Genomic DNA, 60,948 nt, shown 5'->3' with positions numbered 1-60,948 from the left:
CTTGGGGTTTGTTGTCTTAGGGTTTCTGTGGGGCTAAAGTTGTAAGTAGGCTGATAAGCGGGGGATGAGAGAAGGATGGATCACTTTTTCTGTTCAAGAAATCCTTTCAAGAGGGAGGAGGCTTCAAATTGGCGTGAATGTTCTTGTTTCCAAGAATATTCCAGCAGAGACACCTCTGTAATAGCCTGCAAACCAAGATTACTAGAACCTTCAGATGCAGTTTCATGTCCAGTATATATCAATGTGAATATACTCCCAAAAGGGATAGAAAAATGGAAAGCTCGACCTTTTTAGAAGGGCAATATCACAAATCCATTGGAAGTGAGAAACACTTCGTTTTTCTAAATTTGTAATTGAATAAATTTTAGTTTGAGGGGACTTGTATCCATAGTTGTGGAAGGCGTGCTTAAAAGTGCCCCTTGGCTCAAGGCACAAAAACTCCCTAGTTATAGCGCATCGCATGCCAAAAAGGCACACGAGTCTGCTTTACATTTTTGTTAAATTGAAATTTATATAATTTCCGATGGTATAATGAAATTTATATAATTTCATTAATTTTTTGTTAAATGCTTCTTTTAAGTGTTTGGAATCTTAATTTTTTTGTTGATTGGATTGAACTTAGATCATATTTTATAAAAATGATATACATCACAAGTAGCATTTGACTTTGTTCAGCTACCTTGTGTTCCGTCTCACAGCAAAGCTATAGGAGACTTTTGTACCTTAAATGCGCCTTGTGCCTTTTAAAACTGTGTTTGTATCGTTGAACAACATGCTAAACTTTAAAATGAGTGTTGATTCATTATCTTGGAATCTCTGTAATCTTTTTCTTTTCCCTCGGGTAATTTATTTCCCTGCAGTGACCATTGCTGGGAGCTATTTGGACATTATTGCTCTGGTGAAAAAGGAAAACAAATACTGTACAGCAAACTCATTAACTTTTTATTAAATTAATTTTTGCAGTCATTGACAGAGGAGAAACAGAGCTCTCTATGTTCTGAAATTCATTTATCTTTTGCATGCTTAAATTTCCATGAAAGTTTACATAGATATGTGCTTGTGCTGATGGGGTAGAATGCCACAGTTGACAATCTCTAATTCAGGGAAAATCTACCTACCTATGAAAAGTTGTTGATTTCTTGTACTCTCCTGCCTGACAAAGGACCATGGGATGCTAAGGAGTTTAGGCTGGATTGGAGGAGTCTACAGAGCTTTGTAGCTTTCTGTGGGTTGGTTTTGGTATTTTGAAACTATGAAGGGCTGCATCATCTCTGCAATATTAGTTTGGTTCTTTCTGATAGGGAAAAAAAAAGTATATTAGTTTGGTTCTCACTAACTAGTCAAATGGCTTTGCACTTGCATTTTGGGTGATTCATTTCATTTGTTGGATACTGAGGTGCTTCTTTCCATCTTGGGGTTTGTTTTCTTAGAGGGTTTCTGTGGTGGGGCTAAAGTTGTAAGTAGGCTGATAAGGGGTCCATGAGAGAAGGATGGATCTCTCTTGCAGTTCAAGAAATCCTTTCCAGAGGTAAAAGGCTTCAACTTGGTTTGAAAGTTCTTGGTTCCAAGTATATTCCATCAGAGACACCTAGGTAATATAGCCTGCAAACCAAGATAACTAGACCCTTCAGATACAGTTTTATGTCCGGTATATATCAATGTGAATATACTTCCAAAAGGGATAACAAAAAATGGAAAGCTTGACCTTTTTATGACAATGTCACTGATCCATTGGAAGTGGGAAATACATGTTCTTGTTATTGATTCAATTTTTGTTTGTGGGGAGTTGTAACCATGGTTGTGAAAGGCATTTTTTGAGCGTGTGGGCTCAAGGTCTACCAATTCCCTAGTTATAGTGCTTTGTTGGCACAATTAGGTGGTGTTTGTTTTCTTTTACTTAATTCTAAATAAAATTTAAAATTATAAGTATTAGATTGTTTGTTTTTTAATTATTTTATTTCTATTAAGTATTAAAAAGTAAAGAAAAACAAACACATTCCTTTTTTCATTTAGAAAAAATCAAATATTTTGATTTTTTTATTTAGTAACAAATTTTAAAAATTAAATAATAAGTTATGGAAAAGGAAAAAAAGACAAACAACTTAGAGTCTAAAAGCAAATTACTTTCAGTAAAAAGATAAAAACAAACTAACACCCTCCTAGTCTATTTACTTTCTTTTTTAAAATATTTTTATTCTTAAATTTTTTAATTATATATTGAAATTTATATAATTTTATTATTTTTATTAAATGCTTTTGTTATTTTAAACTTCTTGTAGAGTGGACTTTGGATTTTAGATCATATTTTATTAAATTAGTATATGTCACAGGTAGCATTTTACTTAGCTTTGCTGCCTTGTGTGGTATCTTGCATCTAAGTCATTGGATACTTTTGCACCTTGTCGCCTTTAAAACTATACTTGTACTGCTGAACAGCGAACTCATTAACTTATAATAAATTAATTTGTTGCAGTAGTTGACAGAGGAGAAAGAGAACTCCAGACATTCTGAAATTCATTTCTCTTTTGCATGCTAAAATTTACATAGAAATGTGCTAGTGCTGTTAGGGTAGAATGCCGGTTGATCATTTCTAATTTAGGGTACTCTCCTTCCTGACAAAGGATCATCGGATGTGTTTAGGCTGGAGTGGAGGAACCTAGAACTTTGCAGCTTTGTGTGGGTTGGTTTTGGTATTTTGGGGCTAGGAAGGGCTGCAATATTTGTTTGGTTCTCACTGACCAATCAAATGGTTATGAAGTTACTGCACTTGTTATGGTTATGTGCTCTGGATATCATGCCTTCCTGGTGTAGTCGGTTTTCCTCATACAATCTCTGTTTGGTAGAAAATGAAATCAGTTGGACGTCTTTGGATCTGGTCCCATTCAATGTCATAATCTATAATTGGGTGTTCTTGGGTGCTCTTTAGGTGGTAGATTGGTGAGCAATGGTCAGGGCATCTCATTCACATGCGAGACAAAAAATGTTTGGTAGGAAGATGGTGTGCAACGGTCCATTACTTGGGAACTTTTCCGCTTCAATCTCATCTTTTCTGCTTTAATCTTCTAGGGGTTTCTCAAGAAGGATGGTAGCTACATCCACGAGCTACCTCTCACTCTTGAGTCTTGACTTGGAATGTTAGGCTTCCACCTACCAGTCAATTTTTCCTGGTGTTTTGCGCCCTTATATGCAAAGTCCTCAGCATATTGATATTTTTCTTAATTTACCTTAATTAGATTGATTAAAGTAGAGAATCCATCTGATCGGTTATGCATCCATGACCAAACCCTCAGTCCTCCTTGACAGTTAGGTTGGATTAGTAGCTCCGAGAGAAGTTGTTGGTGATGGATCTGCCTCTCCACGGCTTTAATTTCTCTGTTTTTCTCTCATCATTTTGTGATCTGAGACTTCTACTTGTAGCAAACCCAACAAGTGACCAAGTGTTCGAATTTGAGGGAAAGGAGAAGCAAATGGAGCTGAAAGCTGAGCTCGGGCCTGCAAAGATGAAGCAGGTCAGTCCTCCACCGCCACCTCTGCCGCCACCATTGCCAAGATTCTGGGTTGCGACAAAACCAATGATTACAGAGAGTGTGACAAATCAAGAGATTGCCAAATTCTGGAGGCAGAAGCGGATGGAGGAAGAAGATCACCTGCTTGCTGCCCTCAAGGCCGCAGCTCGTATCAGGGCCCAGAAGCTCACGGTAAGACCTTAAGATATGATATATGAAATACACATTTTTATTCACTCTGAACATTTTAAGAACTCTTAACCCTGATTAGTTTTTGTGTTGGATGACCGCAACTCCAAACCAGTTATGAAAACAGAGGAAAGCAAAAGAACTCAATAAAACCTTCTTTAGGCATTTTTTATTATCTTAAATCTGAATTAAGACCATGATCAGTGGTTCAAGTCAAAATTTTAAGGAATGAAACAACCTCTTACTCTGTTTTTCTGATTTTCACTTCTTTATTGTTCTAATTTGGTATCATTTCAAGAGAAAATTCTATGGCACCATCCTTCTAAAAATCAATGTCACCCCTACGGCTCTATTTGGAGTGATCCTAGTTAAAGTATTATTAGTTAAAAGTGTTTTTCAACACTATAAATGATTTTTCAATACTACAATAAGTATTTTTAAAAATTTTAAAACAGCCTATCATAAAATTTACCAAACATTTAATTGTTTTAAAAAAAATAGTTTTTAGGCTAAAAGTGTTTTCTAGAATTACTATCAAACGGTTCTAAATCACTCGAAATGGATGTTAAAGGTAATCATTTACATGATATCAGAACAGAGTCTAATTGATATGTGAACCCCCTTCACAAATGTGCAGGAAGATGAGTACCAGCAGTATGAGGAGTCGCTAGAGGATGCTGACAACGAAGACAACAGCAAACAGGCCGAGAACGACAAAGCATTACGCGTTGGAATAAAGGACTGGTCAGTTGAATTCTTCCATGCATATGGACTTGGGAAATTGTCCTTTTTTGAAGTTGTAAACTGACTGATCAGTTATTTCCGTGAAAAAAATGCAGGTGGACAAAGAGCAAGTATGCCTATTTAAACCAACCAGCCATTGGTTCCATGGACACACCCAAAAGAAGAAGGTCCAGCTACATTCCCAATGTTTGTTCTTATAAGCTCACTCCCCCGCAGCCTACCTATCTGGGCGTATTTTAGTTCATTCAACCTGCTTCAATGGATTTAGTTGCTGCCCATGATTTGTATGTTGTATTGAGGTTGTTTTCTTGGATGAGAAAAGAGCTTGCTAGTGTTATTTGTAAGTATTCCTTTAGTTAAGGGTCCATTCCCAGGATAGGGAAATGTGTGTCTGAGTTGCTTGCCTCTACCCTTAACTTCAATTTGAGGCAAATATCAACATTTGTTAGATTAAATAAATAAATAAATTGTAGCCATGATTTGATATAGTCTCTTAGGCATATCTTCCCTTTGATTGGATAGCCTATGCCTGCATAAGTAAGAGTTTATAAATAGTTTTATTATTCTTAAAAATGAAAAAACTATTTTTTTTAATTCAAAAAATAAGGTATATTTTTATAACATATTTTAATTATTTTTTCTTGGTTTTTTGGAGGTTGTTTTAAAAAATAGTAGTTGAAGAATGATTGAAAATAAAGTATTATAGATAAAAGTTATTTTAACAAAATACTTAGAAATATAAACAATAGATTGAGAACATTTCGAGTTCCTAAACTAACTATTGTTATGGAAAATATTAGAGAAATGTTTTTGAAAATTGTTACTGTTTTTTGAAACAAAAATCAATTTGAGAACGTAGAATATTCTCAACTCATTTTATGTGTTTCCAAATATTTTCTTAAAAATAACTTGTATTTGTAATACTTTATTTTCAATCAATTTTTCATATTTGTACAATTATTTAAAAAAAAACTTAAAAAATAAGTGAAAACAATTAAAATATAATATCGAGGAATATCATATTTTCATAATAAGTTCTCAAATTTTTTTTTTTTTATTTTTAAAAATGGATCCCAAAGAAGCTCATAGTCTTTTATTTCTTTTCCTCAATTTCAATTAAGAGGTAATTCATCATTCTTAATCCTACCATATCGATCAAGAGTGATATTTATTTTAAGGGCAGTTATTACAAATTTTAATCAATATTAATAAGTTTCCCTAATTATATTTGATTTTATAGTTATTTTAATTTTGGTTTCTTGCATTTTTATTCTTGTGATTGAATGCATGTATTCATTAAGATTGATTTAGTTTAAATAATGTTTTTTAATAACTAATTTTCAACAATCTCAGAGTTGATATGAAATGATGGTGACTTTCTTAAAAGTAGTCAAACACAACCCCGTCCAAGGACATATTTTGACTCAACCAAAACCCAATGAAATCTTTTAACATTATGTTGACTAGAAAAGAAGAATAAACGAGTTCATAATATAATTTTGAATATCCCGTCAAATAAGTTGTTTGATGTTTATCATTTTATAGAAAATACAAAATATATGAAAAATATTTTAAAAAATATGCTCTAGAGGATGTCAGAATTTGAAAATATTTTATAATTTTTTTTTATATAACCAAGGATAAAGATATATTATCTCAAATCCATACATGTCATGCCTTAATTAATGACCTACAAAATGAATACATTAAGCTACTTAAACCTTTTGTTGTTGGGTATCCTATCGAGACCTTGCTTGAGTCTAAGAGATATTATAAAAATAGTATGAGGCATAAGAGGGAAACAATGTCCCTAGAAGACACAATAATCCATACAAGAATGAAGGACAAAACAAGAATTGAAACAAGGTTAGAAAAGCCAAGGAATTCACTTCCAAAGCTAGCATAATAGAAGGCAAGTGCAAGAGTAATAAGAATAATAAGAACAATAAGAGCAACATGCACCCAAAAATAAGAAATTCAACCTCAATTTTATGAACAAGTCCCAAAACCCTAAATTTAAGAAAAGGGGAAACGAATTTATATATGGAAAACTTGAGCATTATGAACACAATGCTTACAGAGGAGGAAGAGGAATGAGGAACCAAAACCCAAATTGAATTTAACTAAGATTGATGTGATATATAGTGGTTTCCTTTAAGATGAAAATGGTCATTAGTGTGAAGGATTCAATGATAGACTCTAGGACTACTAAGCCCATCTACTAAGCCTGTCATCATATACTTATATGTAAATGACATGCTAATTTTTGGGACTAGCCTAAAAGTTGTTTGTGAGACTAAGAGATTTTTGAAGTATAACTACAATATAAAAGACATAAGAGAAGTCTGAATGATTTTATGAATCAAAATAATTAGAATGCTTAATAGGCTTAAAGTCTCACAAAAATACTATGTTGAGAAAATTTTAAGTTTAAGCAGCATGATTGTAAACCAATATTAACTTTCATAATTCTCTCTTTTAGTTAGAGAAAAATAAAGAACATGGTGTAGCCAACTAGAATACATTTAGATCATGATAGCCTAATGTATAATGCTAGACTTGACATTGCTCATGTTGTGGGTAGACTAAATTGGTACAACCAGAGTCCTAACTAGGATCACTTGAATATTATTTACAAAATAGTTAAGTACTTGGGAGGCACTAATGATTGTAATATCTGTTATAGTGAATTTCCTTACGTATTGAAAGTGTATAACGAGGGCTAATTGAATCTTAGATTTAGATGAGAGGAAATCCACTATTGGATATGTCTTTATCCTTGAGAAGATGCAGCTTCTTGAAAGTCTACTAAATAAACTAACATTACTTGGTTTACTATGAACGGTGAGTTTATTGTCTTAAAGAAGACAAGTTTTGAAGGTGAGTAGTTTAGAAACCTCTTATCATATATCTTTTTATGGACAAGACTAACATTGTTCGTATTTGTGTGTTGTGATAGTTAAGTTATAATAACCAAACCTAAAAGTAAGATATATAAAGAAAAGAACAAGTGTATACACCTAAGACACAATATTATTTGAAAGTTTCTTGAAACAAATATCATATCTCTAGATTTTATGAAGTTAGAGTTGAATTTGGTTGATCGGTTGGCAAAACCACTCAATAGAAAGTTTTCAGAAGAAACATTAAGAAGGATGAAACTCTTATACCTAATATAAAGTTATGAGTGATGACAATCCAACCCACATGAATGGAGATACTAGGAAGTAGGTTTATATGGGTATAAAAAGTCACTTTTTAATTCTTTCCTGCACCATTAGTTATTTATATATGAGAATTTTATCCTTATGATGTGGATGATATGTATTTTACAATGGTTGAGGGTGAGTATATACTCTTAATGAAATATCATATCTCTCATGGGTAGTGTGTTTAGTTTTAGGACACACTTGATAGATTTATCCATATGAGAGTGGAAGTGGGGTCACTTTCGACAAAATTTTATACAAGTTTTCTAGAACTCTCACAAAACGGGAACAAAATTTACTATGCTTTACATGAGAACGAAGAACAAAACAAATACAACCAAAAAACCTTTATGGAATAGTAATCAAGAACATAGGCATACAACTTTTCAAACGATGACAAATCAAAGGTATAAAGATGAAGGGATTTTATTAATTAAGTGAATTGTAGTAAAAATTACTTTCCCCCATACTTCAATTGGAACACATGCAGACAATAAAAGAAAATGAACTATTTTACTAATGTGTCTATATTTCCTTCTAATGACACCATTTTGCTCTAAAGTGTCAATACAAAATATGTGGTGCATAGTTCCATGTGAAAAAAGCAATTCACAAAATGCATTGAAAGTATACTCTCCACCCAAATCACACTTAAAACACTTGACAACAACAAAATGTTGAGTTTTGACATGGGTTTGAAAGATATTATAAATACTCAAGAAATCAAAACGATATTTCATAATATAAACCCAATAATAAGTATAGCCATCAATGAATGAAACATAATAAATCCAATAATAAGTATAGTCATCAATGAATGAAACATAATATCGAGACCTGTTGTGAGGTCCCACAATTAGACACAATGAAAAAAGAAATTTTTTTTTACATGAAAGCATCGTATGAGATTAAACTCTCTTCAATAAAATTATACCATATAAAAATTCAAAAAAGCTTTAAAGAGAGAGAGAGAAAAAAAAAAGATCTAGTGTTTGTTACATCATTAGAGTTTAAATAGAGCTAATAAAAGGAAATCAAAATCAACTCTCAACACTTTCAAGGATAATGACCACAAGCCTCGACTAATCCTAACAAGCTTGGTTGTTGATATTTGACTTCTACGGCTTCATTCCTCCATTTAGATTTGGATCATGCAAATTTCAATTTTAATTTTCTGTCAAATATTGTTTCTGTGCCTGTATTTTCATTTTCTAGAACTTCTTCTCCGTTACGCACCAACCTAATATTATATTGATAAAGAGGAAGTTTCAGTGGAGGCATTCACACTTCATTCTTCTTCACTTGGTCAAGTTCTCCGTAGAATAAGTCATCTCTTTTGAATCGGCTCATGACTCAGTACCGCCTATGCCAAGCTCCAGCTTTTTTACCGACTGAACACGTCAGTGCCTGCGCTTAAGTGGATAGAATCTAGGGATGGTTTTCGAAATACAAGCAAGTAGAAGGATGAAAATGCAAATATGTGGAAATAAATTGAAGATAGTCGTGGCATCAGTGAGGAAGACAAAGAAGCATTTAAAATTGTTTCTGTCAAATAAAGAAGCCACCAGGAGGGAGGGAGAGAGAGAGAGAGTCTGAGAAGGAAAACAGTAAAAGCGCGTTCTGCTTATTTCTATTTCCCATCGCTTCTGATCTTCTTCTCTTCTTCTCTTCTTCACCATTAAAAATTGTGTTTTCAGATCCAGCTCTAGGGTTTTCAATCCCTCGTCCCTCTTTTGACAATGGCGAAACCCAGGTACCCGCGTTTTCCACCTCGGAAATCGTCGTCTTCCACGGTTGTTCTTTCCATGCTTCTCATGTTCTCCTTCGTCGTTCTCGTTCTTCTTGCTCTCGGACTCCTCTCGATTCCGAGCCACTCCGGCGATTCTCCACGAGCCAATGATCTCAGTACCATTGTTCACAGGACAGTGGAGAGGTGAGTGTTGAATGGAATCGGATCTTGCTTCAATTTTGTGATTGAATTTCGTGGTGATCTGGTCATGTTTCTGATTGATTTGAGGTTTTCGGTTGCAGAAGTGATGGAAATGATGGGAAAGGGGAGCCATGGAGTGAAGTGATCTCATGGGAACCCAGAGCTTTTGTTTATCATAATTTCTTGGTGAGTTTGGGAGTGTCTTTTTTCGGTCTTATGGATTTGATTCGAGCATTCTGCATTTTTTTTCTTGTTTTTTCTCTCGTGACGTTTTTTTTTTCATGCAAGCTACTAAGAACGGAATGTGTGAAGTTCAATTGCCTAGGACTTTCTGATTACCTAGTGTTTTAACTTCTTGATTTATATCCAATTTATGTGAAAGCGTCCTTAAAATGTGAAATACCCATGCTGGGAATTCTTTTCAGTACACCTTGTCACCTGGAAATTCTCATCAAATATGCCATCGGAGAGAGAGAATCAAAAGACATGCTGGAAATTCTGATAAAAAGAGAGAGCATTGCACATTAGATGGGAGTAATGACGGGAGTAACAGTGAGTTGTATACAAATTAGAACATTAGTGGTGTGACCTTGTGAACAACTCTGGATCCAAGGAACGTCCTTGGGCCCAAAAATTCTAATATTACTTTGGGAGTTCTCCATCACGATTTATCAATATATTTGAATCTCTTTTATGCTTTGTTCATATGATGTCCCACTGAAACACTACTACGTTCTTGTGCTTAGCTGATATTACTTCTGGAACTTTTCACCCATGATTTGTGAATTATTTGAGTCTCCTTTTTGCTTTGCTTCTTACAATATCTTATTGAAATAGTAGTAAATTCTGGTTTTCACCTTGACTAGTGAAATCTTGGTTTTTTGTTAAGGTAAAAATCATGAATGTATATAAGGAATGATGCCAGGAGCAACAGGTTTATTGATTACAATTTATTACAGTAGTGCTGTCAAAATTGGAGTTTAAGGTTTATGATATTATTCTGGGATTTTCCATCCATGATTTGAGAATATATTTGAAGCGTTGTTGTGTGTTGTTCTTTCAGTGACTTACTGAAACACTACTCAATTCTTCTGGTTACCCTTCTTCCTTTTTTCTTTTTTTTTTGATAATTAAAAATCTATTTGTTTGCGAAATAGAGAGATCTTCTTACTGCTAGTGTTGATTGTATAAGACTGACTTGGAAAAGGGTTGGATATAAGTGATTTACATATCCTGTTAAACATATACTTTATTGGATTAAAGTCTCATTCGATTTCATTGAAAGTCACCAGATCCTGAATTTGGTTACCTTTTTTGGCAGTCCAAGGATGAATGCGAGTACCTAATCAAACTTGCTAAGCCTCATATGCAAAAGTCAACTGTAGTTGATAGCTCAACAGGCAAGAGTAAAGATAGCAGGTGTGCATTTCCTTCGTCTTAAGAAGAGTTAAATCTGAAATCTCTTTGCCTTTCCTCTCAATCCCTCTCCTTACATGATTATGTTTGATATGCATTTCACATGCAGGGTCCGCACAAGCTCTGGAACATTTTTGACTAGAGGTCAGGACAAAATTATTAGAGGCATTGAGAAAAGGCTTTCTGATTTCACCTTCCTGCCCGTAGGTATGCAGTTTGAGAAATTTCTTTCTTGTGGGTCTTTAGATTTGGAGGTTCATTTTCAGGTCATGCTTATTTCTAGGATATTTATTTTCCTTAGGTATTTGCATTGCAATTTAGTGCATTAGCTGTTATTTAAACCTACTTTCAATTTACAGAGCATGGTGAAGGACTTCAAATTCTCCACTATGAAGTTGGACAAAAATATGAGCCTCACTATGACTACTTCCTTGACGATTATAACACGAAGAATGGAGGACAGCGTATGGCTACAGTTCTTATGTACCTGTAAGTGAAATCATCAATTTCCATATCCTAAATGCTTTTGATTCTTATCTTAGTTGTTAAAAACTTATATATATGATATGATACAATGATACAATATATTTTTATGAAAATCAGTACATATGGCAATCTATATCATATCTTAAGTATATCTTACAATACACGATATGATACAAGATATAATGATGCAATGATACATACATCTTTAACTATTTTTCATAATATTTAATAAAAATTAAAATCACAAATTTTTTTCTTAGAAGAATCATTATATTAATTGTTTAAAATGTATAGCAAGGTTGGAAATTGATAATAAATGGCAAAAAGAGGTAAAATAATTCCATATGATAGGTTACATTCTTGCTATCAAAGATGATGTTAGAAGTTAATTTATTCTTATGATGAATATTGGAGAATTTATATTTGATTCATTTGAATTTTGACACTGAAAATGATGGTAATTAATGAATAAAAACTTTTACTTAATATATTTGTTTTGGGAATTTGAAAAGTTGAAACTTTGGAGATAACATATAAAAACATATATATCAACAACACATATAAGTCATGCTTAGTAAAATTTAAAACTACAAATTATATTTAAAAATTTTAGAAGTTTATTTTTGTGAATTTTAAGATGAACCTATATGTTAAACTCATATTTTGTTAATTGAACTTTTTAAAACTCTAGTATTCAATTTTATCAAAAGATATGATATGGTTTAAAATCTTTAAATCTTACTATCTTTCATAAAATTGGTTATATGTTATTCCATATTTCATGTTTACAATATATATGTACATGTATGTGTATTTTTTCTATTTAATTTTTCATTTTATAAAAAATTTATGATACACAATATGATACAATACATGATACAAAAAAATAGAAAAATGATACACCACTTTTTTTGAGTTAGTCCCACATTCATATTTCTTTCTTTTTTTCTTTTTCTTTCTTTCAATTTTTTTTTTTTTTTTTTTTTAATCCTTTTGGTTGTTTTTAATTTTTTTTTTTCTTCCTCATTCACTATTTGTACAGCTCTGATGTTGAAGAAGGGGGTGAAACAGTATTCCCTGCTGCCAAAGGGAACTTCAGTTCAGTGCCTTGGTGGAATGAGTTATCTGAATGTGGAAAAGAGGGACTTTCTGTTAAACCAAAGATGGGTGATGCATTGCTTTTCTGGAGCATGAAGCCTGATGCTTCTCTTGATCCCTCAAGTTTGCATGGTTAGTTAATAGATATTTTCACTGTAAAAGGCAGTAGTTCATGCATCAGTAATAATCATGCATTTACACATTCATTAGAATACATCACCCACCCCAACCCCATTCCTGTGTTCTTAATTACCTCTATATTTTCCTGAATCCTGGCAAAATCATCTTCATAAGTTTATTGTTCTTGTCCACGAGTTTTTCATTCAAAAATTTTAATAGTTCACTTCTTCTTTCGTCTTCTTCCAGGTGGTTGCCCTGTGATTAAAGGAAACAAGTGGTCATCAACTAAATGGATTCGCGTCAATGAGTACAAGATTTAAACTAGTTGTGAAAGGTACTATCCTATACCTTGGGAGATTATAAACATTGCATGTGTTAATGCTATCAGTTATAGTTGTTTCATCACCTATTAGCTGGTATCTATATACATTCTCCACAGGGACATTTTGTTTACTTACATGGGACAATTTTACAAAGTTCTTGAGAAGATTAATTCTAGGTTGTAAGGCTACATAGAGTTGCAAGTATGCCAGGATCTAGTGACATAAAATGAAGTTGGCAAATAGTTAGGTTGTGCCCCTATGAGAACAATTTTACAAAGTTCTTGAGAAAATACTCTTTTTGTCATTATCACTGTCCTATCACATATATGATCGAAGATACTTCAGGATGAGGGTTTGGTTTGATGACAGAAATACTGTTTGATTGCTTTTGTTCTACTTAGTGAATTCCATCACGCACTGTTTAAGACTTATTTCTTAAGGAATATGCATGACCAAGGGAATTATAAACTTTGTTTGATTTCAATATCAGGAATATTAGTACTTCTATATTGCCACTAAACCACTTAAGGACAAAATACTCACATGGGCTTCTATAGGTTCTTCATAACACACCTTGAGCCTGATGATTCTGTAGTTCTTTTTAGTTTTGTTGATATTGTTCAGAGAGGTGCTTGTTATTTTTCAGTTGCATACACATATTTCTAGGTGCACACACAATTTGGTGCATTGAACCAATTTTTTCATTCATCTTGAAATGGATGAAGGGATGATAGATAGAAATAATGCGCCGACAAATTTTGTAGTCATATGTGGAATATCATGGGAATTTTACGAGATCATGGAGTCATACATGGAATTCATGGGAATTTTATGGTATCATGTAGCATCCTCTGATGATTAATATTCAAACAAATAAACATGTTCAAAAGAGAAAAAGGAAAAATGAAAAATCCAAGAACCCAAACTGAGCTACTTACTGTATCAGTTCCATTATTTGATAGTGCAGCTATCAATTGATTATCCTCACCCCACTCTTCAATCACACTATCCCTTTTCCTGTTCCTTATTGTCAGATTAAATTATTTAGACATACAAATGTTATATTTTATTTCCTTCTGTATCCATGATACTATGATGGGTTATCACAGGTTTTTCCCACTTTGTCATTGCTGTACTGCTGTTAGAATCTCAGCAGTGGCTCCTCTGCTGTTGGGCTTCAAAGTTTTTCATATGACCTTGCGCAAGACCCGAGGCTTCCATGCTTTTATACTTTGGCTGTATTAGGTTCCTCCTACTGACCGGCATTTTTGTAGGGTGGCTGTCTTGTTTTACTGTCACTAATAGAATAAAAAATGGAATATTTATGAGTTCAATTTACTTCATCATGCATCAGAACCTAAATGTTAAGTCGTGAATATTACAGTTAGTGAATATATTACACGTTTATTTCATTTTTACGTGTCGTGTTACTGTATGTGCAAATTTTGTGAAATCCCGCAAAATAAGCAAAACTATAGAACAATATTTGAAACAAAATTTTTATTAAAATTAGTTATTGTAGGATACAATCTTTATAGTAATATTCTTTTACAAAAGAATATTTTCTTATTTTTTCACTTTAATAACAATCTAAAAGTAGACGATGAAAATGTTTTCTTGATTTCGAAAATCAATTGAGGGTCATAAGTAACTTTTTCCCGAATGAAGTCTTTTTTATTGTGTGTTGTTTTTATTGATTCTTTAGAAAAATTACTATTATTTATAGGTGAAATTAGGGAATTAAATTTGAAATTTGTGAAATTTGATTTGCTTAATTCAAAGAATTTTGTTCTTTAATCTTTAGCAACTTGTTTCCTAATGATGGGAAATCTCCAACAAGAGAATTTTTTTTTTTAAAAAAAATTCTCTTTTGACTTCAATCTAAGATTTATTTTCTTTTCAACAAGATAATATATGTTTTTTTAATTCTCTTTTCACTTCAATTGAAAATTTTGATTTTATTTGTGTAGTTAAATTTTGTAATCTTACAAATTTAACCGCTATCATCTTTTGAATATATGTCACGTATCAAATGTGTGTATAACATGTTATCAAACCCAAATTTTGTTATATTAAGAAGCCACAATTTTGAAAGACCAATTTAATGAAAAATTAATTTATTAAAAAAATTTGATGTCCACAATCACATTTAGACTATATTAATTACATCCCATTAATTAGACATATTTATCTTAGAATATTGGATTATGATATCATAGGACATGTATTCAATGAAGTGATATCTTGATGTATTATACCCCGATACCAATAGGAATGAAAAACATAATTTTGATTAAAATATTTAAAATTTATAAATAAAAATATTATATTGTATTATTAAATATGGGAAATTATTTGTATTAAATAATATCTATTAGTTTTTTTTTTTAACTGCAAATTTAACCTTTTTATCCAATCAAAATTATTTGTATTACAAAAGAAAATTGATAAGTGCAAATTTATTATTCACGGGGTATCTATATCTCATTTCTTTAACTTTGGATTATTATATCCTCAGATATATATATATATATATATATATATATATATATATATATATATAGGGATACGTCCATTTCTTTTATCCCTTTAACCAAATATGAGATATTATCTCATTTGTTCCTCCTAAACAGAGCATGGTCCAGGAGTGAATGACATAAGCACTACTTTCATTTGGTTCCAGTCCGGCAACTCTTCAGGTCGCGGTGCTGATTTATTTATGAACAAATATAATTACTGTCTGTGATGATTATTGAGGTGATGATTGTGGCTCATTGGTTTTAATGTGCATGCAAGTCATGACATCGCTCTGACAGTGCTTGAGGCCATAATTGCGTGGCAGGGCAGACAGTAGTTATATGAGGCTTTATGGACAAACCAGAAACTGCATTCCCAGAAAAGGAGCAATGAACCTTTAAGAACTGCACACAGCTAGATCTCGTAATGTTCCTTTAGAGCTAGGTGATTATTTGCCCCACCTTTAGAGCAAGGCCCATCTTCAAACAAGAATGGTCAGAACATATCGTACCCCCACCCAGAGATTTAATACGTCAAGCAGGGAAAGCCTTAGAAGAGACGATGGATGAGAGGATTGCACAACCGCCGCACAGCGCATTGAGAGCGTGGCAAATAACGCTTTCAGGAAATACCACGGGTAGACTTATGACATCTGATGTTGTGTTGAAGTTTGAACCGATGATTGTATTGCAAGCTTGTTAAGCATGTGCTTGATTTATAGCTTTGTTCTCTTATCAGAATTTGACATTAAACAAATGCAAGTTCGTGAAGGCAGACAGCGCATCTTAGCATTACTAAGATCTGGAATGCTGCGAAGGATGCCATCACCCTTTCCAAAAACTAAACTGAAAAAGACCTTAAATAAAAATGTCAAAACAGTATTACAGACACTCCCATCACGTTCCTCCTTTTATTCATATCAAATCGATTGGATTAGACAAACTGAAGCAATGTGTCCCGAGTTTTCTCAACCCATACCGTGAGAAAAATTGGTTACGCAGAGTCGAACATGATCCCACTCTTCTGTTGCTTTTTGAGACTCGTTTAACTTCTCCCACCGATCAAGTTCCTGATGGCGTACTGCAGAATGCCTCCATGATCAAAATAAGCCAGTTCTACCTGCACCAGAATAACCCAACCTTTCAAGGTGAGGAACTATGGAACTACGAGTGTCCATGAGAATTAAGCCACTGATGGATTTAAGGGAAAAATGCATGATTTGAGTTATTTCTATTACCTCTGTATCGAATCTCATGGTACAAGTAAATGATTTCCCATTGTCTGTCACTACGGTGATATCTTGACCTGGTTTTATTTCACTAACTGAGCTAGGAAGGTCGATTGTGTAGCGTTCATGGCCAGTCAACCCAAGAGTCTCAGCATCCTGCCCAGGCTTAAAGCACAGGGGAATGATACCCATACCCACCAGATTACTGCGGTGAATTCGCTCAAAGCTCTTTGCTATCACTGCTTTCACACCCTGGGTATATTTTAAAATTAACATGCCAATGCAAAGACAAAATTGTATATGCCCATGGAAACTAAAAGGAATAGGACGTTAGCAAGGATTATACCAGCAGCATTGGACCCTTGGCAGCCCAATCACGAGAGCTTCCACTACCATACTCGGCACCAGCCAGAATAATGGTATCCTGGCCCTCACTCTTGTACCTCTGTTGACATAAGAAATTAAAAGAAAAATGTTTACGGAAAAATAATAATAATAATCAAAATATATGCAACATATATAATATATAAAACCTCTGCAGTCTCAGCACAAGAACTGGGGTACTTATTTCAGACGTCTTGCAGAGAAGAGATTTCTTGATTTAAAAGGCACCACTTTAGTCAATACAATTTTGTTCATATATAGAGCTAACAATCAGGACCATCCAATCATATCAGTTTTTGTGGCAAAATATCTGTTCAGTGGACCATACTGGGTATTGAGATATACCCGCCATGTGGAGGACTGCATTGATTCTATCATGTTATTATCGTTAACTCACCCAATGCTTCATATTGGTATATTTGTGGCAACACAATGCTGTCTGGTTATAAATAACGAAGGACAGCGAAAGTTTAAGGTTTTTTATCATGTGTCCCTCAAGGACAGTTTACTCATTGTGCAGCACCCTGCTAGAAATTTGAATGATCCAACTTTTCCTTTTGATAGTGTTTTCACGAGATAATAGTGTGTTATTTGTAAAAACTTCATGGCAAAAGTATGGTAAGTTTGGAAGACTTACCATGGCGGCATCAAAAACAGAGAGTTTCTCGCCACTGGGAATGTGAAGTGTTTTGGGTCCAACTTCTCCTTTCAATAGTTTGTTGACAATGCGAATGTTAGCAAAAGTACCCCTTGCCATGATCTCATCATTACCACGACGACTTCCATAAGAATTGAAATCTCTCCTATCAACACCTCGTTCCATGAGGTATCTGGCTGCAGGACTGTCCTTATGGATGCTACCAGCAGGCGAGATGTGGTCAGTTGTAATACTGTCTCCAAAATTGAGCAAGCAATAAGCATCCTTAACTCCATGAGGACCTGGAGGGGACATAGTCATGCTTTTAAAGTAGGGTGGGTCATGTATATAGGTTGATTTCGGGTCCCAGGTGTAGAGGGTGCTGGAAGGTACGGACAATTGATTCCACATGGGATTTCCTTGGGTGATTGCTTCATATGTAGCCTTAAACATGGCAGGCAACACACTTGATTGTACAACCTGAAGATGGTGCAAGAAAGAGGAAAAAACAATTAATTCTAAGTATGCAATCCTTGGGGCTAAATATTAAATCAGGTTTGGGTGACTCACATTTGCTACTTCTTCAGTGGATGGCCAAATATCCCTGAAAAATATCTGCTTTCCATCTTTCCCAACCCCAATGGGTTCCTTCTCAAAATCAATATCAACCTGCAGGATGGGCAACCAATGAGAGATATACTCGAGACAAAAATCTACATATCAGCAGCAAAGTAATTGGGGATGTCATCATCAAGTACTGTAAAAGCATATGATGAAGATGGAGATCAGAAAGTGCATGCGAGTGTATGAAGATTTAAAAGTTACTTACTGTGCCAGCAAGAGCATAAGCAACCACAAGGGGAGGAGAAGCAAGGTAATTTGCCCTTGTTAAAGGATGCACACGGCCCTCAAAATTCCTATTTCCAGATAACACAGCTGCGGCTACCATGTCTGAACATGTAGACAAGATTCAGAACAAAAGATCCTGATGCGAATAAAACAATTCAATAAAATACTAATATAGAAGGAATTTACCATTTTCACTAATAGCTGATGCCACTGATTCATTAATGTCTCCAGAATTCCCAATGCATGTGGTGCATCCATAACCAACAATATGAAAACCTAGCTGATTCAAATACTTTTGCAAGCCACTGTGGAGGGCAACATCTGATTCAGGAATGCATTTCCCAAAGACATTTTGAAAATATGGTCTTCTAGATTCCTAAAACATACCTCTTCTCTAAATATTTGGTTACAACCCCAGACCCAGGAGCAAGACTTGTCTTAATCCATGGCTTCACCTAATGGGAAGATAAATTGAAAATTAGTAACTGCAGGTGATTAAAACCACTCTAATAATAACCATGGCAGTACCCAGTTATGAGCATTCCACTCAGAGTGTGCATTAATGAAAGCTCCTGCTCTACAATTAAGGTACAAATCTATGTAAGAATACAGAGATTTCTATGACATTAATTTAAAAGTACCAAGGAAACAGAAGGGAATGGATACAACAATCCAGCATGTGAAACTGCAGGCTAGAATGCCCTCCCAATCAACAGATTTGGCATAGACAAAATCCCACATTTCTAGAAAAAAAAAATGTAAAAGGAATAAATTGGAAATTCACATTCTGCAGCACTGGATGGTTTCTGATACCATGTTGAAATTTTCTCCCATGCAAGCATTCAACTTTTGTGGAACAGAATGTAGAAGCATACAAAAAGTAGAATTTCAACCCAAAACAAAATTCTTAGTCATGTTAACTCGGTATGGATGCTCCATCATATACAGCCCCTGAGTAAGTGTGAATTAATGCATTCTAGACACATAAATCACAGACATTGTATCTGTTGAAATCAACTTTCTTGCTGCAACTTCTGGTATCATTCATTTCATGGCTTCTTAGTTATTCTACGAGGGCAATCAATAGATAATGACAGAAAAAAATTAAGGAAAAGAATGGAAATCTAACCTCTAATCCTAATTCACAAGCTTTCTTTGCAACCAAAGCAGCTCCCAGCATTACACTAGGATTTGAGGTATTTGTGCAACTAGTGATTGCAGCTATAACAACATCCCCATGCCTAAGTTGTGCTGGAGTCCCATGGTATGAGAACTCCACAACCTTGCTTTGAGATTCCTTTGGTATAGCAAACCCCTGTAATATAGAAATAGCAAACAATGATGAAGCAAACATCAAACCACAAATTTATAAGAAGCTTGGTTCTGAAAATGCCTGAATATCAAATCAATTATGAGTTGGACTCAAGATCGAGGATATGAATGAAAACCTGAATAAAGATCAAAGGTACTTATTCTACAGCACATGGAAGGAACAAACAATAACCCAAGACACATCAGCCAAAGTTAATCTAAGTTTCAAAATTCTCACCTTAAATCCAACTTTATTGTCTAAGCAAGAATGCCAATCTGCTTTCATTTCTTTCAAAGGAACCCGATCATGTGGCCTGCAACACATCAGATTCTGAGGCATGCAGAATGAAACTTTTTGGAAAAACAAGAAATGATCTTAGATGCATCCATAAAGGAAGTGAATGGAAGTCTGAACGGATCTAGAAAAGTGTACCTCTTGGGCCCTGATACACAGGGTTCCACATCCTCAAGATTCAATTCTAGGTACGAAGAGTACACCTTCTCAACCTGGGGCTGAGTTCAGGCAACAAATAATCAATAAAAAACACTTTAGTGGACATATCGAATATGAATATTTAAAATTTTAAAATAAAATCTCTCAAACAACACAAGGAGTCTCAGTGTACCTGACTATAATCCACAAACATATTATTGGCCCGCAAGTAGGATTCTATCATAGAAACCTAAAATGTTGTTTAGAAGTTAGTATGTGCAGTATGGCCATGTTAAATGAAATGGACTTTGGGTTAATGCCTTACAGTTTCATCCCTTCTGCCAGTCAATTTCAAATATTGCAGAGTGACATGATCCACAGGAAAGAAACCCATGGTAGCACCATACTCAGGGGACATATTGGCAATTGTGGCACGATCTGCTAATGACAGTTCACGCATGCCTTCACCTGTATATGGAAGTACAAGTTGATATCAAACGGGAGAAAAAACAGAAAAGCAAAACAAGCAGTGACAACCACCAAAACCGTTAGAATAACATGATTAACTATATCAATGACTTTACCGTAGAACTCCACAAACTTGCCAACAACACCATGCTTCCTCAGCATTTGAGTTACTGTCAAAACCAAATCAGTGGCAGTCACACCATCTCTCAATTTTCCTGATAATTTAAACCCAACCACACCAGGTAGAACCATGCTCATGGGCTGCACATAACAAAAGAAATATAGAAGAAATTATTTCTTGACAAGAAAGTGCAAGAAATCCAGTGTTATAGATGATCAGTATCATTGTTAATGCTGAGAATGTCATGTTCTTTATGAGGTTGTATTGTTGTGAGTTCGTTTCTAGAGAGAACTTGATAAACCCATTATTATTGATAGAACTATCGTCCTCTTGGTTTTTCCTTTCGCTTTGGAGGGCTGTCCATGTAAAATTGGTCTCTTGTGTGGTTGATTCAGTTTTAGCATTGTGTTCTATTGGTTCGCAAATCCGTTGTATTAGCTCTGTTAGAAGTTGCTTGAGAATCATATTTCAATCACAATAAAAGGAGATTTTTTTTTTTTTTTTGGCTGTATATTATTACAGGGTGCCCTTTGTCAACATTTTGTTTCATTTAGCTACTATATAATTGAGCAGTAATATTTGGTAAAGATTAAGTTTTACGAAGACATGAACGATATGATTAATTGGAAACTTCAAGGAAAAAAAAAATCTTAGGGCCTATTTGGGAATGTTTTCAAAATCATTTCTCAAAAAATAGTTTTTTAAAACAGTTTTCAAAAATAGCTCTCTAATGTTTTCCAAGACAAAGGTTTGTTTGGGAACTTGGAATGTTTTGAACATATTTTCTGTGTTTTGAAATATTTCTAAAAAATAACTTCTATCTTGCTTTATTTTCGATCATTCTCCATATTTGTACAAGTATTTTTTAAAATAGCACAAGTGAAAATAACTTAAAACAATTAAAATATGTTCTAAAAAATACGATGGTCCTAGAACAAGTTCTCAAAAAACTGTTTTTTGAAAGTACATTTCCTAGAAAATTCCTTTACCTGGCCAAGCATTGCAGCTTCTGCTTCAATACCACCAACTCCCCAGCCAGTAACGCCTAATCCATCTATCATAGTAGTGTGTGAATCTGTTCCAACAACACTATCAGGGTAAAGGATGCCCTCTGTGTTAAACACAACTCTGCCAAGGTATTCCAGGTTCACCTGGAAAACAGCATTTCCAAATTAGTTTCCCATATAATTAGGGAATCATAAGGGAATTGCAGAAAGAGGGCAAATTGAGTTGAGTCTCCAAGTAGCAATAAGTCCCATCAATCATGTAACAGCAGCCAAGCATATGTTCTTATTTTGTTTTTATTTTTGGATAACATGGCAAAATAAATACTTGAAACATGAAAACTTACACCTCATATAGCTGTACATTACCTGGTGGACTATCCCAGATCCTGGAGGAACAACAAGCATGTTATGGAATGCATTTGAACCCCATTTGAGAAAACCAAATCTTTCTTTGTTTCGTTGGAACTCAAGATCCATATTTGCCTGCACTGCATTTTCTGATCTGGCAACATCAACCTGGACTGAGTGATCAATGACTAGATCAACAGGCACCTACAAGCAAAAAACATTTAGATGGTAACTCATAAATGAATCCAAATGTGCATACCCAGGCTCTGAAAGTGCTCCATGGAAATATGAAAGCAGAAGATAAACAGAAAATAAACAATTGAATTGAAATTGAAAAAAGTCCTAGAAAAGAAATGGAACAATGGAATCTCATTACAATTTGGGATTTTGACTGCTTAGGGAACCCGAATTATTATTATCATTATTGACCGAAATATATCTAAAACCAAATAGAATATAGGAATGCAGCTCACCAGTGGATTAATTTTATTTGAATCCCCACCTAGCTTGTTCATGGCATCTCGCATGCATGCAAGATCAACAACGGCGGGAACACCCGTGAAATCCTGAGAATCAAATAACGCAATATCAATCATCCAACTATCGCCAACAGTACAAAAATGGGATGTTGTAACATAGAATATTTTGAAGTTGTATACCTGTAGAAGCACTCTAGCAGGCTTAAACGGAATCTCAACCTGTTTGGGAGAAGAATTCTCCCAATCAATGATCTTCTCAACATCCTTAGCCTTAACTTGAAACTCGTCACAATTCCGAATCGCTGATTCAAGAAGAATCCTAATAGAATACGGGAGCCTATCTGCAAGATAAACATCAAAGCACAACGTCAAACTCCAGAACTCCCCAATTCCATGAAATCAGTCCATCTTATAACTGAATCACATAGCTCTCCGTTCTGTTGCCGAGAAATCGCAGGAAATGAAAAGAAATTAAAAACTCCGACTCCTAGATGTTCCATAATTAAATACCCGGAAAGACATTTGACCAAGCTCACACAAACGATTCAAGAATTTCTTTCGTTTCATAATATTTTCCCCGAAACCAAACGCGCCGCAAAACAAAAACGATTAACACTAACCGATTCTTGGATCGCCGAGCGCCGGCAGGCTGTAGTACTTTCCGAATTCGCCGCCTCCAGGCTTCTCAAGTGTCTTCAGTATGCTTGCAAAAGGATTCGATGACGCTGAAATCAATCAAACAAACAATCCAAACATGAAAAGAGAAACCAAAGACGAAAATGAAAAGAAAGCTGAATCGCAAATCTCAATGAAGCAGTAACAGTGGAGATTCAACTCAGATTGAGTTCGCTATCACCATACCCATGCTCACGACGATTCAATAATCGATCTGAAGCGAGAGGGAGAGCAGAGAGTAGTAGGTAGGGCTTAACGTTGGTCAAGACGAGATTTTATTTTGATCCAAAGGTAAGATGATGCACTGAACTACCATCTGAGTTTGTCGTATATTCCCATCGATAAATATATAATTGCACGCGCTACCTTAGCGCGTATGCTTTTTTGGTATGTGACGCGTGCTCAGCTCACGTTTGTGCTCTCACGATGCAAATATCAGTACCCAAAGGGGAGAAATTTTTGTCTGGATAGATAATTAAAAATAAACAAAAATGGTATATATTTTCTAGAACGTTTTTATTTATTTTTACTAAATATAAAATTATATTTTAAAAAGAAATATATTTTTCATTTTTTTCCTTTTTGGTAAAATATCTATGTCGACAAAATTATTTATTTTTATAAATTATTGTTTTTGAAATTATTTATATAATAATTCTTTTTTAAATCTATGTATTGGGTGTTCTTTTATATATTTTTTATTTTTAAAAATAAAAATAAAAATAATATTCTATCAAATCAACCATAATTATTTTTTCTTTTAGAAAAATTGCTTTGACTATATTTACGGCTTAAAAACATGTAAAAAAAAAAAAACAAACAAATAATCAACCTAAATGACTTTTTACTTGAAGTAAAATCCTACAAGCGGTTTTTAAAATTTATAATTTTGGGTTATATTTTATTATAAATTTTCAATTTTTATAATAATAAATTATTATAAAAAGTTAAAATAATAAATAACTTTTATAATTTATTTTATATAAAAAAAAATCATTTGAGAATTTTTAGATGCATTCATTTAATCTCTCTACAATTTCACCTATTTTTCTATTTTAAAAATAAATTTTATTTATATAATGGTTAAATACCATCTTCTTCTTCCTACTCATCTAAAATCTTAACCCTATTTTTGCTCAATTTTCTCTTCCTTCGTTTCTTTTTTTCTTTTATTCTTTCCTTCTCTTTGCTTCCTTTCATCCTCTTTGTCAACATTTTTTAAGAAGATGTAGAAGAGAAGACAAGGCATGGAAATGAAAGAAGTAAATAAAATAAAATAAATAAATAGGATTAGCGTTTTGGATCACTGGTACATAAACGAGATTGAAAAAAATATATTTTTATACACTCATTTAAAAATAATTATAAAATAGAAACTTTCTAAAAATAATTTAAGTTTCATACATTTATCGATCAAAAATAATACTTAACATGGTCAAAATAGTATTTATATCATTAAAATATAAAACATGAATTATTAAAAGTAGTATCTTTAATAAAAAAAAACATATAAAATATTAATTATTTTTTAATAATTATTTAAAATTTAAAATTTAAAAATTCGAGTTGATATTTTATGATTTTTTTTAACATGAGCACATGAAACACGCATTTCCTTTTTCTTTTTTTCTTTTTTTCTTTTTTTCTTAGTGGTTACTAAAGTTTGCCATTTGATGATTGTGGGATGCTGCAAATATATAGAAAATATTAAACCCATGATGAAGTTAGGAAAAAGGATTCCTAGGAGTCAATGAAGAAGACCTGCGAGCAAATGAAAGTTCCTAGGCTTTTAGGTGTCTCCACTCGACCCAATAACCCTTGAATTTTTAATGAATCTCACTCAAATCGAGTCTTGTCAACATCTTTTTTAAAGGGACCTTTCTATGCTTAAAATCATGATGTTTTCTACTAAAAAAACAATTAGCTTTTCAAACAAGACACTCTTAGAGTCTTTGTAGTGTCACATGATAGCCCTTCGGAGGATTGGACAACCAAACTTTGGAGGTTTTTCATTGCCTTTCAATTCTTATTGGTTCGATTTGGCTGGTTTAGAAAAAGCACAACGACTCAATTTATGAATGATATTGGGTTAAAAAAATCAATTATTTTAGATTAATTTAAAATCAAAAGTCAAAAAAATATAAATTCTTAAAGGGGAATACTATTAGATTCAAAAGAATTATAGACAAAAGAAAAGTTTATGGTTTCATATTAAGGTCATTTAAAATACGGGTACGATACATAGAGTTTAAATAGATTTACAAATAAGAGAAATAAAAAATGACTTATTTACCCTTATTCCTGAAAGAATAATTATAATATATGAAATAAATATAACTCTAATAAATAAATATTTCCAACATGCCCATAAGCTCAAAATGCAGTTGTTAGAAATATCAAGAGTTTGACAACTAGAAATAAAAAATATGAAAGTGGGTGTGACTTGGTAAACACCTTTACAATTTATATATATAAAAAGCAAAAGGCAAAGTAAGAGTGTTAAGCTAAAGGTAATGACGAGTGAGTTGATAATGAATCCCAATAAACTTAATTGTCACAATATATAGAAGTGAGATAAGAAAGAAAAACACACATATCAACAAGTAACTAGCATAATTGAACTATTTCACTAGTGGTAGATGTAATAATACGATACTCAACTTATGTGGAATATTGAAAAACAATAGTCTATTTCTTACTCTTTCGAGAAATAAAGAATCCCTAAAAAATATACAAAATCCTATGATAGACTTACGACTTTTAGGATCATTAGTCCAATTAATATCAAAATATGCATGCAACTTGAAAAGGGGAAGTGGACAAAAGTAAAAGACTTTGAAATATAGTGTCCCAAAGATATCACATATGAAGAACAATAGCCCAATGAACTATAGTAGGAAAAATAATAAATTGATTAACAATGTAAACATCATAAGCAATGTTCATATGTAATGTTGAGATAAACCAAAGTGCTAACAAGAATATGACATAAAGTAGGATTTGACAAGGGGTTACCATCAAAAGAAGAATATTGAGCATTAACCTTAAGATGAGCATTAATAGTTTTAGTGTTTGTAAGGTGAGAGTATATAAAATATCTATTTAGGCTACGAGAGAAGATAACCTTTCAAAGAAGAAGCTACCTCAATGCTTAAAAAATATCGTAGAGAGCTCAAATCCTTCATTGTAAAACAGGAAACCAAATATGATTTCAATATTACAATTCCATTAACATCATCACCTATAATAATCACGTCATCAATATATACAAAAAAATATATAATATGACCAACTTTTGTGCATTTTAGAAAGAGTGCAAGATCATGACAACAAGGATGAAAGCCATGAAAAATAAACATATTAGAGAACTTTGCAAACCAAGTACAAGGTGTTTGTTTGAGACTATATAAAGCTTTATTTAGTTAATAAACTTCTTTAGGATTATGAGAAACACTAACAGGGGATACCATGTAAACTTCTTGAAAATTACCATTCAACATCCATTTGAGATATAAGTCATTAGCGAACAAAGGTAATTGTAATAAGAGTACGAACAATAATCATCTTTGTAACGAGACTAAAAGTTTCCTCATAATTCATACCATATTATTGAGAGAACCCCTTAATGATTAATTGGGCTTTGTATCGCTCAATCAAACCACCAAACTTAGTTTTGATTTTATAGATTCAACAAGAACCAATTATACTCTTCCCAAGTGTTACGGTACCAAATCTCAAGTGTTAGTCTTATGTAAAGTAGAAAGTTGTTCAATCATTTATTGTTGTCAAATAGGGTCAAGAATGACCAATGTTTTTAGAATCGAGTCGGTCATTGAACTGAAAAAGTTATCGAATCATGATTCACTAATTGGAACAATGGTTAAACTGTGGTTGAACCGGTAATGTCATAAATATATTATTATATGTTATTAAAATAAAAAATAATTATGAAAAATTTTAAATATATATAAATAAAATAAAAATCAATAATATTTCATTTTTATCTTATGCATAAGTATAAATGTATTAATATTTTAAAATTTATTAAATGAAACATGTATAATATTTAAATGTGAATATATTGAAAATGAAAGAAAATTTAATTATTTAATTTTAACTAATTTTATAATTTTAAAAATATTATAATTTTTTCAACAAAAAATATATTTATTTTGTTTGCTATATGAAGCAACAAGTTGGATGTAATCCAGCGGTGTCTCAACTTATTTAATGAGTTTGAAGCCTAGAGTTTAAATCTTTTAGGTGAGATTTTGAGGTGAAAACGTCAAACAAATGTAAATTATTTAATTGGGCCTGGGCCCTTTTAATGATAAAAAGGGAGGGGGCCAACTGGGCTTTAATGTAAAAAGGGAGGGACGCGGGCTGGGCTGGGCTGGGCTGGGCTGAATCAAAGGGGGTGAATCGGCCTGTGACAGAAAGTAAAATATGAAAAAATTAATTAATTAATTAATTTTAAGATATTTATTTTAAAATAATGTATACATATATATAGTAGGTATGGCATCAAATTCTTGTTTGTCTCACCTTCAATATCTAAATAATAATGGATGAGGGTGACTCATGCAAAATTGTCCTATTGATATATTTGATATTTCTAAATAGGTCAAAAAATAAAAAATTAAATCTCAACAGTTGAGAATAAGTTAATCAAGTCACCTCCCAAATATGACCAGATTAATGCCTAGTATAAATCTCCAATCATGTTACATAATTGGACCAACATTCTGTCTACAATTCCTAGACACCTACCTACAAGGCTACAATGAATTTTAAAAATGATAAGAATTTTAGGGCCATGACCCTGCCCAGCCCAGGCTGGCCCAAACAATGAGTGGGGCCAGGCCTGCCCCAGCCCAAGTCCCAAGTGAAGGATGCTAGATATTTTGAGGCAATGGATGATGAATGGGTGTCTACTGTCTCATGTCTGGCTCACTACATTCAGTTTCTTCAAATTTTCAATGTTAGGGTTAGGGCTAGGCAGCTGCAGGCTCCCCCACAATCATGACTTCCGCATTCACTACCACTTACTACATACTTCAGATTTCAGGCATGGCAGCCCACTGCCTACCGCCCAGTCACCATTTTCCTCTTCACCAGCTGATGCTGACACAGCTTCTGCTTCCACTCACCCTCATTTATTTTCTTTCTTATCTCCATTTATTTCTTACCCTAAAACCCCCAATCCCCCCTTTTTTATTTTTTTAGTGCCAGTGGTTGAATCTTTTTTTGGGTTGTGGTTTAGCTTACCTACCTGCCATACAATATCATACAAAGAAAGAAGAAGAGGAGGAGGAGGAGGAGGAGGAGGAGGAGGTAGAAGGCTTTAGAAAGGAGATCTTTTGATTAATTTGTTGGGTATTTGGAGCTTTTGTTTTTTCTTCCAAGGCACCAAAGGAGGACCTACCCCTTCACATATTTGTGGTTGGCTAGTAGTCGAGATGCTATAAAATAATGAAACGTAGTCTTATGACCTAAGGAAAGGGAGATTTGCAGACCAATGACATCATTCAATATGCTCTTGATAAATCTAGAGACAAAACTCAGATCTGTACAGTGAACTGAAAACCATGCTTACCAAAACTTGGCCTACCTCCTTTAGTGTTTCCATATCTGGGATGGGAGTTAGACCTAAACTTAACCCATACATGAAAATTATTTATTCGACTCCGGTGTAAAGTAATTTAATAATTTAATTTAAATCATTAAATATATTATATTTAGTAAAATAACTTAATAGTATGATTTAAACTTTAAATAATAATTAAAAATAATTAATTTATTCTTAAATTCATATTTTTATTTTATATTTTTATCTTTATGTGTTCTAATTATCTCTATGATCTCCTTTGTTATCCACAACTTCCACTGTTACTTGGTATCTTTTGCTTTAATTATAATTTATAAAAATAAACATATCAATTTTATGATGTAAAATAAGTTTTAAGTTAATTTTATCAAATAACCTTAATACTTAAAATAAAGATTAAATAATAAATTTTCAATCACTAATTTAAATATAATTTATTTTAAAATCAATTGAAGTCATTATATTAAGTTTTATCACACCCCTTAACTCAAATTATAAATTAAGTTACCCAAAACTATAAAAAAGATTAATAAAAAAAAGGGGGGGTTGGATTCCAATTGAGTTGCTTTAACTTACTTGAATTTTTTTATATTTAATAAAAAATATATTATAGCTGTGTTATCTTTTGAAAATTATAAATATAAACTACGAAAAACTTAAAAGAATTTATTAATATATGAAAAAACTTGATTCGAAATTAATATAAAAAAAACATGTAAAAAGTCAGTTTAACCTTAAAAGTATTTAATTGGACTTATGTAGGTAAATCCAAGTATAAGATTTTTGAGGTTTTGTGGCATTTAAGACTTGAAGAAAGAAGTCATAACAATAAGGAAAACGGAGGGAGGTTCTAGAAAGTTCGATAAGGCTTTCAAAGCTTAATTAATTTAAAGATGTCTTATTCACGATGGATGAACATTTGAGTTGTTATGGCGAGGTGGGTTCACACTTCTCCTTCATCCCCTACTTTGAATCCCTCTTAAAAAGACCTTCTGGGTGTAACCCTCTTGGAATACACGTAATTGGTCTAAGTCCATGCCCCTTAAAGACGTGTTTCCTTAAACCAATTGCTTTACAACTCTGAATTTCAACTCTTGGAAAATAGCCTGCTCGCCCAATTTCATTTTCGATGGCTGCATGCCAATCTAGAATCTATGCACAACGCGTCCTTCAAACATCCTATCTAATGTCCCACTCCCTCACACTCACTACATCGTCTAATGTTAAATATCATGTTTACTCCTTACACAAACGTAACATTTTCATTGAATTTTATGGTATTATAAGGTCAATCAAATTGACGAATGCCTCTTACACGATCAAACAAAGTCATGCCCTAATAACAGAGATCCATATATAGGTATTATTCGCTTTTGGCTCAACAAACCACCATGCTTTAGAACATGTTTATATAATTAGGAAAAGTCTCTATATATGTAATTTTAGGAACTTATTCTTTTATCAGGATTGCGAGATTAGACAAACAAATACTTCTTATGGGATTAGATGGACAAGTTTCATACCAAGGTCGATAATTGACTTTGATACTATTTCTAACAATTTACTCATTCCTATGTTGATATTGTTACTTCTAAATTCAACGAACTCTCACAATTATAATATATATTTATACGTTTAAAAAGAGTTTACTACATATATAGTGTTAGAAACTTTTTTCTCAACTCAATGTGAAATATTATATACAATCATATGATTTTAGAGGTTAGTTAAAATTGTTGGAGTAGATTATTATTTCGGATCCAAATCCTATAAGTTTAAAATTTTAAGAAAATTAATTGTTTGATAGGAGGTCATGACAAGTTTATTTCTCTACTTTATTAAGTCCATAAGTAAGCCTAAAAAAGATATTATTTGTAAACATAATTTCTATAAGTTTAAACTTTTAAAAAAATTGGTTGTTTAACACGGTATCGGAATATTATTTATCTAATGAAAAATCATTGTATGCTTATTTTAAAAAGCGGTTACCTATGAGGAAAGATGTTGAGTTCTTACAAGATTAAACTTTTAGACTATGTTGAATATGAGAATATTTGAGAGAAAATACAAGAAAAGCAAAATAAAGGGAAAAAAAATCCAAGAAAATAAAAAATAAATTATTTTTATATCCTAGAATTCATATCACTTTTTTTTTTCATTTCTATACAAAGGTTGAATAATTTAAAAATATATAACTTTTCATATAATTTTAATTATATTTTATTTTTATTCATATTTATTTTTTTGGGAACCGAAAATTAATAGTGTAATAAGGGCAAAATCAAATATTTTGATTTTGAATGTTCAAATTTTCACGCTAATTAAACGGTCAAAAGCTTAAAAGAAGATGGGTGAGTCATCAATAGTTGAGAAGGATATTTGTCAGGTGATAAATAAAGCTCCACCAATCCCACACATGAAAAAGAAAATTCAAATGAAAATTGTTTTCATTGATGAAAACAACAAAAACAAAAGAGAGGAAAAATCCCAAAACAGATAACACCAAGTACTTATTTATGGGTCGTTGTTGATGCTTGCTTCGGAGTTAAGCTTAGGATATGTGTATTAATGAGAGATGAATTGGGGGTTTCAGATGACACGCCCCCACCCACGGACTTGGTCCTCGGCCTCCTGCCTTATCTATTTCAGTCTGCGGATCCTCCCTTCCATCTAGTTATTTAATGGAGGATTATAACTTGGTGGTCACCCAAATTACCAAGCAATTAAGAAATAAATTAGTAAGTCAAATTTCGAAATAATATGTAAGACCTGACCTCCGATGACAGCCTGAGGGTTAAACCTGTGACTTAGGTTCTGATATCAATTGGAAGACCTTAGACACTGTCAATTCTTCTAAAAGTAATTACTGTTATGAAAGGTATATACCCTAATTTTATAATGCATTCACTTAAGCATTCACAATATTCGAATGCAATCGGAGTTGATGGATATGATCGACTTTCAATCTGCCAACATCATACATTTGTAAATAAAGTTTTTTTTTTTTTACGTCAAAACTTTAAAAACTCAAATCTAAGAGGAATATATTTTTTGAATTACAATTTTATTTAAAGTAATAATGATAATTGATACACTAAAATGACTTTTAGAAACAATTGAAAATACCTAGTGGAAATTTGATATAATTCTTATAAATTTAAATCAAGGTGAAGAAGACACTCCTAGGGTTCAAACCAGTGACATAGGTTCTAATACTACTTGTAAGACCTCAAATGTCATCAACTCTTTCAAAAACAATTATCTTAAAAAAAGATACATACTCTAATCTTAACATTCACCCGAGTGTTCACATCTTTCAAACACAAGTAGAATTAATGGATCCAACCAACCTCCGATCTGTCAATATAATACATTTGTAAATAAGGTTTCTTTACAGCAAAGGTTTAAAAACTAATGTCTAGTGGAATATTTGTTTTGAATTGCAATTTTTTTATGGAGTAATAAAAATAATTCATACACTAAAATAACTTTTAAAAACAATTAGAAATACCTAATGAAAATTTGATATAACTCTTATAAATTTAAATCAAGGTGAAGAATTTCTCTACACATTGGATTTCTAAGTTGATGTAATTTTATATAGTTTAATCACCAACTTACAAAAAAAAAAATTAAAACTTTGGAAGTATTTAAGAGTTGGTAATGTGATTGTGTTTTAAGAAAGTGAATTAGTCAATTGACACAATTGTTGAGGAATTTGGTATATTAAATCCTCTTTATTTTTTTCATTTATGTTTACACAAGTGTCCAATATTCAATGTTTATAACTAAACACTCTCTTCTCATTGTATATAAAAAGGATACATCCTTTGTTCCAAAGATGAGAAATAAAAATTTAGTTCATCAAATATTCGTTTATTGGCTCCATCATTTTCTTTCTCTTTCCTTTTCTTAGTTACCAAACATATTTCTTTTTCAATGATTAGCCTCCAAATATATTTATAACTTAATTAATCTACTAGGAGATAAATAGGTTATCATTATAATTAAATTAATTACTATAATTATTAAATAAGTCTATTAGGATTAAAGTTAGTTAAGTGGGTAAGAATTTAGCTCAAACATGATTATATTCTTATATTCAATTCAAACCGATTAAAAAAATATGTCAAATTTGAATGGAATTAAGGTAAACGAACCGTATCAAACTTGATCACAAGCGTAGACTTAGTCCATGCATAGCGAGGGGGTCGGTGGCAAGGAGCCACACCCAAAGAAAAAGGAAGGGAGGAGTGGAAGATATTTTGCATAGCAAGCACGCATTAAAACACAGTGGTGAGTGGTGACGGGTGAGGAGTAGACACCAAAGCCCCAAAGCCCCAGACCCAAAGGTCATACACCCCTACATCAGCTCCCTCTTATACGTCAACCATGGGAAACAGGATCCATCCACCTACACGCTTTCTCTCCCTCTCTCTCTTTCTCTCAGAAAAACGAGTGATAGAAAATTAAATCGTCTCATGTGATCATTTTGTGGCCAAATTATACTCTGAAAAAAGCCCTTCAATTTGTCAAATGAAGCTTCCTTCTCTCTCTTCTCTCGTGCCTTTGAAAATGAGATGTATTTTTTTTTTCAACTAAGCCTTTTGATTTTCTCCGATCCAGCAAAGAAAGTTTTGCAATTTATGTGAGGAAAAGAAAAAGGCTTTAAATGCGAGTTGGTGTATGGGTTTCTTTTCATCTTCTCTTAACGACTAAGCCTACCTTATTTAGCTTTTATATACCTCTGTTCTGCTCAACCCCATTTCTAGATCAGAAAAAACACACCACCCCTCTCCACCCACTGCGTTGATTAACAGTATCTCACCCCAAACATGGAGTTCTATGCATACCCATCTCATTCTTATTCTTGGCCTTCTTTTTCCTTTGCCAATTTGGTGGGTAGGGTCAGAGATTTTTTCAGCTTTGCTTTTTCTGCGATTCTTGGAAACGTTTTCTCTGCGATCTTCACTTTCTTCTTCGCATTGGGTTTGTCTCTTCTTCTCAATTCCTTTCTTTGTTCTTTCGGCTTTTTAATACTCTATTCCCATTTTTGCTGGTTGCCGAGGAATTATGTAAAGGGGGAAAGAAAACTTCTGAATCTTGTAGGAGTCAGGGACAATTTAAGGATTTCATTTCTACATTCTTATGAGATTTCGAGTTTTTATTTCTTTTTTTCTACGATTTCTTAGAAATTAAACTGGCTGTCAATGAATTCTGTGAATTTTCTTTTTATTAAATGTCGGCCGGGGATCTGTCTTTGTTCTCTTAGGTCGGTTTTGCAGGAAATTGAAATTGGAGGGTTGTGTTTGTATGAAATTAGTAGTCCCTTCCACCATGATAAACTGAGATACATGTAAATTCTTTTAGGGGTTTGATTTTTCATGTTTGGGATGTTGAATTTAAATTTTCTGTAGAAAATTTATTTTCCAAGGAAATGGAATTATGGGTATGTCATTGGTTTGGTTTGACTTGAAATGGGCTGGGATTATAATCAAAATGAAAGGGCTCTGCATACAGAGCATGGACTTTCTTTAAGATATAAATCACCAGTTCCCCCAAAAGGAAGAACACCTTAATTCCAGGAACCGTATATTTTCTTAGAACTGTCAATAATTGAATTGGCCTTTGTGTTTGCAGTGGGTACCATGTTGGGAGCCATGACTGGAGCTTTGATAGGCCAAGAGACAGAGAGCGGGTTTGTTAGAGGGGCTGCTGTTGGAGCAATATCAGGAGCTGTTTTCTCTATTGAGGTCTTTGAATCTTCTCTTGTTCTCTGGCAATCTGATGAGTCAGGGATTGGATGTCTGCTCTACCTGGTGAGTAATTTGGCTTCTTGCCCCATTGATCATATGCTTTAATGTTAGGGGATAAGTTGGTGAATTATGGACTCTGGGTGGGAAAAGGAAGAGAAATGTAACAGTTGTTTGAGCCATATATTAATGACTTGGGTGGATTTGATTTCTGAGCTTTAATCGAGTGATAAATTTCATCTTTAATGCCCAATTGATGTATTCTCTTGAATTGTACAGATTGATGTTATTGTAAGCCTGCTAAGTGGTAGACTCGTTCGTGAGAGGATCGGTCCTGCCATGCTAAGTGCAGTGCAAAGTCAGGTATTATTGTTGCTCAAGTAATAACTAGTTAAATCTAAGATAAGCAATGTCCATTGCTGTTTGCTTACGATATCAATGTCTTCAACCAGATGGGTGCTGTTGAAGTTAGCTATGATGAGGCTCCCAACATCTTTGACACTGGTGGGGCCAAGGGTTTGCCTGGAGATTCAGTGGAAAAGATCCCAAAGATCACAATCACCAGTGATAATAATGGGGATGCTTCTGGAGAGAAGGTCTCTTGCTCAGTGTGCCTTCAGGTATAGCCATAAGTTTTCCTCTACATAATTTCCCCTTCTTATAAACAAATAGGCTTTCAGTGATTTGTATAGAAGCTTATTTAATTGAAATCGGAACTTCTGCATTTTCAGGACTTTCAGCTTGGAGAGACAGTCCGAAGTTTGCCCCATTGTCACCATATGTTTCACCTGCCATGCATTGATAAGTGGCTCCTTGGACACGGTTCTTGCCCTCTATGCAGAAGGGATCTGTAATTTATTTTCTGTAAATTACAACACGAGAAGAGTTCTTTGATTCTTCATCAGTATTAACTTTTTTCCTTAGGATTTTTCTACTTTGTTCATTTAAACTCCGTCTATACCATTTCTCTAGTAGGTCAGGTATGTAATATGACGAGTTTGTTCATTGTACTTGATTAGCGATATGTACAAAAATTTTGAGTTATAATAGCTTTTGTTGCTTATTCTGAAATGCCCTTTTTTCTTCAAAGAGATCATTTATTGATTACAGAAAAACCAAGAGAGTAGGAGAGGATGCACAACAGGCCTAACACTTTATTAACATCCAAGAAGAAAAAGAGACTTGTTATTAAACTATGGAGGGGCTTTCATGTTAGTTGAGTTATCCTCTTGTTTTTTCTGAATTGGTCTTACTCAGAATCTCTATATGAGAAAGCTCGTGGCCTTGACACCAAGACTCTTGTAGCTATTCTTCATTTGTCCATTCTGTTACCCTTTTTTAATGTTTGGACGCATTACATCTCCTTGGGATTTGATTTAGTCTAGGACTTTGCTGGTGAAGTGCTCTGCTGCCTGTTGGGACCCCATGCCCTTTTTTGTTATCAGGATTGGTAAAGCTTCCTTAAATTCCCCTTTCTTTCCAGTCCCATTTCATCTTTCTTCCCATGGGTCATAAGTTCTAGGCAAGCCCTACCTTATACCCTATAGGAACAACTCAATGTATGGCACTCCTCCAGGTTGACTGATCTTCAAAATTGGTATTTCTCATTAATGGTAGTTCCCTCAAAAACCAACATCTAGGTGGAGATTCTCATGATACATGGCTTGTGAAGCAGATTGATTGGAACCTGATCTCTGAGTCTAAAATTGGTAGGTGACCCCGATAAATTGGGTAGGTGGGGTCATTCATATTACGAAAGGATCAGAGTTACAAAATCTGTTACTTGCCTAGTTGCAGAACAAGCAGGAGAGAGTAGTGAACCTGAAGGATTAGAGAGGACTGTTCCAATTGTAAGCAGGTCCTCAGGAACTCTATCCATAAATATTAAGATATTGTCTCAACTTCTTGAGCCTATTAATACACTCGTTCAACTTTTCAGATCAATTTCATTAATTGCAGGCATCATATGTGATTATCAAAGCTACCAAACAATCAATAAACTACTTTTGTTGGCTGATCAAAGCAAATGAAACCTTTTGTTGGGTCACAAAAATGATCAACTTTTCAGATCAATTTCATTAATTGCAGGCATCATATGTGATTATCAAAGCTACCAAACAATCAATAAACTACTTATTCATAAAGGAATCTACCATAGGCATCCATCCAGAAGGATTTTTGGCTTTGGCTGACAAACAAGAACTTTCAAACTGGAAGGCTACATCCAACTTCCCAACCTTTCAACAAAATTTTTGGAGAATTTTCTGAATAATGACTTGTACGTCAGGAAAAGATACAGGAGCGGGTGATCATTTCCCCTACGTGGGATCCATGGAGCCCCTGAAGCCACCTGTTTGCAGTCCAGTGCCAATAAATTCAAAGGAAAATCTACAAATCAGCCTGAATAAATTGCAAAACATGAACAGTGATGAAACTAGATGGGATATGTTATATATGACATATCAAGCTAATGACTTTGAGCTAGTCTTCTCCCACCTGAAGAAAAGATTCAAGGTTGGATCTAACTGCAGTGGAAGTTATGTAAGTTACAAGCTTTTAAATCTCCGGTCTTACTTACAAACTGAGTGCCTAACCCTGTATGAGAATCTTCCTGCACCACAACAATCCATGACTAGAACATTTAGACTTAGCAAATGGATGATAGTTGATAGAAATTTTTATTACTAGACTCATTAGAGAGAAACAAAGGCAAACAGACATATTATGGAAGTAGTAACTTGCGATACTTCATTAGTCTATGGGGCTTAGCGGATGGATTCTTATCTACTTGATTGGATATGAATATTCTACTAATTAATTGTAGTAGCTTTCAAATGGTGATCCATAATTCAACACTGCTACCTTGCATGACTACCATTATTTTTTTTTAGTACTGACACACAGATAGCGATGCATTGACAGATGGGTTTATGGAATATTGGTTTCCATGTTTCGCTTTTGGACCTTCAAATAAAATGGAGATTTCATATATCAAAATGCTGGTTCTGGAACCCTTTTTTAACAAGTTCCCTTGGCCTATATGCCGTCCTAGGAAAAGACCAAGTCCTAATTGTGACAGGCAGAGAAGGGCTTGAATGTATATACTGCCGGCCACACATTAATCTTTTGTGAACCAACAATATATTCTTCCATCTATATTCCTTTCTCTCCGCAGAGCAGGTTCACTCAAGGGAGGAGAACATGTGAAGGGTCTGTAGAAATTGAACACTTCCTAAAGTCAAAATGGAAATTAGATACCATGTAGTGGTGCCTTCACCAGAATTAGCACCTCCCTCGGCTGCAAAATCCAGTTTCACCCTGAATATATGGGAAATAGTTATTGCCTGCGTGATAACAGCAGTGGGGGGTACTGTGTTATATTTCTGCATCAGGAGAAAAATCTTTCCTATTTTTAGGCAACATTGGGCTCTGAAAGGTTAGTCTCTGATATTATTTGTGCACCCAGAGAGCTTATAAGAAGAAGAATGGCTTCAGTTTTTATGTGTCAAGAAGCTTAATGCTTGAAGCCATCAAGCTTAGTCGTTATAACTTATGAGCCATTCTTCCTCAACATTGTTTCATTTTGTCCATTATGGTTTATACTTTTAGTTCTATGAATTTTTCATGTTAAAAAAGCTGACACTAGTTGAGGTGTTGGGGAAAAAATCAGCAGGAAACTTGAAGGCAGAGAAAATACTTTTGAGGAGGTTCCAGTTTGAAGAACTGGACAAGGCGACCCAGAATTTTAGCAAAGATTGCTTGCTGGGGTATGGTGGATTCGGGAATGTTTATAAAGGGACATTCGATGTGGAAGGAACACTAGCTATCAAAGTGGCCCACTCTGATTCATACCCTGTTGAAGAATTTAGAAATGGTAAGCTTCAATCTACATGCCCATTTCCATGGCCAAGCAAGCAAGCAGCTTGTATTAGTTCATAATTTTTTAAAGTAACTGATTTGGCTGTAGTGTTCTCTTGAGACAGAGGTGAGGCTACTTTCAAGAGTAAAGCACGACAACCTTGTAGGCTTGGTGGGGTTTTGTGAAGGAACTGGTATGTAGAAAAAGAAAAAAAAAGGATTAGTTTAACTGTCTAGAAGGGTATTCCATTATTGCCACTAATTTGTGCATTAAAATGATGGAAACTACACTCTTGAAATAGTTAAATTGTGTATCTGACAGGGGCAAAAGGGGGGAAAATATTAGTTTATGAGTATGTCCCAAATGGTTCTCTGCTTGAATACATTATGGGTAAGTTTGAACTCGTTCTCCTTTCTGTGACCTGTAATGTTTTGTTCACTTTTCTGAAAAAATATTACTGTATAGGAAGGAAAGGGAGGAGCTTAAATTGGAGGCAAAGAGTAATCCTAGCCATTGGGGCAGCTAAAGGTAAGGTTTTCCACATAATATCATCACAGCAAGAGGTCTTCAAATTAATTGTGAAACTTTGCAGGTATAGCTCATTTGCATGAAGGGGTAAAGCCTAGCATAATCCACAGGGATATAAAACCTAGTAACATATTACTAGGAGAAGGTTTTGAAGCAAAAGTTTCAGATTTTGGGCTAGTGAAAACAGGTCCAATTGGGGATCAATCGCATGTTAGTAGCCAGGTTAAAGGGACACCAGGATACCTCGACCCAGCCTATTGTTCAAGCTTTCATTTGAGTCCATTTAGCGATGTTTACAGCTTTGGAGTGATACTTCTACAACTGGTTTCTGCGCGGCCTGCAGTTGATATAGCCAAAAACAATCTCAATTTTCATGTCATTGAATGGGTAAGCATCCCTCCTTAAGGCACAATTTGACAGAAGAGATCATTATAGAAAATGGTAGCCATGATCATCTAGATTCAAAACTTCTATTATGATTTCATGTTGGAGAATTCCATTTTCAATATAGAGTAGAGTGATTCAATTATCAGGAAATTTGTCTTATAATGAAGGTTGGGAAATGGGATCATTGCTTGCAGGCAAGGCCTAGCTTAGAGCAGGGCAGAGTGGAAGACATCTTAGATGCCAACCTACTGTTAGAACATTGCAACATGGAAATGATGCTGAAAATGGGGCAGCTTGGTCTAAGATGTGTGGTGAAGGTGCCTAAACAACGTCCCACAATGACCCAGGTGTGGCAGGAATTGGAGTTGGCTCTCTACTCAGTTGGCAACTTCATTCATAAGCAGCCTTCAAGCAGCTCTCAAAGATTAACCGGTGGGTCTCATAGATCAACAGATCCCCGGCATTGGAGATCAACTGACCATGAGTTCTCTCAAAGCTCTGTAAGCATAGATGGGGTTGGATTTCAAAGATTTCATGTGGAGATGGATAGCCTCTTCTCCATGAGCACAAGTTTAAGGTGCTTGGAGGCTAATAGCATTAGCATTGATGTTGATAAAGAACAATTTGAGAGGAGTATCTGAGGAAACTAATAAGGTGGAGCCATCTCATCATTGATTTTGCACTATGCTCATGTATAGTGAGCACATTGATGTGAATCATCTTGTCTGGTCAAATTGCCTATTATCTGCATGATTGTAACCTGTAATCTGTATGCTTGTCTACTATCTTTAATGGTAGAATATTTTTCCTATTAAAAAAACAGAGGGACTGCTACTAACCATGATTTGTATATCCTATTCAGTCAAAGGCTCAATCTCTGGAGTAGGGGCTGAGAAATCCCATCTAAATAAGCACAATCATGAAAGAGGAAAATGAGTTCACATAAACTTATTAGTCTTAGCAGAATCTGGGGTAACGGTATGAAACATGAAGGAATCAGGGTTAAGAATTCATCAGCTACAATGGTAAGCACGCACTAAATCCAAGAAAATTAAAAACAAAATAATAAAAAGCTATCAGCCTTAAATACTTGTCTCAACTCAACTGGCTGTTTTCATCTGATTAAGTTTATCTTCATTCCAAATCCTTTCTAGTTTCCCATATCTGCCATTATGTAACAAGGTTTATCACTCCTTTCATCTCCAACCTTTGGATAACTGGCACAGAATGTTACCAGGTCATCATACATCTTAAGAGAAGCCTTTGAAAACTCTGTCAGCGACTCGAAAACTGAGAAAAATCCAATCTGAAATGCATTTAGAGTTATTTGCTGTGTCTCTTGCATGCTACCAAGGTGCTTAGCCTTCTCTGCATCCAGCCTTTTCCTGAAATCATCCAACTGGCCCTCTCTCTCCGACAGGTATTCAATCCGATAACGGATATCTGCCTCTTTATTTTGTTCTGGTACCTTAGACTCAAGAATCCTGCTCTGTGCTCTTTTGAATGCATGAACCCTCCTGTCCAGCTCCTTTGCAAGTCCATCAACTTTTCTCTTTTGTTGTTGCTCCTCTCCTTGCTGAACCCATATAGCCCTTATATCCTTGCCAAAGCTTTTCATGGTGCACTTTACCAGCTTATCTGGCAACTTCTCTAGGGAAGCTAACCAGTGACGACAAATCACAAGCAATAGTGGACCCCTGATTTCATATGGTGGACCTGAAGACTTGATCCTGGAGTAGAATTCAACTTCTGGGGCAATGAACTTGGATAGCCATCCATTGAGAGCTTCGATATAGGCTTTTTGTGCAGAAAAATATTCAGCGAAGCATGCACGCCAATTCTGAAGTTCTGTCTCAAGCTGAAAGGTGGCAAGACGGTGAGAATCATTGCAGAACTTTCCATAAGAGGGACAGGTGAAAGACTTCACTTCAGACATGATTTTGTTTTGGGTCTCATGGGATTCCAACATTATCTTCCAGATTCTTATGAGGCTGCACAAGTTCAGCAAAAATGAGGATTAAGTCAACCACTGCATTTGAAAATTTCAGGCTTATAGAATCTTCTAACATGGTTTTCTCCTCTTCTTACCCTTGTAGCAGCTCAACAAGTTGGGGCAGCAATTCTTCATCTCTGAGTTTCTCGATTCTTTTGGAGATTGATTCAGCACTTTGCAGTCCAACCAAGATCCTGGTATATAAATCATTTACTTCAGCACTGGTCTTGTCCACAGAATGGAGTCCATCTCCACTGTCATCCTGCTTTTTTAAATGTGAGCATTTTCGCTCATAAGTTCTCCTCGTCTCATCTCCAGCCTGAGCATCTCAAAATGAATTCAGGAAAATCATCTGAGGAATCTCAACTTATCGTAAAAATCCTTTACTTCCCCTAAATGAAGGAAACTGTCTTCTTTTTAAATCTTAATAATAAACAAATATTAGTTAAAGCACTAGAATGTGCACCCAATCCACCAGCATATATGCAAATTTTTGCCCACTTCATATTTGCATAAACAAATGAAGCCTTCATGCCTTCAGGAGTTTGTGATGCTAAAAAGAGGCACATTTTTCATCTCATGAGAAATTCAGTGTCTTCCTATTTCAAATTGCTCCACAATTTTATATCTAATAGACCTACATTTCTATATGGACATCAGTTGATCCTTTTCTGACACCAAATGATTTCTAATAAGCTTATCGTTCCAGCATATAAATTACTAGACATCAAAGTCAAATTATTTGAAACAAAAGCCATTCAGAACACCATAAAAGACTTTAAAGGAGGAGCAAACAAAGAGGTGAACATAACAAGGATTAGAAAATAAACTTGTTAATCATAGAAATAGCAGGAGTATTGAGGATCATTTGGACAATTTAGAACAAATTCACACTACTTGATTCTATTTATAGGCAATAGGAGACAGTAAATATAGGAAAGTATATGTGCTAGGATTTAATATCAGTAATCTGTGATAGTAGAGGAGAAAGGGTTCAGCAGCTAGATCAAATCATCAAAATTATGGGAAGATATTAAGATTTAAATGATGATTAGTAATTTACCTTCACCTCTTCATAGAGCTTCTTCTCCCAAGCATATAATCTCTCCAGCGTTTGTGAAAGGCTGCCAGATGCCATTCCTTCATAGTCATCAATGAGATCATTCCCAAGCTCACTCCAAGTAGAAGAACTTTTGGAACCAGGTGCAAGAAAAGTCTTTGAGGATGAAGACCGAGATAAATTGGATCGGTTCCACGTGATTGATCGTACAAGCTTCTTTGGGCTCTCTGCATTCAAATGGCATAAATTAACAAACAAACCCACTGCATATGGCATAGATTGGTAAATGTACAGCAAACAACTTCCAATCAAAAAAGACATTATTTTTTTTATAGAATTCAATAAGTTAAAAGGACAAGGAGAACTGAAAACAAAGTGGTAAATAATTGGAGAAGAATTCAAGAAGAAAATGGGGGAAAACAAATTAGGAAAAAGACAAGGGGAGGATTCCTCTTTCGAAAAGAGACACATTAAATTGGAGAACTCCCATTTGCTATGCAAAAATATCTATGCTTTGTTATTGAGAATTCTAGTTCACAAAATGATGAAAAGTGGCTTCTTTCTTTATATTCTAGTGATGCCACTTTGACCTACCAACCTTAATCATTGTATGATCTGCAAATTCTTCAATGATATAGCTGATCCATATTCCAATCAGTATTAATTCCATCAAAATTTCTCATGAAGCCAATTAGAAATTACATTTGCAAGTTGACAACAGGCCAATACAGAGCAGAAGATATGAAGCAAAAAAGAAAAGGAACACACCTTTAATCTCCTCCAAACTGGACAGCAGATGAACTCTATTGACCTCTAACAACCTGGAAACATCAAAACCAGATTCATAAGCCCTAACAAAATGATCCTCAACATCCTTTAATGCTTCCAGTAATTCTCTGCCACTCGCCTCCGTATCAATCACCCTTAAACCCTTGTGCTCCTGGTTGGGACTAGGTTCACCAGCTGCTGTCATACCCTCAACCCCACCACCATTCATCTGTACCACAACCTTTCTCTCTCCTTTCTCTCTTGCTCCATCTTCCTCCAGTTCTGGGATGCCTTCTTGCTGTCTGATTCTCCTCAGATCATCATCATCAGAGGTTCGCCTAAACCCATTGTCCAAACCCACCTCTGTTCTCACTGTATCAAACGGATAGAAGAAATCCCACTCAAAATCTCCCTGCGGCAACGGCACTGGCGGAGCCATTCCTTCGTAAAAGTGGTCACACACGCCGCCTTCTCCTTCTTCTTCACCTTCATTTTCACTCTCTCCCTCAGAAGAGTCGGAGGAAATTACGGAATCAGATGATTTACATCCAATTGCCTCATGGGTCGATTCAGAAGGTGTCTGTTGGAGGAACATGGGGTTTGAAGGCTGGGTGGCGTCGGTGTCAGAAGCGGTAGGGAAGGTGATGAGGAACGGAGAAAGAGGAGATGAATGGCGGGCCACGAACAACTTTATGGCGGCCGCTACTCCGTTGAGCGAGTCGTTGTATCTGGAATGGGCATCTGCAAGCGAGTACCTGCGCTCTATCGCAGATTTCAGGAGCCGTTTCCTCTCTCTGCAAAGCGACACGACGTCGTCATCCTCGTCTGGCCTGGACGCACCACAACCCATATTATCTTTTCTCCCTTTCGCCTAAATTAAGAAATAGATTTCTTCCGAGCAAGAACAGAGCAAAAAAGGTGGGTGATTTCGATAAGAGCAAAGCTGGAAGCCTGGAACACGTAATGCAGTAGTACGGGAAAAAGGCAGTTTTGGATGAACCCAGAATGTAAACGAGATGGTAATGTCTGCAGCAGCAGAAAAAGGAAGCCTTGGAAAAGTTGCAGAGTATGATGATCCTATCATGTGTCACATAACTGATAAAAATGGAGAGTTTCCCGCTATAAAATGGAGGTTAAGGGAAGTAGTGAAGAATTGAAGGAAAAAGCAAGCAGACTCAGAGATGGGTGTCAGAAGACGAGGTCCCTCAAGGCTCAAACCAAACCATTATTTTCTCTTTCACTTCAATGTTGAGAGAGAGAGAGAGAAAAGAGCTTGTGAGCGGAGAAGAGGATAGTAGGATACAGAGGAGCCAAAGCCCAAAAGGGAGAGAAGAAGTTGTTTCTTTCTCTGTTGCTTTGTGCTTAATAGGAGAGAGAAATGCCACTTACTACACTAGTAATACTACTACAAATGACAGGTAGGATACATTTCACGCGCATTTACGTGGTGGTTAACTTCATGTGTGAGTGAGTGCGGGCCACGAGACATGGTAGAGATTGGGGGTTGTAGGAGTGGATAATAAATGGTGCTTGCTTGATTATGAGTAATCAGAAGCAAGTTGAAGATTTAGTAGAGGCTAGAGGCTAGAGGCTAGAGGGTAGGGAGCGGCTTTCAAGAATCAAAACTTATGTCGTGGGCTTTGTAGCCTTATTTGCCCAGTCACACCCTGCCACTTCACTTACCTCTGGACCCCTCTCCCACCTTTTCCATTTCTTTTTATTACGCTGTATAGTTTTTCCCCTCTGCAAAACCCTCCACTCTTTCTTTTTTGTCAATTTTGCTCTTTGAAATGGTTGGATCTTGTAGAATCCGAATGGGAAAAGGGAAAAGGGAAAAGGGAATTTGAAGAGCAGCATCTCAAAAACATAACCAATTTGAATGGGTGAAAGTGGGATATTGTTGGTCCATGAATTCATCATGAGTTGCCAACCCATATCTTATTTCTCATATACCATTGGTTTAAAATTATATTAATAAATTTAACGGTATTAGATAAAAATCTATTTGATAATAATTTTAGGATCAAAAACTAAAAATGCATTTTAGAATTACCATCAAATACGCTCTAAATAAAATCAACATAATTATTAAATGATTCATATTTGAATCACATAAATTATCATTACTTTATCGTTACTTTTTACCTTGGCATGATATGAACATGACCTATTTCCAAGGATATGGTATAAAAATTCACCATTCTAAAAGTACTTGTAAAATATGTATCAATTTTCTCTAAAGTAGAAAACCTCAAGATGACATGAACATGGCCCATTCCGGGGATATGGTATATGAATTCACCATTCTAAAAGTACTTGTAAAATATTTATCAATTTTCTCTGAAGTAGAAAGTGAAGTTAAAGAAGCCTAGGAGTTTGCCAGATAAGAATAATGGAGGAAGAGAAGCTGTGGATGCATTATTGATATTGTTGAATATTGTGCCCTTAAAGATTGAGAAGAACAGGGACATTTTAGAGGAGTGGGGGCTTCATGGGTTAGCGTGAATATGCTCTGCCACTTGATAAAATGGTAGTACCATGACTATCCCAGAATTACTAGGAGTATGACATCTGACTGTGTTTTCTTGATTGAAAAATAGGCCATTAAATGTTAAAATAAATGAATAAAAAGGGCAAATCACTTCCCACCATAGGTTGAGTCAACGTCTGAGTGTTCATACAGCCTCAAAACCAAGTTGCAGGTAACGTACCATAGAGTGATAGGTGTGTTGAATTTTGACTTAGTATTTGCTGGAATTTGAATTTTGAATATTGCAGCTGGAGTCTTGCACAAAATCTACAACATCTAGATATTTTCTTATTTTTATTTGGTCAAGATTTGGTTTCTATTTTATAGGAAGTAGTTGTTCATCATCTAGTAGCTTGATTTTCTGCTATTCTAATGTCATTTAAGTTACAAGTTCATGTATAAATTCAGCATTCTTCATCAATAAAAAAAGGAGTTCCAGCAGCCCAAAAATATATTTTTTGTATAAGTATTTAATCTTATACCAACAAAGTGGTATCAGAGCCATAGTTATCTTGAGGGGCCAGTGAGGTGAGAACCCAAACACCTTCTAAAATCATTTAGCAATGGAAGAGTCAAGTTTCACAGTTGCACCATCAGTTCTTGATGGAGACAATTATGAAACTTGGGCTGTTAGAATGACAGTTCATCTACAAGCACTTGATGTTTGGGAAGCAGTGGAAGAAAATTATGAAGTTCCTCCCCTAGGAGCCAATCCACCTGTGGCTCAAATGAAGTTGCATAAAGAAAGAAGGACAAGAAAGGCTAAAGCGAAAGCTTGCTTGTTTGCTGCAGTTTCACCATCAATTTTCATCAAAATCATGAAAATTGATTCAGCTGCAGAAATTTGGGAGTATCTCAAGGAGGAATACAAAGGAGATGAAAGAATCAAGAACATGCAGGTGATGAACTTGATTCGAGAATTTGAAATGAAGAAAATGAGGGAGTCTGATGCTGTTAAAGACTATGCTGCACAACTTCTTTCAATAGCAGACAAAGTTAGGCTGCTTGGAAAAGAATTTTCCAATGAGAAGATTGTTCAAAAGATATTGGTTACACTTCCTGAGAAATATGAAGCTACAATTTCCTCTTTGGAGAATTCAAAAGATCTGTCAACTATTAGCTTGACAGAATTATTACATTCCTTGGAGGCTGTGGAACAAAGAAGACTCATGAGACAAGGAGATACTGCAGAAGGAGCATTTCAAGCAAGAATGCAGAAAAATGCAGGCCATAAAAATGAAAAGATGAACAACAACAAGCCATGCAGCAACAACCAGAAAAATGGAGTTTTTCCACCTTGTCCTCATTGCAAGAAGACAAATCATTCTCCACAAAAATGTTGGTGGAGACCAGATGTGAAATGCAACAAGTGTGGTAAACAAGGACATGTGGAGAGGATTTGCAAAAATCAACAACAGGAAGAAACTAGTGCAGCAGTTGACTATTGCCAGGAGGAGCAATTGTTTGCAGCAACATGTTTTGCTAATAAAAGCACCTCTGAAAGCTGGCTTGTGGATAGTGGTTGTACAAATCACATGACAAATAATCAAGATCTCTTTAGAGAACTTGACAGAACAACTATTTCCAAAGTCAGAATTGGAAATGGTGAGTATATTCCAGTGAAGGGCAAAGGAACCGTTGCAATCGAAAGCCAAACAGGTTTGAAACTCATTTATGATGTTTTGTTTGTGCCTGACATTGACCAAAACTTACTCAGTGTTGGACAGCTCGTTGAGAAAGAATTTAAAGTTTATTTTGAAGATAGGAATTGCATTATCAAGGATGCTGAAGGCAAAGAGGTGTTCAACATAAAAATGAAGGGCAAGAGTTTTGCCTTGAATTTACTGGAAGATGAGCATACTGCTATTTTACAACAAGATAGCACAACAATGTTTTGGGACAGAAGGGTCGAGCACTTTCATCATGATGATGTGCTCTACATGAAGAAAAATCAAATAGTTGAAGGACTTCCTGACTTAGAAAAAGATCTTCCTATATGTGCTACTTGTCAATATGGGAAGCAAACTAAACTTCCCTTTCCAAAGAAAATATCCTGGAGAGCAACCCAAAAACTGCAACTGGTGCATACTGATGTTGGTGGATCTCAAAAAATGCCATCCTTGAAATGGAATGCAAACAATGTTTGGTGGATCTCAAAAAATGCCATCCTTGAAATGGAATGCAAACAATTTTGGGCTAAAACTGCAAGTAGAGCAGTATATTTTCTGAACATATTGCCAACAAAAGTGTTAAAGAAGCAGACCCCTTTCGAAGTTTGGTTTGAGTATCTACGTGCAAGACTTGGAGTTTGCATCTACGAAGTCAAGGAGGAGTGTTGAATTTTGACTTAGTATTTGCTGGAATTTGAATTTTGAATATTGCAGCTGGAGTCTTGCACAAAATCTACAACATCTAGATATTTTCTTATTTTTATTTGGTCAAGATTTGGTTTCTATTTTATAGGAAGTAGTTGTTCATCATCTAGTAGCTTGATTTTCTGCTATTCTAATGTCATTTAAGTTACAAGTTCATGTATAAATTCAGCATTCTTCATCAATAAAAAAAGGAGTTCCAGCAGCCCAAAAATATATTTTTTGTATAAGTATTTAATCTTATACCAACAAGGTGGAACAAATCCATCGACTGTGTGAAGAGGTTGCTGCTTTCTGATCCTTTTCACCAACTCCATCAATATCCAATGCAATTCATCCTCTGTTTTGTTTCTTCTTTGTGGCAAAGGATGTATAATCAGAAAACTAAGAGGAACACAAGCTTGGATTTCCAGGGAGTCCCATACAATTTACAGAAATCAAAAACTCCAAAAGAAAGTGAGGGAAGGGGAAGAGAAATAGAAAGAATCTCCATTCACAACTTTGAAGCTCTCTTTCCCTGATTCTTTCTTTTCTTCTACCCTTTTTTTCTTTTGGTTCTCCTCCTCCTGTTCTGAAAGTAAATAAAAGGCTTTGTCCCAAGTTAAATGTTACATTGTACATTAAAGAATTAATTAGGCGTGGACCTGGATTTACACCAGATGATGGTCCATGAAGGGTCCTTGCACTAGGTAGGACCTGGAAAACAGCTAGCTTCTTCAGGTGGCACCGAGGTCCATGGGCGTGGCACAAGGGGCTAGAGATTTTGCAGGTAGGTTCACACCATCACCTCTGATGGATGCAGTAGGGCCTCTAACCGAGCTGGCTCTGCTCACAAGATTTGAGTCAAGAAATACAACTATGACTGTGATGTCATCATGGAAATGCCGCCGGACACCACGATCTATCTTCTTCAAATCTGAGTACCTCATTTCTCTTTTCTTAGCTGCTTCCTGCAAGGCAGCTTTCACCAACCTCCGAGCACTTCCCTGCATGAAGGAAAGAATGTAAAAATCACATTTTCCAATATTTTTAGTTCATCTCTAAGATGGTGTTTGATGCACGTCTTCATCTATAACCTGTAAGAGGTTCAATTCACATCCATGATTGAGTCCAAATAAACAAATGATAGAGATAATGATCATAAGAAATAGAATCCAGTTTATCATAGCACATGATGGACAGAAATCTGCATTAAGTAAAGAAATAGATTCTAGGCAAACTACAATGAAGGAGCAGAACTCAAGTTATACCAAGGAACCAACACTGATGATCAAACAGATGACCCAAAGTCATGTCTCTTTCTACGCCTGTAAATTATATCGTGACAACTAGACACTTATCAATACCAAGGTGAAGTTCCATAAAGTCCAATAGCTTATAATCCTAGATTCTAAATAGAAATTAAATCTTTCTTACTAGGCCAATATAGCTCCAATTTCAAGTCTCAAGAAATTCTTGGATGTAAAAGAATTACAAGTAAAACAAAGCTGGCATTTACTGATGAGATAAATATGCCATGCTCTACAAGTGCTTTAGAACCAATCAACCTTATCAACAGCTACTTGATAGCTACTAAGAATTCATGGATGCAGAAACCCACATTTAACAAAATTGAAATGGCTATCTAGTGCAGAGATGGATATCTTACATTTCGGGGGTGATTTTGTACTATATCAACAGCTTCTTCATTTTTAAGGTGCTCCCATAGCCCATCAGAAGCAAATATGAGAAATTGATCATTGGGCTGGAGTTCAAGAACTGAAATTGAAGGTTCAGCGCTTAAGATTGGCCTTTTCAAAGGCTCCCGAAGTCGAAACTTGACATACAAAGGCTCCCTGTTAAATTCAGCCTTTTTGAGATATACATCACCAATAGATCTAGAAATCTGCAATATCAAAACTGAGACAGTAAGAAAAAACTGTCCACTATGTCAAGAAAAATCAAGTAATTCCATATGGAAAACTACATTACCACCCAACTTCAAGTAAATCAATTATCAACAAATTCTTCAAGGAAGCATTACCAAAACATCCACATCAAAATATACAATTTGTTATGTTTGCCATATACTCGTCACAATAGCATAGAAGAAATAAGATAAAAAAACACAAAAAATCAACCACAAGAAAATATGACCTCTTCTCCTTTGCCATGCATGTTGTCAATTGTCATCAGATAAAAATGATTAAGAGATTAAACACCCAAAAAAAAAAAAAAAACCCAGCTCTTGCCTTTTGGCACTACTCTTCCAGGTTTGACTTTCAATAAGCTCTTAGACTACAAGGATCACAATAGACATTTACTGGTCATCTTGGACAATCAACAGTAAGGGAAGGGTGCAGTGGTGCCACCAAAACCAGCGCAACCAGAATCTTTTGCAATCAACAACACATAATGGGTTCTAAGAGGACAGTTCCTCACTTGGATCAAGAAAAAGGTACTGTGGAATACATTAAATCTCCAATTTCAAGATTCCATGGTTAAGAAGATTGTGAAGTTTTGGCATATCGTGAACAGTAGTTTACTTTACAATGAATGAAAACCTCTTAACTCTTGGTTGAGGAAGTAAAATGCCTATAATCACCTAAAAGCTCTATCTTTTAAGAGTATCACAATAACACTGTGATACCAATTCCACCCAAATCAAAGCCCTGTGATCTGAAAATGTGAATAAGGCCTTACAAGTTTGAAGCTGTGTGATAAGGTCATCACATGGTTGCATGGGCACTTGAAGTTGTTTAGCTTGATGAATGAGCTTGTATCTGGCAGATGGTGGTTTCTTCGAAGGGGTGAAGTGACACCTGTAGGCATAGAATATTTGGCACCTAGCATCTAAGTGACACAAGGACACTCGAGTTGGGCATCCAAGTAGGTTAGTGCCTAAAAGCTGAAAGGCTGAGCAAGGAAAATGCTAAGCATGTTCCTATCAAAAAAAAAATGCTAAGCATGTGAAATTAGGCATATTGGTCAACGCATGATTGTCATCATCTTATTTAGTTAATAAAGTATTTTTATATGACAAAATAAAACATAGAATAATATTTCTGAAATAACAAAATTATATGAGTAGAAAAATTCAGACCTTGTCAGCATCATATTTTACTATTATATACGATACTTAGAGCTTCAAATACTAGGATTTCATCTGGTTATTATGAAAAAAAATGCACATGTTTGATGAGGTACTAGATTAACAAATTAGCCTTCCAATAGTCTCTTTTGCCTTTTTTCAGCAATATTATTACGGGAATCCTTGAGGGCTTCCATGTTGTCTATATTTTCCAGAATTTATCGGGCTTCAGAAACTTATGGCAGAAAACTAATGACGGTACGAGATGATATCTAAACATCACAAGATATTTTCACTTAAAAGATTCAACCAACATGCCTGTTTCACACTATTTTGTTGCCTTTGTAATTTTTTGTACTCAAAATTGCAATTTTATATGTTTGATTAACATTTATTTTATTAGCTTTGTAATTTTTGAATTCAATTGCATTTTTATGCATAGGAAAAGAAAAGGGGCACAGAAAACTCCAACAGTTGACCCCCTAACAGACCTTTAAAACCAATATGAATCCAACTAACTTAAAAACACATTTTTCCAGCATCTCAACATGAAACTTCTAGTTTCACTTTGCTTTGAGTTAATAGCTAACTGCTCACCCCTTGTGGCAACTAAAAACCAAGACCATCCTAATGAATATACATACTAACATTCTCCAAGTTTCTGGGAAGAAATCTGTATATATATTATTTTGCATAAAGATCCATAGAACTGAGAGAACAAGTCAGGGAGGTCAGTTATTCCATTCGAACTGCATCCAATGTGTTGACTGCTACTAAGTGCTTCCAAACTATTATTAGTAAAACAACAACACACCTCATAATTTCAATAGAAACAGCACAAAATCAGCAATGGTGAGAGAATTAAGTGAGCCCTCGATGAAATATAACATTGATCACTGTTAACCCAAAAATAACTTACCTGTATAAGGCCCTTCACACGCCATACATTGTGCTTTAAAACTACAATATGTGGGTCTTCTGGGTGCAAAGAACGCATCTCCTGTCTAACAGATTCTTGAGATGCATTATGCTCTTCCGACAATTGGATGGCAACAACATCCCCTGTTGCCTTTACAATCCTTCCTAGAACAGCACGGGAATCACCAAGATTGGCAATGTAAAGGGTCCCACCGCATATCACACCAACCAGGCAGCAAGATCCAACAGCTGCAAGTTGGGGTTTCATAGGCCACTGCTTAGCAACAACAGAAAGAAAACCGTCTTCTGTCGCTTGAAATGCTTTTCGTATCACGTCCACTGACATGGACTGTTGCTCCGAGGTGAAGCCTGCAAAAGATCATTACTGGCTGAATCATCATGCAGCAACAATTTGAACCCAGACATCATAAACCCATAACAATAAGAAGCAGAAAAAATTCTGATAAATAAATCAATGAACAAAAATAAGAACCATAAAAAATACAAAAAGGAACTTGAGTTTTGAAAATTCAATCATCATAACCATGAAACTGACAAGGCAGCAAGGAATTCAATTAGAACATTCTACTCATAGAAACTCAACTCAGATTTGGGTTAGGTTTCTTACCCTTGAGATGTTGGAAAAGGTGATCATTAATGTATCGGGAGGTCTCAGGCCCGCCATGACCATCATATACTCCAACAAAGGTGCCATATGGGCCCGAATCGAGCAAGCTCAAGGAGCCTGATTCAATCTGACACTGATCCTCAAGCAAACTGTTAGCTTGGACAACAGCCATAGAGAACTCACCATTCAAGTGCTGCCCAGTGTCCTTGTACCAAAGGAGCCCATCTTGCCTGACAGCTGCATCCGAACCCTTGTGAATATATCGCTCCGCCGACGGCCGCCAGCAGGCCCTCAAAAAGTTCATCAACCTTGATAACATCCCTCATTTCACCCAAGCCAACCTCCAATACCTCCACATCCAAAACGGATGCAACAGCACTCCAACCAAAAAACCCCCCACCAGCCTCCTCCTCCCTACAGACCACAGGATACATCATCAGAACCAAAAATTAAATTTACAAAACTAAAGAATGACAACCACAACAAAATTTCGATTTAGATCAAACAAATGACGAAATAAATCACCCTCTTGGGTTAGCTTCAGCTAACAATCTCAACAAATGACAAGATAAAGGTCTGAAATCCAAAGCCCAGTTCTATTTCTACTCAAAACAGAAAAAAGGCCATGACCCAAATACAAACAGTCCCTGTAAAACAAAGAAACCAACAAAAACACCATAGGGGGGGCTGTGGCCAAAAGCAGAGGTCAAATCCACCTTTACCCACCAAACTCTAATCATATAATTTTCTGGCCATACAGACCCAAAAACCCATACCCCCTCCCCACACCAGAACTTAAACAAACAACAATCACGTAAATTTCAGTCTCTGTGCACATAAACAAGAAATAAAATAAGGGAAAACAAACTCACAGTAATGATAAAAGGCCTTTTGGTCAGCTACTGAATCGTACCAGACGAAAGGGATGGAGATCTGAAAGAAACAGAGCAATACATGTGGGTCGTGAAAGAGGGTTAGATCTGTAGATCCATCAAATCAGACAGTAAACAGGGTCTGTGATAGTTGTTGGGTTTTTGCTATTCTTCTCTTCTTTTTCTTGAGAGAAGATGAAGAAGATGGATAATAGATAAAGAGGGGAAATTGAAGAGCAATAAGTAGCAGTAACAAATAAAAATAAAAGGAATAAAAAAAAAAACCAACAAAAAAATAAATAAATAAATAAAGCTTTGAGTGTGATTGAACAAACTGAAACTCTCTCTCTTTGTAGTCCCTTTTGGTCTTTCTCAGCACTGAGCAGACAAACCCTATAAAAGAAAACGAACAAAGCGATGGCCGAGAGCCAGCAATGCAAATGGGCAGCCATGGGCTCCACTTATAATCACAGCCAGACAAGCTAGTTTGTTCATACAGCTTGAGTCTTGACAGAATAAATAAATTTAATTAATTAATTAATTATTAAAGAAAAAAAAAAAACCCTTCCGCTAAAAATGCCCTTCAACTAAATATGTACCTCTCCCCCTTCAATATTATTATTTTATATTTTAAGTTATTTTATTTAATCCTCTAAAAATATAAAAAACTAATATGAGCTTTGTTTGGAATATTACCCTACTTTTAGATTTTTTTTAAAATTGTAATTTTGATAAATAAAAATTCCTACGACTTTAATAATCGAGATTTCAAGTTCTAAAATCCTTTAATAAAGATTTTTTTTTATTTTCTTAATACATTAGAAGATATTAAATATTATTTCTTGGTATAAAAATTCATATATATGGATGATAATAAAGCAAGTGGGAGATAAGTCAATTTTTTATTTTATTTTTGAGAAATAGAAATTAAAATATTGGTAATTAGCATTGTGTTTTTGTATTGGCGTGTGGTGAGTGATAAAATTAAGTCAGAAGGGAAGGGGGTGGACAAGTTGAGCAAGAGTTGGTTTGAGCATGACATGTGTCTCACACGAATCATTCTCTATTTGAGCTAAGAGACACGTGTGCAATCTAGATCTAATCCCTCATGCTTCCAAATTTTATTTTTATTTATTTATTATTCTTCCCACCTCATTATAAGCCAATTTTGTAATAAATTAAGCCACTTTTGTAATAAGCTAAGTTGAGGAGATGCTACCATGCTACAAAGACCAAAGATGATATTATTTAATAATAATAAAATACAAAAATGGGAAAAGGTAGGAGTTGTAAAGAAGAGATATTGATGTGTTTACAACAACCCCCACTTTCTTCTTTGAACAATGATTTTGAGCCTAATTCTTTTGGGTTTGCATTGGCTTTACCATTTAAGCCATAAGCTGAAAGATCCAAGCACCCAAAAGTCTGCTCAATGCCTACTTTCTGATGATTGGGCAATGTTATGCTTGACTCACCAATCAAATTTGTATAGAAGAAGGTCTGAAGTAAAGAGGCCCACACCAAACCAACTCCAATGAGACCATTAGGTCAAAATTTATCCATCTTTATAGATGAAATCATTAATTGGCAAAAAGAATAAAATAATAATAATTAATATTTTTTTACTTTAATCAAAATTATGTTAATCATGTACATACGAGTCAAAAATAAAAATAAAAATAAAATATTTTTAACGTGGTTCAACGATCAATGTGATCCCTACATCCATGGAATGCATTAACACTCAACTCACACCATTTGACCGAGCAGCTCAACTTTTGACATCTTCAACAAAGTATAACAAAATTTATTCAAATTTTACAATCCAATAAATTAAATTTAGAGTTATAATTTTAAAATGGGTATTTAAAATTTTTATTAATAATGAAAAATCTCTTTAGAAAAACTAAATTAGAATTTCTATAGAAAAAAACATTGTTTTTTTTATTTATTAATTTCATTTAGCTCCCCTAAGATTTTGACTAAATACATTTAACCCAACCTTCATAGATTTGAAATTTCATTAAATACCTCCCTTATTTTAAATGAATGGGGAGGAGGTGAGTGAAAATTAGAAATATGAATGATAAATAAGATATTCGATGAAGGGATGAGGTATATTTAACCAAAACTTGTTGGTCATATTTGGTTGAATGAATATAATAAGATAGGATAAGAAATGAGATATTATATTTTATTCTTATTATATCCCAGTTGGTGATGCAATATGATAAGTTATTTCATCACTTATCATATCTTTATATTCAATTAAACATGGGAAATGATAAGTAGTGGAGTATATTATCTACCATTTTTTTATTATCTATTCTACATAAGATATGTAATAGCATGCCATAAATTTATTTTTTACAATTTTTTTTTATTATTTTTATATACACATTTTGCAAAATAATTTTTTTTATTATATATTAAATTTATAGTTAAAAAATATTTATAAAATAATATTAATATATGACATATAAATTATTTTTATATATTAAATAACATAATATAAAAAAATTATTTATAAAGTTTAAATATTTCAATCATCAATATTATTAAACATAAGAGAAATTTCATTTTTTTAAATAAAAAATATTGGAATGTAATATAATTTTTAATTTAAACATTAAAAATAATATATATTTCATATTATTTTTTATTCATTTTACAAATTAAATATAAACATTATATAATATAACATATCTTATTAAATGTACCACCTCAAAATATCATATTCATACTATATGTATATTCAAATATATTATATTCTATTGAAAATTATAACATAGGATGCATATTTTTCATGTGAGATATAATATCTTATAATATACATATTTTATCCTACAAATTAAATGTAGTTTAAGTATTTTTAAATCATGATCTCTTTAGATAAATTAGTCGGTCCAAATAAGACTTGTCATAAGCTTTGAAAAAGAAACAAACTACGGTGGTTTGAACATGTCATCCTTGGAGATTAGTGTCAATTTATTAATCTCTTTGGTTGAATTTCTTGGAGGATTAACCTCATCTTGTTGGAATTGGAAGGATTTCAAGTACTTGAACGGAAGATACGGAAGATTGAAAACTATGAGGTCATTGTATAGAGCTAGCTAGCCAACCAGGTTGCCCCCGCGTAGAGATTACCTCTCTTTCACTATCATTGTAAAAGTCATTCCACGGCAACTGTGATGTTTGCGTGGGGTGTGAAAGCTGAGGAGCATTTGAAAACCAGTATGCTTCATGCTCTGAAAATGGGTGGATGAGAATGGCTGGCTACTGGCTAGTCGACCAAACTCAGCCAAGAAGACGCGTATTAATTAATTTGTTGAAAACATGAGTCATTATTGGAAAAGCACAGGCATATGTATATACATACTCAATATTTCAATGAGTTTTGGGTTAAAAATGAAGCCGTAATTATCAATTGAAACTTTAGTTAAAATAAAGCCTCAGACGACAATTGCGATTTTAATTCAAAAATGAAGTTTCAGTTGGCAATTAAGGCTTCAACTAAAATAATTAAAAAAAAATATTTTTTTATAACATAATGCCCATGTGACATAAAAAAACCATTTTAAATATAAGTTTCAAAAAAGAGTTATATTTTATATATTTTTTTTAATAAATGTGTCATTTTCACCCAAAACTCAATTTCAAGGCTTGCAGTGAGAAAAACCTGATCATGCTATGCATGTATGAATCACCCACCTTCTTCCTCCCACCAACAGATATTTTTACTCGGATGGGTGACTTTTCCATTGCTGAATGGCTACAGCTTTCTTAAATGCCTTTCACATGTAGAGTGAGACAGCCCAACCCCAGTCCAAAACACTACGACTTTATTCATCTGTATATATATATATATATATATATATATGGATTATTCATAGAAGGCTTTTCATGGCATATGTGATTTGTATTCTTCAATAGTCGATGTGACCCACCAGTTCAAAGAAGAAATAGAAACAAAGAAGTACCATGTCGCATGAGGAAAGCGAGCCTATAAATTGGTCTATTCCATCAAGTAGCCAAGAGTGAAGGGCATAAGCCACTTGCCCTATGATTGGTTTATTGAAAAGTTCAAGGGATGATGTAGAGAAAGAAATAAAAGAGAGAAGAAATGAGAAAAATTAATAAAATAAATTTAATGTTAATAATTTATTTGTATATATTTTTTTAACTCATTTCTTTTTTCGTTTTTCTTTTTTTGTTGGGTTATGTAAAGAATAAATAATTTGAAAAAAAAAGAGGCTATATTTGGTTTCCGAAAAAATTAGGGGAAATAAAATTCAAAAGAAAAATAGAAAGAAAGAAAAAAGTGAAGAAAAAAAATAGATTAAAAGTCGGGTAATTTTTTTTATTACTTTAAACTCATTTTACTTATTGTAATTTATTGGTATAAGGATTGAATAATTTAAATATATATAATTTTTTAATTAATTTTAATTATATATTATTTTATTTGGTATTTTTCATACTACAACCAAACATAATAAAATATTTTTTTTTTAATATTTTTCTTCTTCCCTTCTATGTTTGGTTCCTAGAAAATTTGAGGAAAAGAAAATATAAAGGAAAAATAGAAAGAAAGAAAAAGTGAAAAAATAAATAAAAAATAAATTAAAGTCAATAAATTATTTTTTTTGTTACTTAAAACTCATTTTATTTATTTTAACTCATCAATATAAAAATTAAATAATTTAAATATATATGAATTTTTAATTAGTTTTAATTATATTTTATTTTATTTTATATTTTTCACAAGACAACCAAACATAAAAAAAAAAAATCATTTTCTTTTACATTTTTTTCATTAGTATTTTCTGGGAATAAAACATAATTAATATTTTATGAGGACCAAACATAATCGTATAAATTTATAAATGATTTTAACCATATTTGATTTTCTTTCATATTTTTTTTAGTAAATTAATTAAATATAAAAACTTTTTTTTTAACATGGTTTTTCCTTTTCTCATCAACATTTTCTTCGAACCAAACATATTATACAAATTTTTTTGCCGAAGATCTTTTAATAGACTAGGTTTGGTTTTCAAAATGTACCAACAAAAGAAAAAAAATGTTAAAAGAAAACAATTTTCTTATGTATAGTTTCGCTACAAAATAAAATCATATATGATTAAAATTAGTCCAAAATTTATATATTTTTAAATTATTTAGTTTTTATATAATAAAAGGAAATAAGTGAAATGAGTTTGAAAAAATATGTAAAAATAATTTATTGATTTTAAATCTATTTTTTATTTTCTTTTTATTTTATTTCCCCCAAATTTTTCAGGAACTAAACATAACTTTAAAAAATTTTGTACAACATAATTCACTTAATATGAGAATGCTTAGTTATACTACATATCATCTTTCTAAGCCCTGTTTGGATAGTTTTGTAAATGACAAAAGCTATTTTTTTAGCTCATTAAAAGAATATTCTCCACATGTTTGAATAATTTTATTAAAAGATTAGCTTAAGAAAAGCCCTAAACCTCAAAGCCTGGCCACATCTCAGCTAGGGCTGGGCTGGCCCAATATCTGTTTTCATGCTTGGGCCCAAATCCAATCAGCCATCTTACATCAAAATGATCATGGTAGCTACATAAGTGTACACGTGTCACTCCACCGTGTTCCAGGATCTTCTAACTTCAACTCTTGGGGAGCAAGCCACATTCCAACTTCATCGTGTCCTTGTTAAGGCAAATAAAAGGATTTATCAGCCTATGAAAGATGTTTGATATTCATATGATTAAGTAAAGCAACTTGAAACCGACATGTTTTTTCATAATTTTGAATTAAGTATAATTATATTTATGATTAAATTTATATTAATTTATATAATTTATTTAATAAATGAATTATTTTTGCGTCACCATATAAAACATGAATATAATTCGAAATGATTGATTCAATATTTGACCTGATTAATTTAATTATAATACCAACCTACTTAATTTATTATACAAAATTTGATTTTAAATAAATACATTAATTAAATTATAAGCATATTTATGTTATAATTGTAGTAATGAATTTCATTATATTAATGTTAATTAAGTATTATTTATGACTTCCATTAATACTCATTAATGGAAACCATTAATGTTATTTATGGGTTTCATTAATATTCATTAATGAGGATATTAATGGAAGCCGTTTGAAAAGCCTATAAAAGGGTTTCCCGTCTTCTGTAATAGACATCCCGAGAAAAAGAAAGAAAAGTTCTTCCTCTCATTCTCTCTCTCTCTTTTTCTCTTTCTCTCTCTCTCTTTCTTTCACTTTCTTAATTCTCTTCTTTGATTCCTTCTTTCATATTATATATCAAAGTAAGATATATTTTATCTCTACTACTTTGATTTGCATTATATTTGTCCTTATTTTACAACACGTTATTAGTACGAATTGTTCTGAAGGTAATTCTCGTATCTTCACTTAAAGTTATTTATATAGAATAAAATTTTACATATTTATATTATTGTTGATTTGTTTTGTTACATATTGTTAAAAGTTGTAAACAAATTATTTGATTTTGTTTATAATCAAAGTTATACCAATGTTATCAAGTTATTATAACTGATTCTAATAATATTGTTTTGTCATATATATGAAGTTGTCTGACAATGTCGAATATCACAAAACTCGAATTTGTGGCACTTGACATTTCGGGAAAGAACTATCTATCTTGGATCCTTGATACTGAATTACATCTTGATGCAATGAGTCTTAGAGCTACGATCAAATAAGGAAATCAAGCATCCCTACAGGATCGCGTAAAAGCATTGATTTTCCTTTATCATCATCTCCATGAAGGTTTTTTTTTTTATAAAAAAAAGAGATTTGGATGAAAACTCACCAGTCTCATCCAACTAGATTTGAATCATTCCCTAGAGTGAATGCAATATCGTCCCAAACTTGTGGACGTGGATGAGAACGTGATTGTGGTCGTGAAAGAAATCCCTGATACCATGGTTCTTATAGTAATAATTCTCAGAAAATGAAAGCCTCATTGCACCACCAGAAGTGGAACAATACGAAATGGAACAATACTGAGGCAAAACAAGAAAATGGGAAGCGTTTACAAGATAAACCTCCTAAGAATCATGAGAATAATT

The 60,948-nt window shown here is 34.0% G+C and overlaps 8 protein-coding genes and 1 long non-coding RNA gene across 11 annotated transcripts; 6 read left to right on the top strand and 3 right to left on the bottom strand.

Moving 5' to 3' along the window:
- Positions 1-3,222: 3,222 nt before the first annotated feature.
- On the top strand, positions 3,223-4,927 carry LOC100247168 (uncharacterized). Its single transcript, XM_002263096.4, has 3 exons — positions 3,223-3,698; positions 4,333-4,439; positions 4,535-4,927. Exons 1-3 carry the CDS (start codon positions 3,342-3,344, stop codon positions 4,677-4,679), a joined length of 609 nt encoding a protein of 202 aa, XP_002263132.4. The 5' UTR covers positions 3,223-3,341; the 3' UTR covers positions 4,680-4,927.
- A 4,005-nt stretch (positions 4,928-8,932) lies between these two features.
- On the top strand, positions 8,933-14,433 carry LOC100252286 (probable prolyl 4-hydroxylase 10). 2 transcript variants are annotated; one of them, XM_019218277.2, is made up of 9 exons: positions 8,933-9,255; positions 9,346-9,581; positions 9,680-9,764; positions 10,900-10,997; positions 11,104-11,201; positions 11,354-11,483; positions 12,523-12,710; positions 12,945-13,032; positions 14,131-14,433. In XM_019218277.2, the coding sequence occupies exons 2-8, from the start codon at positions 9,388-9,390 to the stop codon at positions 13,016-13,018; spliced, it is 867 nt and encodes a 288-aa protein (XP_019073822.2). In that variant the 5' UTR covers positions 8,933-9,255; positions 9,346-9,387; the 3' UTR covers positions 13,019-13,032; positions 14,131-14,433. The 2 variants fall into 2 exon arrangements, with proteins under 2 accessions (XP_019073822.2, XP_002263060.2); XM_002263024.5 differs by having other exon boundaries at positions 9,104-9,581.
- A 1,763-nt stretch (positions 14,434-16,196) lies between these two features.
- Positions 16,197-23,877, bottom strand: LOC100242027 (aconitate hydratase 1). The gene is made up of 20 exons (XM_002263301.5): positions 23,665-23,877; positions 23,424-23,528; positions 22,984-23,144; positions 22,798-22,890; positions 22,343-22,528; positions 21,959-22,120; positions 20,965-21,109; positions 20,706-20,848; positions 20,574-20,630; positions 20,381-20,460; positions 20,186-20,261; positions 19,766-19,951; positions 19,024-19,091; positions 18,823-18,941; positions 18,617-18,738; positions 18,358-18,456; positions 17,788-18,267; positions 17,113-17,211; positions 16,776-17,018; positions 16,197-16,657 (listed from the first exon to the last, which is right to left on the bottom strand). Exons 1-20 carry the CDS (start codon positions 23,666-23,668, stop codon positions 16,583-16,585), a joined length of 2,703 nt encoding a protein of 900 aa, XP_002263337.2. The 5' UTR covers positions 23,669-23,877; the 3' UTR covers positions 16,197-16,582.
- A 9,413-nt stretch (positions 23,878-33,290) lies between these two features.
- Positions 33,291-35,910, top strand: LOC100264312 (NEP1-interacting protein-like 1). The gene is made up of 5 exons (XM_002263435.5): positions 33,291-34,075; positions 34,727-34,905; positions 35,119-35,202; positions 35,292-35,459; positions 35,571-35,910. The coding sequence occupies exons 1-5, from the start codon at positions 33,922-33,924 to the stop codon at positions 35,691-35,693; spliced, it is 708 nt and encodes a 235-aa protein (XP_002263471.2). The 5' UTR covers positions 33,291-33,921; the 3' UTR covers positions 35,694-35,910.
- Positions 35,911-38,082: 2,172 nt separating this feature from the next.
- Positions 38,083-39,631, top strand: LOC100855217 (probable serine/threonine-protein kinase PBL22). Its single transcript, XM_059736600.1, has 6 exons — positions 38,083-38,211; positions 38,476-38,713; positions 38,823-38,891; positions 39,020-39,088; positions 39,164-39,226; positions 39,291-39,631. Exons 1-6 carry the CDS (start codon positions 38,083-38,085, stop codon positions 39,629-39,631), a joined length of 909 nt encoding a protein of 302 aa, XP_059592583.1.
- A 94-nt stretch (positions 39,632-39,725) lies between these two features.
- Positions 39,726-40,519, top strand: LOC132253653 (uncharacterized). The gene has a single exon (XM_059736470.1). The coding sequence runs from the start codon at positions 39,775-39,777 to the stop codon at positions 40,252-40,254; it is 480 nt and encodes a 159-aa protein (XP_059592453.1). The 5' UTR covers positions 39,726-39,774; the 3' UTR covers positions 40,255-40,519.
- Positions 40,520-40,533: 14 nt separating this feature from the next.
- Positions 40,534-45,428, bottom strand: LOC100853587 (protein ALTERED PHOSPHATE STARVATION RESPONSE 1). The gene is made up of 4 exons (XM_003635293.4): positions 43,435-45,428; positions 42,670-42,893; positions 41,702-41,925; positions 40,534-41,604 (listed from the first exon to the last, which is right to left on the bottom strand). The coding sequence occupies exons 1-4, from the start codon at positions 44,282-44,284 to the stop codon at positions 40,764-40,766; spliced, it is 2,139 nt and encodes a 712-aa protein (XP_003635341.1). The 5' UTR covers positions 44,285-45,428; the 3' UTR covers positions 40,534-40,763.
- A 49-nt stretch (positions 45,429-45,477) lies between these two features.
- LOC132253654 (uncharacterized) lies at positions 45,478-50,555 on the top strand. The gene is made up of 2 exons (XR_009465559.1): positions 45,478-46,158; positions 48,590-50,555. It is a non-coding gene; the product is annotated as an uncharacterized LOC132253654 (long non-coding RNA).
- On the bottom strand, positions 48,722-54,264 carry LOC100853740 (probable protein phosphatase 2C 60). Of its 2 annotated transcripts, XM_059736471.1 has the most exons (6): positions 54,160-54,264; positions 53,825-53,885; positions 52,953-53,366; positions 52,326-52,693; positions 49,985-50,221; positions 48,722-49,322 (listed from the first exon to the last, which is right to left on the bottom strand). In XM_059736471.1, the coding sequence occupies exons 3-6, from the start codon at positions 53,269-53,271 to the stop codon at positions 49,053-49,055; spliced, it is 1,194 nt and encodes a 397-aa protein (XP_059592454.1). In that variant the 5' UTR covers positions 53,272-53,366; positions 53,825-53,885; positions 54,160-54,264; the 3' UTR covers positions 48,722-49,052. The 2 variants fall into 2 exon arrangements, with proteins under 2 accessions (XP_059592454.1, XP_059592455.1); XM_059736472.1 differs by lacking the exons at positions 53,825-53,885; positions 54,160-54,264 and adding an exon at positions 53,478-53,731.
- Between the last annotated feature and the right edge of the window lie 6,684 nt (positions 54,265-60,948).

Source organism: Vitis vinifera, chromosome 4 (assembly GCF_030704535.1).
Source record: "Vitis vinifera cultivar Pinot Noir 40024 chromosome 4, ASM3070453v1".
Taxonomy (NCBI): Eukaryota; Viridiplantae; Streptophyta; class Magnoliopsida; order Vitales; family Vitaceae; genus Vitis; species Vitis vinifera.
The sequence above is the reverse complement of the archived record's forward strand: the minus strand, read 5'-3'. Positions and strand labels throughout refer to the sequence as shown.

What these genes read in the sequence shown, in the direction of transcription:
- LOC100247168 (XM_002263096.4), top strand. Translation starts at nt 3,342, where the DNA reads ATGGATCTGCCTCTCCACGGCTTTAATTTCTCTGTTTTTCTCTCATCA. An exon ending in TCAGGGCCCAGAAGCTCACG is followed by an intron (nt 3,699 to 4,332) that starts GTAAGACCTTAA and finishes ACAAATGTGCAG; the next exon opens with GAAGATGAGTACCAGCAGTA. An exon ending in CGCGTTGGAATAAAGGACTG is followed by an intron (nt 4,440 to 4,534) that starts GTCAGTTGAATT and finishes AAAAAAATGCAG; the next exon opens with GTGGACAAAGAGCAAGTATG.
- LOC100853740 (XM_059736471.1), bottom strand. Translation starts at nt 53,271, where the DNA reads ATGTTATCAAGGTTGATGAACTTTTTGAGGGCCTGCTGGCGGCCGTCG. An exon ending in CCTTTTCCAACATCTCAAGG is followed by an intron (nt 52,694 to 52,952) that starts GTAAGAAACCTA and finishes GATCTTTTGCAG; the next exon opens with GCTTCACCTCGGAGCAACAG. An exon ending in GTGTGAAGGGCCTTATACAG is followed by an intron (nt 50,222 to 52,325) that starts GTAAGTTATTTT and finishes TTGATATTGCAG; the next exon opens with ATTTCTAGATCTATTGGTGA.
- LOC100252286 (XM_019218277.2), top strand. Translation starts at nt 9,388, where the DNA reads ATGGCGAAACCCAGGTACCCGCGTTTTCCACCTCGGAAATCGTCGTCT. An exon ending in GTTCACAGGACAGTGGAGAG is followed by an intron (nt 9,582 to 9,679) that starts GTGAGTGTTGAA and finishes TTTCGGTTGCAG; the next exon opens with AAGTGATGGAAATGATGGGA. An exon ending in TGATCCCTCAAGTTTGCATG is followed by an intron (nt 12,711 to 12,944) that starts GTTAGTTAATAG and finishes GTCTTCTTCCAG; the next exon opens with GTGGTTGCCCTGTGATTAAA.
- LOC100242027 (XM_002263301.5), bottom strand. An exon ending in ACCAAATATTTAGAGAAGAG is followed by an intron (nt 18,942 to 19,023) that starts GTATGTTTTAGG and finishes TGCCCTCCACAG; the next exon opens with TGGCTTGCAAAAGTATTTGA. An exon ending in CCAAGGGTCCAATGCTGCTG is followed by an intron (nt 17,019 to 17,112) that starts GTATAATCCTTG and finishes AAATATACCCAG; the next exon opens with GGTGTGAAAGCAGTGATAGC.
- LOC100855217 (XM_059736600.1), top strand. Translation starts at nt 38,083, where the DNA reads ATGGAAATTAGATACCATGTAGTGGTGCCTTCACCAGAATTAGCACCT. An exon ending in TAACAGCAGTGGGGGGTACT is followed by an intron (nt 38,212 to 38,475) that starts GTGTTATATTTC and finishes ATGTTAAAAAAG; the next exon opens with CTGACACTAGTTGAGGTGTT. An exon ending in GGGGTTTTGTGAAGGAACTG is followed by an intron (nt 38,892 to 39,019) that starts GTATGTAGAAAA and finishes TGTATCTGACAG; the next exon opens with GGGCAAAAGGGGGGAAAATA.
- LOC132253653 (XM_059736470.1), top strand. Translation starts at nt 39,775, where the DNA reads ATGAAGGTTGGGAAATGGGATCATTGCTTGCAGGCAAGGCCTAGCTTA.
- LOC100853587 (XM_003635293.4), bottom strand. Translation starts at nt 44,284, where the DNA reads ATGGGTTGTGGTGCGTCCAGGCCAGACGAGGATGACGACGTCGTGTCG. An exon ending in CAGTTTGGAGGAGATTAAAG is followed by an intron (nt 42,894 to 43,434) that starts GTGTGTTCCTTT and finishes ATTTGAATGCAG; the next exon opens with AGAGCCCAAAGAAGCTTGTA. An exon ending in AGCTCTATGAAGAGGTGAAG is followed by an intron (nt 41,926 to 42,669) that starts GTAAATTACTAA and finishes TGAGATGCTCAG; the next exon opens with GCTGGAGATGAGACGAGGAG.
- LOC100264312 (XM_002263435.5), top strand. Translation starts at nt 33,922, where the DNA reads ATGGAGTTCTATGCATACCCATCTCATTCTTATTCTTGGCCTTCTTTT. An exon ending in CACTTTCTTCTTCGCATTGG is followed by an intron (nt 34,076 to 34,726) that starts GTTTGTCTCTTC and finishes TTGTGTTTGCAG; the next exon opens with TGGGTACCATGTTGGGAGCC. An exon ending in TAAGTGCAGTGCAAAGTCAG is followed by an intron (nt 35,203 to 35,291) that starts GTATTATTGTTG and finishes GTCTTCAACCAG; the next exon opens with ATGGGTGCTGTTGAAGTTAG.